This window comes from Podarcis cretensis (genome assembly GCF_951804945.1).
Source record: "Podarcis cretensis genome assembly, chromosome: 5".
NCBI classification, from domain to species: Eukaryota; Metazoa; Chordata; class Lepidosauria; order Squamata; family Lacertidae; genus Podarcis; species Podarcis cretensis.
This window is the reverse complement of record NC_137174.1, coordinates 83,453,161-83,525,249: the sequence shown is the minus strand read 5'-3', so window position 1 is coordinate 83,525,249 and position 72,089 is coordinate 83,453,161. Positions and strand designations below refer to the sequence as shown.

Genomic DNA, 72,089 nt, shown 5'->3' with positions numbered 1-72,089 from the left:
GTTGATCATAAACTTGCTTTTCTGTATAGCCCTCCCTCATTAATAATATTGACCACATTAGGATTATTTTTAATGAAATGAAGCACAAGCTTAAAATAACTTGTGCTGGACTTTTTGAACTGCAGTCTTACATTCTGGCTTTTAAAGCATTCTGCCACTGGGAGCATCATTTATTTCAATAGGGCTTGGTGCCAACATAAGTCCTGAGTGCGATGCCTCACCTGTAAGAAAAGATGCTGTAACCGGTTTGAAAATGCTGGCGTCGGATTTTGCCTCTAGCAATCTAGTACACAAAATGATGGAGTGTGGAGGTCATATTCAGACTATAGGAGGTTCCAGCCACCTTTGAAAACTTGTGCAAAAGTTCACTGAGGATGTAGAAAGTTGGGGGAACAGTTCTGTCTGCTTCTGTCTGCAGAATTTTATTATACATCTGCTTTTGAGCCTGAGAATAAAGCAAGGCCTACCAAACTGGATCTCTCTTACAAGGTGGCTGCAAAGCAAATAGACCACTCTGTGTAGCTTGGAGAAAGGATTAACATAAATATATATTTATTTAACTGGCTGCAGCTGATGAGAGTTGTTGCACTACAGCTCCCATAAGCCCAGCCAGCATGACCAATGGCCAGAGATGATGGGAGTTGTAGTCCATTAAGACTTGGAGGACACCATATTAGCTATCCCTGTTGCACATCAACCTATGCAAGAAGCCTCTTCTTTGCTTTCCTTAACATCTGCATTAAGCAAATGGGGAAGTCTTCTTGCACAAAACCTATGTATGGGCATTGCATTGGAAACGGCATTTTGGGGTGACATATCTCATCTACATTCCACTACTATTCCAAGGAATCTCAGAAAAAATGCAGGGATTATTGCTGTTATTGCAATTTATTACTCGCCCTTCACTTATTATTTACAGAAATTAAGGTGGATCCTAAAAAATATACATCTCAAGCGTCAAAAGCCAGGGGATTGAGGTGCATCTCCAGCATTCACTGTATCATGAGAATGTCAGATACACCTCTGTGGGGAAGCAGTTCCACGACTTAGGGGCTGCCACAGAGAAGGCCCTCCCATGGGCCACTGCCACCTAGAACATCTGAGGATACTAGCAAACCAATACAGTCTGTTGGGAAGGATGTGGTCTTTCAACCTGCATAATCCAGTTTCCAAATCATGTATGCACAGATCAGATACCCTGCTATAGATTTTAGCCTTCCAGTGCACAGAAGGCAACAGGGCAACAATCCCATACTCACCCTCACACCCTCTGAAGAAGTGTGCATGCACACGAAAGCTCATACCAATAATGAACTTAGCTGGTCTCTAAGGTGCTACTGGAAGGAATTTTTTGTTTGTTTGTTTCAATATTCATCACTGGATGCCTAAATAGGGCTTTGGTCAATGCTAGCACAGTTTGAGCTCATTTAGCAGTGGACAGATACATCAGCTCCAGTCTTGGTTTTTCAGTCACTGCAAGAAAAATGACATGTCTTTTCATGTGCACCATCACTTAAAATATACATTTTTTTGTATACAGTTTCCCCTAATATGCAAGTTTGTACATTATTTTCACAACTCTAAGCAATTTTTGTGTGCTTGTTCTCCCCTGAGAACTTTTTGTTCTCACTTTTTGGTTTGAGAACTGGATCACAAAATTCAGGGAATTGAAGGTTTTGAAGGAATGTGGCATCTTGGCTTCTGTATCGTTTTGTGAAGTGCAAATTAGGTGGGATGACTCTAAAACGCAAAGCAAACCATTTTCTCCCCCATCCCCTAACTCACAAATGCATGTAAGTCATATTATTGCATCATGGACCAAAATGAACTGCTTTAACCAGACATATGATACGTTTGTCAGAGACATTTGGTTAGATGAATCTTTAAGAATGTTGTGAATGCTACTGGCCAATGTGCTATGAAGACTGTCGAGGTATATAAAAATCTTGGCGGATGACAAATTGCCCAAACTTGGAGATGTACTTGGAGATTCGTTTTACGTGCAATGCAAGGAAAGGGAGAAGTTCATAGATAATATTTTTTAACAATAAGGTGGAAACCAAAATCCCTCCCAGGTAATCAGGTAACACTGCCATGTGGTAACATGATAAATGAGATAGGAAAGGAAAGCTATCCTTCTGAAGCGGCAGTCCTACGAAAGATTGGATTTGAACACTTGAGACAGGAAATGGCAAATGACTGTGAATGAAAAAGGATGAGGAAGAACTAAGTAAATGAATGGAGAGAAATGGGAATTGGGAAGAAAGGAAGAAATAAACTGCGCCGAACTTAACTGGGCTCAATGTTAAGAGAATCACACAGGTAGACGATTAGCTGTCTAAAATATCAGAAGAAAAATGGATTGCTTCCGTTTACCACAGTACAGCACATGCAGCTCAGGCTTTTGACTAAATGTAGGTTAAATTATCTGCAGCTGATGGAGGTGAAGGGGCATTATAGGGCTCAAAATGGGATGAGTAGCTCTTGGCCCAGCTAGCGTTGAGGACGTGGTTCATTTCTTAACAAAATATCTCTTGTACTTAGATCTCAGGACTCGTTCTGTGGAGCCCCTAATAGTTGGATTTAGTCCTGACTCCCCTTCAGATAGGGACGCAGGTGGCGCTGTGGGTTAAAGCCTCAGCGCCTAGGACTTGCCGATCGAAAGGTCGGCGGTTCGAATCCCTGCGGCGGGGTGCGCTCCTGCTGCTCGGTCCCAGCGCCTGCCAACCTAGCAGTTCGAAAGCACCTCCGGGTGCAAGTAGATAAATAGGGACCGCTTACCAGCGGGAAGGTAAACGGCGTTTCCGTGTGCGGCTCTGGCTCGCCAGAGCAGCGATGTCACGCTGGCCACGTGACCCGGAAGTGTCTCCGGACAGCGCTGGCCCTTGGCCTCTTAAGTGAGATGGGCGCACAACCCCAGAGTCTGTCAAGACTGGCCCGTACGGGCAGGGGTACCTTTACCTTTACCTTACCCCTTCAGATAAAACACTGTTTCTTTTGGTGGGAGCATATTATTAAGCAACATATAGAACGGCTATGGAGAAGCAAATATTGTCAACTACATATGTGATTGCAAATTGTTTTGAACCATTTTTAATTTTGTGTTTTGATTGCTGCAACCCACCCTGGGACCTTAAGGATGAAGGGTGGGTAATTAATAATAATTGTAACAGGACACAAGTACAGCAGGATGTCTGCTGCAAACCTTCTCCTCCAGTGTATGGAAGGCAATAGGATCAGGCAATGGGGATACAATGGAGAGGGCAGAGACAGGGCTGACGAATGGTCCTTGCATTACTTTGGCAACACATTGCTACACCGCTGTAGCTTCACTTGTGGGAATTTTTTTAAAGTAGGGCCCAGGCTGTTGTGTTGGGTTGAGTGTGTTTCTTGCTTTGTTTTGCATAGCACAGGATATATTTTTTGTAAAAATACTTAACAACTTCAATTGTCGTTTGCTTTCATTCATTCCTATCTCTTTCCCCAATGTTGCACTTGCACAAAAACTTTTGCACTTTTCTTCTCTCTCTCTCTCTCTCTCTCTCTCTCTCTCTTTGCAGTTTCTTACTGGGAGAGAACTAGCTTGAAAAATTAATGCTCTCCTTTCTTGCTTGCTCTTTTGAGCTACAGAGGAAACAAAGTCATCTTTTTTATTATTTACTGCTACCTTTAATTTTTGATGATCGCCCAAATAAAACTTGTTGCATAAAAGTAGCAGGATTTCATTATGTAATGAGAAAGTTAATAAGTGAGCTCGTCGTGAGCATGCCAGAGCCACATAAAAACACACTGACACACTTGGTCTTGTAAAATGAATCCTGTGCCTCTGCTGCAACCTTGCTTGTCAAGTAAATTACTGAAGCAGTAAATGCAAATTAACACAGATTATATGATAAACCGCAACAGAGAAAAATCTTGATTTCCAATGTTCCCCCCTTTTTTTTACAAGCACTAAGGACATGAACATAATTAGACTGTTGGACTAGGATTCTGGAGACCTGGATTGACATCCCCACTCAGCCATAAAGCTCACCAAGGCCACATTCACACCATACATTTAAAGAAATGGGATACCCCTTTAAACAGTCATGGCTCTTTGCAAAGAATTCTGGAAGCTGCAGTGTTTTGAAGGTGCTGAGAATTAGGAGACACCTCCCCATTCCCCTCCCAGGGCTCAAATTCCTAGAGCTCTCTGAGAAGTGTTGGCATGCAACCAAGGAAACGGGGGCAATTCATAGAATCATAGAATCATAGAGTTGGAAGAGACCACAAGGGCCATCGAGTCCAACCCCCTGCCAAGCAGGAAACACCATCAGAGCACTCCTGACATATGGTTGTCAAGCCTCTGCTTAAAGACCTCCAAAGAAGGAGACTCCACCACACTCCTTGGTAGCAAATTCCACTGTCGAACAGCTCTTGCTGTCAGGAAGTTCTTCCTAATGTTTAGGTGGAATCTTTTTTCTTGTAGTTTGGAACCATTGCTCCGTGTCCGCTTCTCTGGAGCAGCAGAAAACAACCTTTCTCCCTCCTCTATGTGACATCCTTTTATATATTTGAACATGGCTATCATATCACCCCTTAACCTCCTCTTCTCCAGGCTAAACATGCCCAGCTCCCTTAGCCGTTCTTCATAAGGCATCGCTTCCAGGCCTTTGACCATTTTGGTTGCCCTCCTCTGGACATGTTCTAGTTTGTCAGTGTCCTTCTTGAACTGTGGTGCCCAGAACTGGACACAGTACTCCAGGTGAGGTCTGACCAGAGCAGAATACAGTGGCACTATTACTTCCCTTGATCTAGATGCAATACTCCTATTGATGCAGCCCAGAATTGCATTGGCTTTTTTAGCTGCCGTGTCACACTGTTGGCTCATGTCAAGTTTGTGGTCAACCAAGACTCCTAGATCCTTTTCACATGTACTGCTCTCAAGCCAGGTGTCACCCATCTTGTATTTGTGCCTCTCATTTTTTTTGCCCAAGTGCAATACTTTACATTTCTCCCTATTAAAATTCATCTTGTTTGTTTTGGCCCAGTTCTCTAATCTGTCCAGGTCGTTTTGAAGTGTGATCCTGTCCTCTGGGGTGTTAGCCACCCCTCCCAGTTTGGTGTCATCTGCAAATTTGATCAGGATGCCCTTGAGTCCATTATCCAAGTCGTTGATAAAGATGTTGAATAAGACCAGGCCCAAGACAGAACCCTGTGGCACCCCACTAGTCACTCTTCTCCAGGATGAAGAGGAACCATTGATGAGCACCCTTTGGGTTCGGTCAGTCAGCCAGTTACAAATCCACTGAGTGGTAGCATAGTCAAGACCGCATTTTACCAGCTTCTTTACAAGAATATCATGGGGCACCTTGTCAAATGCCTTGCTGAAATCAAGGTAAGCTACATCCACTGCGTTCCCTTCATCTACCAGGCTTGTAATTCTGTTAAAAAACGAGATCAGGTTAGTCTGTTATTTTTCAGAAATCCATGCTGACTATTGGTGATCACAGTATTCCTTTCTAGGTGCTCACAGACTGTTTGCTTAATGATCTGCTCCAGAATCTTCCCTGGTATTGATGTCAGACTGACTGGGCGGTAATTATTTGGGTCCTCTCTTTTCCCCTTTTTGAAAATAGGGACAACATGTGCCCTCCTCCAGTCTGCCGGGACTTCGCCTGTTCTCCAGGAATTCTCAAAGATGACTGCCAGTGGTTCTGAGATCACATCTGCCAGTTCTTTTATTGGCAGGCCCCCAGCTGGCTCCAGCCCACCGGCCGGTGTGTCAGGCGATCTCCAGTCCTTGATGCAGCTTCTGCGACCCGAGTTTCAGAAGCTAGGGCACACTACTCAGCAGAATAAAGGCTACGCAACAGAAGTAGCAGGAGAAGTTGTGTGAGCATATTTACAAGCAGTTTATTCGGCATAGGTAAAGGTAAAGGGACCGCTGACCATTAGGTCCAATCGTGACCAACTCTGGGGTTGCGGCGCTCATCTCGCTTTATTGGCCGAGGGAGCCGGCGTACAGCTTCCAGGTCATGTGGCCAGCATGACTAAGCCGCTTTTGGTGAACCAGAGCAGCACACGGAAACGCCGTTTACCTTCCCACCAGAGCGGTACCTATTTATCTACTTGCACTCTGATTTGCTTTAGAACTGCTAGGTTGGCAGGAGCTGGGACCGAGCAACGGGCGCTCACCCCGTTACGGGGATTCGAACCGCCGACCTTCTGATTGGCAAGTCCTAGGCTCAGTGGTTTAACCCACAGCGCCACCCGTGTCCCTTATTTGGCATACATCAGGACAAAAGGAAACATGTCTGATCTCCTTCGTGTCCAAAGCAAGCAGCATAAAGCAAAAGCTATACACAAACAGAAGTTCCCAGCAAGCTGTGCTGGAGTGTAAACAGACACGTGACATACAACAATTCCACACATCTGTTCTTAAGGGGAACGGAATATCCCAACAGGAAGATGGATTGATCATTAAAGCCCTCTGAGGAAGTGCCCAAGGAAGAGAATCCCAGGGAAGGTCCTGGAGGGAGGGATTTCTCTCATCTCATCCCTTTCCACCTCTACTAGTCACCACAGTGTGAGGCACAGACTCTGACTCCATCCCTGGAGGTGTGAGAGGATGGTCTGGCTATTGCCTATTGTCCTATCACCTCCAGAAATGTCAGAAATCATGTCTAGTATCACTTCTCTTTGTGGGTGGTGCTATCCAGGCAGCCTGTCTGCCTCTGAGGAGGCACTAACACCTCCTTCATCACCCAGGTCTTGAGCAACAACACAGATGTGTACAGATGGGGCCAGTGCAGCCATCTTGTGGAAGTATTAGTTTGCTTACTCTGTCTAAGGATGAGAGCTGCTTGCTGTTGTCTGACCCTTTCCTTCATATTGGGGTTGTAGGGGGCATTTTGCTGCAGGATCAACATATCTGTTTGTGTAGCCATGTGTAGCACCTGCTGAGCCTTTGAACTGCGTTTTACCTATGTATCACACTGATATAAGCATTAAAGATTTGGGTAGAAACAGTGACCAGCATTCAAGTGTGGGCCAGGACTGTGTGGAGGCACCAAAAAATTATTTGCTGTCCACATATTTGTAACTTGCTACCTAAAGCAGCATGGGAACACGGGTGGCGATGTGGGTTAAACCATAGAGCCTGGGACTTGCCAATCAGAAGGTTGGTGGTTTGAGCTCCTGTTGTTCGGTCCCAGCTCCTGCCAACCTAGCAGTTCGAAAGCACGTCAAAGTGCAAGTAGATAAATAGGTACCGCTCCAGCGGGAAGGTAAACGGCGTTTCCGTGCGCTGCTCTGGTTCGCCAGAAGCGGCTTAGTCATGCTGGCCACATGACCTGGAAGCTGTATGCTGGCTCCCTCAGCCAATAAAGCAAGATGAGCACCGCAACCCCAGAGTTGGCCACGACTGGACCTAATGGTTAGGGGTCCTTTTACCTTTACCTTATTTCAATATGAATAGGAAAATAAGAGTACCCCTAAACATTCTTTTTAGGGGGGGGAAAGCACTGCTCTGTTTCTTTCATTTTCATGTAATAAACTAATCTTCTTCACTTCCTGGTGTGGCAAGTTATTTATTAGGTACAAGGGTTTAAAGTATATACACCTTTCTAATTGACATACCTCCTGTCTCCATGTTCCATTCTTCTCAGTAGTGCACCTTGGACATGTGTTCGGGTTGAGCACATACACCTTGTAACAAATTCCATACTAGCTTTTTATAAAAAATGTTTTCTCCATAAATGGACAGGTTGGGCAGATGGGAAACATGCAATATAATTGATGGGAAACAAATATAATTTGTCATATTTAAAAAGTTGCTTCGGTCATGAAGAACCTCTTAGCAACCTTTTCAAGAATACTCAATTTCAGACAATGTTTGCAGATGTATGTTGTAAAGTATCTTTAAAACCTAGGAGGGCAAAATTCCCTCTCCCCTGAATCAAACTTATAAGAACTGAGAATATTAAGGACCAATCAAATGCTGAGTGCCCATTGGAAAAAAAAAAATAGAAGAGATGGAAAGAAGATAAAGTCCCGACCAGAGAATGGCAGATTAAGTTGATAGACTATGCCGAAATGGCAAAAATGAGCGGAAGAATCAGAAATCAGGAAGACCAAAATTTCAATAAAGAATGGGGAAAAATTATAATTTATCTTAAAAACCATTGAAAATAGTTAAAATTGTTAGTAGGATTGGAATAACACTTGTTGTTTAATGGGGAGTTTTGGATATAATGGAGATGTAAAAGATCTGGATTATTATAAAAGATGCAGGAGGAAATTATTAACAATAGGACCCACGAAGGGAAGGATGGAAGTCCAGGAGATTCTGTGGAATCTTGTCTTGATGTTGTATGTTGGATATGTGACTGTAAAACTGTAATTTGAAAAATCTAATAAATATTTTTTTAAAAAGGAAATGGAAAGCTGGGTAAGAATGGAATGCCCTGTCTGGAACCTTGTAGAGCAGGGTTCCTCTTAGGAGGACTCATGCACTGCAAGATTCTGCTTGCATCTCCTACTTGTTGATTCCTTTCTCCGTGATCAAGTGCCATGCTATTCAAAAGCCTAGAGGGAGAGGGTCATTTTTCAGAGCCAAAGAGCATCCTGGCATTTATTTATTTTTTACTTTGAATTATTTCACAAGCCAGTAGTGAAATTGGACCCACGGGTCCTCAGCAGTTACAGCTAAAACAAGCTGATAACAAGTATGCATACATCAAGACTACTATCTTTTAAAGAAAGGACTTGTCTAAAAATTGGAATGGTTTTTAAAATGTCTTTTTATTCTTAATGATCTATTCTCAGATGCATCTACCTCTTTAAGCTGATGTACATTATTACCGTGTGATAATAAACCAAACTCTGCAGTTTGATCCCAATGCTTCTTTTCTGTTTTATTGGTGTTTGGATCACAGTAGCAGTTTCCAAACATATACAAAGCTTGACCCTTCTGCAGTTTCTCATTACTGTATAGGCAAAGAAAGTCATTCATGCCTAAAATCCTCTATCCTCACACTTTCACATTATAGCTTTGGGCTAGGACACCACTTAGCTTGATCAGTGAGAGCTGATCAGGACTGAGCTAGGATTCAATATGGAAGATGCTTTGCTAATAGTGTAGAATGCTGGTGATCTCAAATTTGCCTACATTATAATGTGCTACAGGATTTGTTCTCCACCAGAGAAATACAAGGCTGATGAATGGAGAGGAATCCCTGCGGCCATTGTCTTCTGTCCAAGTTCCTCAATACAGCAGCTCAAGGAGTGTTCTGTGATAGGCTTCTGTAAACATGTTTACTTGTATGTAAAGCTGAGGCTGCTGTAGACACCAGAGGCCATCTTGGCTGTGCAACCTGGAAGACCTGCTCCCTGCCTTGCAGGCCTTTTCCCACCTGGCCAGGAAGTGTGGGGCCCTGACTGACTCCAGCTACAAAACCTATTCCTTCAAAGGTTATTGCATAACCAGGTTGCAACAGCCCCAACCCCCAGGGATCACAAGAAAGGAATAAAGACTGACAGCATGTTATGGAATTAAAATTAGGCCACAACTTTATTAAACTTCCAAATGCAGGAAGAGCTTGGCTTAGGCCTTTGGCATGTAGCCCTCCCAGCCCCCCAGCCAGGGGAACTAGGGAACACCAGGGTAAATGGGATATGGGGGTGCACTGAAAGATGTATGTGTAGCAGGCAGCCCAGCCCATATCACCGCAGTCAGGGTAGTTCACTGACAGCCTTTTGGTGTATGGCCAGTGACACCCATTATATAACCCCTTTTAAGAGGAATCGACGCTGCACGGAGTGAGTCACCACTTCACACACACACACACCCATTATAGGGAAGAAAAGACTAAAGGATTCCACCCAAGGCCATAAATCGCCAAAGTTGTGATGAATTGCTATGGGGAAGACAAAACCTGCCAATGCAGGAAAATTTCTTCCTAGTCTTTCAACAGCAACCAGTCAAAGACCACAGTACGGCCCACTAAACAGGAAGAAAAAGTTAACCTGCAAAGAAGAAAACATTAAACTAAGGGAGGGTAGGGAGGGTGAATCTCCTGAGCTGACTGCCTGGCTACTCTCGGCTCCACCCCCTATATATAAATGGGACTGGCCCCACCTCCCAGCAATGAAACTTGACTACTGAGGCTGGGCGTGAACCTCCAAATAATAACACTGAGAGACACTGTTTGCCATTAAGTTCCCTGGGAACTGTAGCACCGCACGCGATCCCACAAAGGGCACCCACAATGTAAAGTGTGAGTGCTCATTGTCAGTGCTCATAGGTGATGGAGAATGTGCATTGAAGGGGCTAGAGCCAACAGGACAATCTCACCCCCTCACTGTGCATGTGTACAGTTCTCTAACACGATGTTCCTCGATACATGATTTCAACATAGCCAATGGGGTGTAGTCTTTAAGGCGCTGGATTAGGACATGGGAGAGCAGGGTTCAAACCTCTGTTCATTCTTGAAAATCCTGAACTGTAATTTCTCCAAGTGCCAGTCCAGTCTACTAGTTCCTTCTGCTGCAAATTGCTACTGCTGAAGGACTGGTCTGTTCCCCAAGTTTCTAGCAGTGTGAAGTTCTGTGCATTTCTACTTATCCCAAATCATTTTCTGACTTAACAAGGCCATTGAAGTCTGAGATAAATAACAGACTCCAGTAAGCAACATCAGCACACTTTTATGTTGTTTTAAAATGTGGAATTATTACATTTGGAAATAAATGTCACACTCAGCATATTATTATAGCACTGGCCAGTGAAACATAAAGTAAAAATTGGGGAAAACATTATGGGGACCCAGAAATTGTAGCAATAAAAAAATGAAATGAATGGAGATGAGAGGGAGGGGGGAATACACAAATAAAACAGAGCAATTATTCCTCACTCATAGCCAGTAAAATAGGACAGCGAAGTAAATTATTCCCAGACAATATTCAGATAATAGCTTGAAGATACACAGTGCATCTCTATTCTTGCAACTGTGAATTAAATCCCCAGGTTTTGGGCTAAATGTCCCATCATCCCTGCCCATTAGCTATGTTGCCTGGGGTTGATGGGAGTTGTAGTACAAAGCATGTGAAGAGCACCAGGCTAGGGGAGTACTCTATAAACTTTGTGGCTGTGAAATTGCCTAGTAACAATATATTAGCCACATTATGCACCTCTGAGCAAGAGTAGAATAAAACTGCAGCCAACCAACTGATTAAATCAATCAATCAATCAATCAATCAATCAATCAGTCTTGTACCTCTATTCATTCTTTTTCTTGTAATCAGCAGGCATCCCAGACTGCTAACATTAGGTTAAAGAGCTGAACTACTGGTTAAAAAAAAGAGAGAGACCCAACTGAATGATTTAATTCTGGGAGGGGGAGTTCTACCAAAAGCCAGCCATATAGACATTTTCCACCATTATTTTACTAAGGGAATTTTCTAAGAAAACTTCAATGTTAAGAACATGCTAAAATGTATGCAAATCCTGTGATTAATGCATCTGTGCATGTCACAACAACTATTTATGTATACAGTGTGGAAATTAAATATATGAACAAACTCAGTTATCTCTCGCTTGGACTGCTGCTATGTGCTCTATGTGGGGCTACCTTTGAAGGTGACCCAGAAACTACAACTAATCCAGAATGTGGCAACTAGACTGGTGACTGGGAGCGGCCACCAAGACCATATAACACCAGTCTTGAAAGACCTACACTGGCTCCCAGTACGTTTCTGAGCACAATTCAAAGTGTTGGTGCTGACCTTTAAAGCTCTAAATGGCCTCGGTCCAGTATACCTGAAGGAGCATCTCCACCCCCGTCATTCTACCCGGACACTGAGGTCCAAAGCCGAGGACCTTCTGGTGGTTCCCTCACTGTGAGAAGCCAAGTTACAGGAAACCAGGCAGAGGGCCTTCTCGGTAGTGGCACCCACCCTGTGGAATGCCCTCCCACCAGATGTCAAAGAGAACAACAACTACCAGACTTTCAGAAGACATCTGAAGGCAGCCCTGTTTAGGGAAGCTTTTAATGTTTGATGGACTACTGTATTTTAATATTCTGTTGGAAGAGTGGCTGGGGAAACCCAGCCAGATGGGCGGGGTATAAATAAATTATTATTATTATTATTATTATTATTATTATTATTATTATTAACCCAGCCAGATGGGCGGGGTATAAATAAATAAATTATTATTATTATCATCATCATCATCATCATCATCATCATCATCATTTTGTTAATGTTAGGAAGTAAAAAAGTGAGAGCTGCAACAAAATGTTGCAGTATATCCTACCACAAAGAGGATCACTCATGTTCAGGGCCATTCATTCCCTCCTCCAGGATACTACAGGTTTAAGCAGGCAAATGCACTATTCAGTCCCCCTCTCATTTTCCAGTTTTTTTCCCCAGCTGACACTAAACAACCCAAGGCTCCTTGAAGCTATTAATCATGCCTTGCTCAGATTGGAATGTTTTGTGATTTTTTAATGCCTTTGTTTTTGAAATATTGTGTGTTCCTGCCTATCTCAATGTTCATGTGAACATGCGTATACATGCTTATACTTCCTTTTTGTTTCTAAGTTACCCTGTTTGGGGTCCAGTCCTGCTGCCACTTGGTAACCTGAATTTGTTAAACTAACAATTTGTTGTTGCTAGTTTTAGGAAGAATTTGTAGTAGTATATCAATACCAAAACGTCAGAACCAAAACATCATATCCTCCACAATGACCAATTCCGACCATATAGTGGCAGTAATTCAAGGTTACTGAATTCCGGGTTGAGAATCACTAAGGGTCTGCTACCAGCTAGAGCCATGAGGAGTTTTCAGTCCAAGTAGCCAGATTCAGGTATGCACAGGCAGGGTTGAGCAGACAGCTCAATAGAGAAGTTGGGAATAGCAGGCAAGCATCAGGACCATGGACAGATCACAAGAGAATTAGAAAGCCGTGACAGTAAGGACTGACACAACCCGAGACCAGGAAAGAGGGACGTTGGATGAAAATTGGAAAGTCTATAAAGAATTTTTTTTAATTTGGGGAAGTAGTGTAAAATTAATGAATATTAGGCGAAATGTTGGAATGAAACTGTCTGGCTTTAGTAGAAATGATATAAAGAGTTATGTATAAATAAGCATTAAGTTTTAAGTTTCAAGGTGTTTTATGGCAAGATAAGGTTAAACAAAGTAACGCAAATTTTTAGCAGCAATGTTACAGAATAAGGTAAAATTGGATTATGAATAGGTGAGAATGTAAAGTTATAATATATTAAGATAAATTATTAGGATAAAAACCAAAATGGAAAGGATTTGCTGAAATTGTTAATTGAATTAGAATACAAAAAAGGGAGGTGTGAGGAGGTCAGGGAAACAAGTAAATGAAAGACAAGACATCGAAAGATGGAAATGTTTTTAATTGTTTTTATTTTTTTCTGTATTTTGTTATTTTTTCTTTTTATTCTTTTTTGCTTTTGTATTTTTGTAATGTTTTTGAAATTCTAATAAATATTATTTTTTAAAAAAGAGAGGGAATTAGAAAGCCTTATGAGCAATAGCTTCTTAGGATGGAGGTCTCATGAAAATTTTCTTAAGTTTGGGGATCTTCTTCCTCCTTCTGAAATCCCAGGGTTATATGTATTCATGGCACATTTTTTTAAAAAAATAATAATAATCAAGTATTGGGGGCATATTTAGTCACATGAATGTTTCTGCACCTGAGCATTTATACGTGTTCGTTACCCTCTTGTATTTAAATTCATTACTAGTCCCCAGTGACATCTTTATGGTGGCACAGTTGTGAGGTAGATACATAATTTATTAAATGTACCTGATTGAGGTGCATTTGGAACATTGAAAAAGATATCGTCAGAGAGATAAATATTCTGCTTACAAGACTGAATTATCCAAATCTTATTGACAGTGAATATTATATCACGGGGGCCACCAGGTGGCGCGTTGGAAGATGGCCGACAATAACATCTCTCTGACCCATACAAGGTAATTAAGGGGCTGCTATGGGAAGTATGCAGTTTTCCTACCCCCCCCCAGGAGACGGGGGCGCTGCCTTGCCAGCGGTGTTCACAATGCACCCCCTGATCTGAGAGATGGGGATGCCAAACACTTGGCACGAGCCCTCGGTAAAGTCAGATCTTCCTGACTCCGATTCCAATTAGCGCGTGCTGGTTAGCTTCAGCTCGGAATTATAATTGGAAACATATGATTGGAATGAAGCTGAAGCACATACATCAAGTAATGTTCGAGAGATAAGACTGCTGATTAATGGATCTCTGTGACCGGGAGTGACGGATGGATAAGTAAATCTTCTGATGAATCACCACTAGGAGACTGTATGTTTGGAATGAAGGGGGGGTGGAGGAAAAAACTTTTTTTTTCTTTGCACGATGTGATATTAATAACCCTTCACCCCAGATAGAAATAAGATCGTTGCATTTTTATTAATCACAAGCAGGAATTCAAGAACTGTGTGGGATGGATTATAACAGGAGAGAGGATTGGTGAACGGTGAGAAAGAGGAAATTTTTTATGACACAGTTAAAAAATGGCGTCTCGCCAAGACAGGCTTGCCGGAGAAAGAAGGACAGGGGGAGGAGAATCAGGATCGTTCGAAAGAGAAGGAATGTTGGAACGCAAGCTTGACCTGACAGAGCCTCCTGATTCATTTGATTTATTTGGCAAGCCTGAGAAAAGTAAAGGACAGACTGAAGATTTTTATTTTATTTTATGGAATCGTTGAACAGAGGCTGTCCCTGAGCGATATGATGTTTGAAGAGTACAAAACCCACACAGAGGATGCCTGTTTTCAATCTGTTTGTGAAAATTATCAGAGATCGCAAAGAAAGGAATATACGATAACAACAAGAAGAGAAAGAAAGTAATAAAGGACTATCTAGATTGAACTGGGTAGAACTGTCTAATTAAAGCAGTAATATAAGTGATGTTTGGATTCGTTCGGAGTTTTGGACTCGTGTGGAACTTGATGTATGGGTACCCCCAACAAAATTTAAAATTTGGCTGTATAATTTGGAACTAATGTGATTTGGATAATGTGATGTGATTGGCCTGTTAATAAAAATTATTTAAAAAAAAAAAAAGAATTATCCAAATCTTATGTAAGAATAGCTCACATGATTGTAATATAGTGATGACTTGAGAATGCTCACATATGATTCTAGATTCTTGGAAAGTTCAGGAAGGAGATCATGATCCTCTTTGTTACAGGATTTTAAGCAGAGGCTGGATGATTAGCTGTAAGCAGTTCTGTAGCAGTGGAACAAGGGGTGGGCTAGGTAATCGCTGAGGTAACTTCCGCCTCTATGGTTCTATTATTATTCTTGTCAAATCAATCAACCACTGTCTCAAAGCTTACACTGGATCAGAGATGACATCTAGTGAATATGTTTAAAGAGCAAGCGTGCAAAGATCATTTCATAGATATTGCATGGGGAAAAAATTATAAACAATTTTGAGAGTTAGAAGCACTCTGCTTCCTGTTGTTCTCAACAGCCATCCATCAATCACTCCCTGTTGCCTTATAATTCACTTTACATGACTGTGCAGAAAAGCAAAGTCCTTTCTCTCTCTGCTGTACTCCCTCTCCCAATTCTCTTTCTCCAACATTCTATTAAAAAGCACATGGTTCTATAAGAACAGATGTATGGAAATCTATCAAATGCATATATTTTAATAGATCTGAATTTGTTTTCATTATTCACAAAATGCGTGGGTGTAGCATTTTGAAAGACATCTAATCATTTACACCATGGTATCAATGCAACATCAGTTGGCTCATTTGCATGTATGCTAGTGAAAAGTGGAAGTCAGAAAATTCTGCAATCTCTCCTCCCTCTTGAAGCAAAAAACAAGAACCAACTTCATTCCACCTTCTGTGCCATTCCAAGAAAATCCTATTACTATATGCTGATCTTGTTACATTGTTGGGTCTAGAGAATATACCAAGGAAATAATTTGACTGTGTGGGTGTCATTGATTTTTTTAAAAAAACAAGCCTATGCTAAACAAGGCTATAAAATACTTCCAGGAAAAATGCAAGTGATGGAGAATTATCCTTAAGTACCAATGATGTTTACTCTCCTGATAAAGTTTAGTATGAGAGAGAATGGTTATTTTGTTTGTGACATAGCTCTGTTTGGCCAGCATTGGTTTAATTAAACGGGGGAGGGGTGTGTGGAATGTAGAAGAAGCCAATTATCCAACTGTTCCTGGACCAACTGTAAATGCCACCCTCACCCCCGCCCCCAAAAGCCTCCTTGACTGATTTTGTTCGAGCAAACAATATACATACACACAGCTTTGAACAAACTGTTGCCAAAGATCAAGGGCTGGAGTTTAACGGGGAAAGTTAGGAGTTTGCCTTTTGACTGCAAAAAGCTTTCTCTTTTTTTTTGAAGAATGAATTAATGAAGCAGAGAGAAAAATGAGCATTGGGGGGTCTGTGCTAGGCTAACAACAACAACAACAACAACAACAACAACAACAACAACAACAACAACAACAACAACAGAAAAGTTTGCTTAACACATATGGGGAAGGGAGCAAAGGAACGACAATGAAAAGCAAAGATCTGCTTTAGAGTTGAAAGCAAGGTTCTAAACCAGGATGAGGTCATCTGAAGGAGGTTGACAGCAGGAAGACATGCCTTCCTCCCTCTTACCATAGCACAGTGGGTTCCCCCCCCCCCATGCTTTTCTGTGTTTTTCTATTGCTGTTTTCCTGATTTTATGTTGTGTTTTTGTTTAAACAGTTTAATGATATCACTTCTGTTTGTTTTTGCTTAGAGATATTTTGGAGTGTTAAGAGGTATATCAAGGCTTTTCAACAAATAAATATTTTGAGCAGACAATTTCATTGCAGAATTTGGAGAAGTGTGAAACCCAGGCAATAACTGCAGTCTGATCCGCATGCTAGTCTGGGAGCTGCCAATGAGGTCAGTACATATTAGAGTCTGCAAAGAACGAATTCCTCAAGCATCTCTATGGACTCTGCAACCGCTCTCCCTCTCCCCCTCTCTCTTTCTCTCTCAGCTTTGGCCTTGGCTAGATCTGTGGCTCTGGGGTTTATTTTTAAACACAGATAACCACAGATTTCTTCAGTGCCATTTGTGAATGCAGCAGAGCTGTCACTGGTTTGCGCATGAAGGGTTTTAAGTTTTTCGGGGTCAAAATGTACTTGTCTTTCTTCACATGAGTAGCCCAATTTAGCTTCCCTATGACTATTTATATGAGCAAATTGAACATGCTGTGTTTCCCCCTGGATGTTCCAGCTTGCAGATTAGCAAGGGCACCAGTCTCTGTGTAAGGCAGAACAGAATCGCCACTCAGGCTGACCCAGCTGCGTTTCCAAGCCTAAATGAGCACAGAAGCAAAAGAGGTTGGTAATGAACTGCATGGGCATTAACCAGAGGGCATACTAAAACCCCTATTTCTTAATTGAGACCGTTGCATTTTCACAGCTGTCAAGAGAAAAGAAGTGGGGAAACTACAGTGACTGCGCGCTGTGACTTCAGAGTCATTTTATGAGGAAAACTAATAATTTGCACACAAAAATGCTATTAGCAAATGGATGCCATTATGACGAAGGCAAGTATTGTACAAGGGCTTATGAAATGCAAGGATCTTGAGTGGATGCTATGCTTCTCTAGGTTTTCTTTGGACTTCTCTGTTGGAGGGATGTCTGTCAGTGAGGATGAAGGATAGGTGAATCAGTCTATTTTCAATCCATGATCCACTTCCACACATTGTCCCATAAATTTGTTTTGTCCTGATTCTGCATGTGTGTGTGTGTTTAACAAGTGTTTTTAAATATGCGTTGTTGTTTTCCATGTACTCTGAAGCATATTTTTTCCTCAAAATATTCATTTCTCAAAAGAAGCATTTAAAATCACTTTTGATACCCACATTGGAACATTGGGAAGTCTCTCAGTCGGTGGATACCAAAGTTTTGATATGCATGTTAGTCTGGGAGGTGTGGATCAAGAAAGCTCCTTTCACCATACGCAAAGACTGAATTCAATCACCTCTAGTGAGAATGAGGCCAACCAGTGCTAACAAGGATTTGGCCTTCATCATCATACACACACACACACACACACACACACACACACACACGGGAAGCATCCAGCAGAAAGGAGAACCAATCTCAAGAAGCAGAAGGAAGAAGAATTAATTTTTAAAATGCACTACCCTTTCTTCAGCATCTGGAAGTTGGTTTTCCTTTCTTGCCCTTACCACCACAGTGTCACAAAGTATAGAGTTCTGCTTCCCCTCGCCCAAGCATTCAATGAGAGAAAGATGCATTCTGGCCTATTAGGAATCAGAGCTGCTCTGAGTATCTTCAGTGGTCCAATGTAAGTGTTGCTGGTTCATATAGATGAGGCTCATCCCCACTTCTCCTATTGTTGTATCTGGAGGGCGACACTTGTAGGTACCATTTGGTCAGGGTTAAAGCTCATCCCAGCCCCTTCCGACCCTATGCATTCTCTAATCTCCACAATTCCTTCTTAGAGTTCTGTTTCTTGATCCTACTGGAGTCTGGCATCTGATGAAAAGCTGGAAATTGGTTTTTATATATAGATAGGTTTTGATTTTCATAAAATAATGAAAAGACAGTCCTTTTCCTCCCCTACCTGCGGCTATCTCTTTGTATGCCATTCAAAAGTCATTGTTAACCATTCACCTAGGCAAACATCTACAATGTTACAGCTGATACAAGAAGACGGGCAATGCAAAATTACAATATTAGCATATAAGTCACCCCATGTATAATTTATAGCAGCTGTCATTTAAACTCCCCCTCCTTCCCTCCCTCCATATTGTGCTCTAGATACAGTGTTCAATTTCAACTCATCTTTTCATCTTTTCTCACTCTAGGTTGTGAAGGTCAAACTGAATGCAGGATTTCCTTCTACAACCAGAATCCAAGGTCAGCTTTTGAATTTGACGATCAAAACGTCCCACAGGACTGAGGGGCAAAAGCTGACAATCAGTTTCCAAGCTCAAACAACTACTGGCTAATTGCTGAGCGAGTTTTTCTTCTGCAGATGGAGCTAAAACCTTTTATTTTGTTATGAATGTAATAATATAATTCACCACGTTTTTCATCATATGCATGGCAAAGGATAATCTGTCATGCATTAGGCCAGACCTGTGTGTAATCCACACTAAGTAAATATATAAATCTAAACAAAGTTGATCCAAATCCTCTACCAAGGGCAGCTGCATGCTGTGGCATGTGTATGTTGTGCTAATTTGAATTATTTGTCTAATTTTGCATAGTTTGTTCTTTAATGTTGGGTTTTTTTGCTAGTCGTGGGATGGCAATGACACTGAAATCCCATTCACCTGTCATTTATGGAATGTGAAATTGCAACAGGAATTATCACATCCATTAAGTCTAGAAACTTCTTCTTTGTCTTCTTTGTCTTCTTTGTCTTCTTCGTCTTCTTCGTCTTCTTCTTCTTCTTCTTAAGCAAAAGCAGGGCGTTCAGGAAAATGAATTTTGTGTCAACTACCAACTCTGCAAACCACCACACACCCCCACCCCACCTTGCACCAATCCTACAGAATCCTGATTTACACAAAAACCTGCAACAGTCTGAGAACAAGTCAGGATGTTCTCAGGCAGTATGATTTGAAGTTGGGATTGCTTTTCAGAAATGACATCTGCCTTTATCTGACTGCCTTTGCCCTGAGCAGAGACAAATTCTACTAGTTGGGCCAGGAACTTACTGCAACAAACCTTTGTTTAGATAAAGTGTTAGATATCCTCCCAAATGTTCACTTCAACCACTTATCATGTTTTTGTTTTTGTTTTTAGGATATATATATATATATATATATCACCATTCCTTCAAATGTGTAAACACATAGCTGGCAAAGCATGAGATGTACCTCTGACATTTTAACGTACCTCTGACATTTTAAATGTTCTCTACAATTGCCACTTTTTAAGTTGAAGTCTATGGCTATAGACACATGCACAGAACCTATGAAATGGAGGAGACAAAGACCTAAGACGTCACCTCATCCACCAGAACCCTGACATAAAACATTTTTTGCTGGGAAGGCCCACAATCCCTCCTGCCTTAGGGAACTTCCTTGCCCAGATTATATTTTGATTTGGCTAATTATACTTATTTGGTTTCCCCACAGTTATGGTTTCTTGAGTCTTCTTTAAGGGTGTGCTAGCAATCCCCTATTTAGGGGGAAGGAGAAACTAGCATTGCATGGAGCAGATCCTGAACATGCTAGATTTTATTTGCAAAGGCAGCTGATATGTTTGCTTTTTTTTTTTAACAGGAGAGAACATCTTTAAAAAGGTGGAACCTGCATTGTGTGTGGATTAGTCCCAAAAAGACACTATGTTGCATGTACATCAACTAATAGGGAAATTTCTGTTCCCATCAGAGACATCAAACTGCCCATACAGTCATGTACACGGAAGATATTTGAACAGACTTTGATATCTGCCTTTCACGTTGTATGTACCAGTTCTGATGGATATTCTTCCGATTTCCTCAGAAGTGGACAGGTCTACGTGATATTCAGACCCTTTATGGCCCCAAAATTCTGCGACAACAATAAGCAAATTAAATTCAACGGAAAGAATTTTACATGAATTGGTTCATGGACCGAACACAGCTAGATGAATGGAGAAAAGGATCTCTATAAACTGTAATCAGTCTCTGTCAGTGAGCTGGCCCAGAATAATGTTGCTTTCACTAATCTCATTTCCTGTCTTTTTCTCCTTGCTTTTAAGAAACTTATCTTCACTAGGATAATATAGACGAGGTTCCCAAAGGAATTTCTTTCCCATTCCTTTTAAACCACATAGCTTATAACTTAGTTTTTCTAAGGGAGGGGGGGAATGTAACTGAAAGGGAAAGGATTGGAAGAGAAAGATATAATATGAAGATGATAAGAGGGGGAGATAATTCGCACCAGAGGCAATTGCATTCAAGGATGTTCCATAGCTCAGCGGTGCAGTTCATGCTTTGCCTGCATAAGGAGATATACATAGTTCCTGCCATGCCCAGTTCAAAAGATCTCAGGTCACAGGGTTGGGAAAAGCTGCTAATCAGGATAAAGATTATCAGGCTAGAAGGAGCAATGATCTCCGTACAAGGCAGCAATAGCCAATGTGGCAGCAAACTGATGTTGTGGACTACAACTCCCATCATCCCTGACCATTGGCTATGTTGGCTATGTTACCTATGAAGAGTACCACACTGGATACTCCTTCTATAAGGGAACTTTATATGTGCAAAACTCCCTCTTGCCTTACTTTACTGCATTTTCTGCACATATCATTTTATAATGTGTATCTCTCTACAGTGGTACCTTGGGTTAAGTACTTAATTTGTTCCGGAGGTCTGTTCTTAACCTGAAACTGTTCTTAACCTGAAGCACCACTTTAGCTAATGGGGCCTCCTGCTGCTGCCGTGCCACCGGAGCATGATTTCTTGTCTCATCCTGAAGCAAAGTTCTTAACCCGAGGTACTATTTCTGGGTTAGCGGAGTCTGTAACCTGAAGCGTATGTAACCCAAGGTACCACTGTATATATAAACAATTGGTTTTTGGCTTGTGCATTAGTCATGGGGAAAGTGGTGGTGGGGAGATAGAGGGGCCTTGAACTGTTAGGCATATTCCTGGACTCTTCCCTGAATTTTCAGGTTTTAAAAAAGAGAGAAAGTTTCTAACCCTTTGGCTTTTGGAGATATAAGTATGCAAGCTGTATTCTCTATCCAATTGCCCGTTGAGACTCTAATCCTAAATGCACTTACTAGGTTAGGGAGGCAGTTAGTCCAGTTCCACACAGTGGGGCTTACTTTCAAGTAAAAAAGGCTGTAATCCCAAATCCAATTATTGAGCATAAAGGGACTTACCTTGGAGTAATCCTGCATAGCATCACACTGCATAGGAAGCAAAACAGTTCCTGCCTCCTAGTCTTCCAGTAACTGGAATGACGGATAAGCATTAAGTGTGTGTCTCTTCTCTGTGCGTATTTACTTTTTTTTAACACTATAAAATTAACATTTATTTTATGAATATTAAATACATTTCAAGTATAAGTAAATAATGCTATTAGGCTACAAACTGCTCTATAATACAATCTGACTGCTCTGTAATAATTTTCTGCCCACCCACGTGCACACATTCCCAGTGTGCCTTGGATGCCCTCACCAAAAGAATGCTAACTATGATGCTATGAGTTAATAGATTTAATAAGCCTGGGAAGTTTCAGGGACATCCTAAGCTATAGCTCCATGGTAGAGCATCTGCTTTGCATGCAGAAGGTCTGAGGTTCAATCCCCAGCATCTCCAGGTAGGACAGGGAAAATCCCATGCCTGAAATCTTGGAGAGCTGCTACAAGGCATTCTCAGTCTAAGGCAGTTTCCAGTGAATCTGGGATACTGGTGCACTGTATGTGTATTTGTTGGCATCATGTGAGAAAAGCAGCAAGGCAATTCTTATGTCAGATCAGCCTAAGTTGAGATTCATCAAACTAGATGCAGCCACATAAATCTAACACCACATAATAGGGACTTGGAGGAAAAATCAAAACTGGCTTCAGCAATGAGGACGGTGGTCTCAAATCTTCTTTTCAGATCCATATAAACCTAGGGCATGACTTCAAAGCACTGTTTTCTAATACAGGGTTGACAAGTACAGTGGTACCTTGGGGTACATACACTTTAGGTTACAGACTCCGCTAACACAGAAATAGTACCTCAGGTTAAGAACTTTGCTTCAGGATGAGAACAGAAATTATGCTCTGGTGGCGCAGCGGCAGCAGAAGGCCCCTTTAGCTAAAGTGGTGCTTCAGGTTAAGAACAGTTTCAGGATGGCGACTTCCGGGTTAGCGCCTCCGGTAATGGGTGAATTCCTCTGATCGGGAGGAATTTGCCTCGTGGAAATCTGGGTCTGGCCGCCACGGCGAAGGCAGAGACCCACTAGAAATCACAGGCGGGTGAAGCCTGTGAACGTGGGATTCGGCTGGCACCTTTTGCGCCTCCCCTACTCGTGGGGAGACCCGGTTTCAGGGATCCGGAGCGACATGGGGTGAGCGGCGCGGTGCTTCGAATTGACTGCTTCTTCCACGGAGCGAAGCCGCATTGTTGTTGCCGGAGAGCGCTGACTTTTTCCTGTGGACAATTTGATCTTAAAGCAACTACCCATGAGTAGAACTGAGAATTGAATTTTTAAACGTCTTAATTTGGTGCCGAAACGGGGAGGTCTAAAACAGGAAGTCCACCTTCCCCTTTTGTAAATAGAATGAAACAATGAGGATGCAAGCTGAAGTCTCGGAAAGCCTATTGTAAAGGATTAAATTTCCATCAGTAAAAAATACTAAACCCCCCTTGGTGGCAGGAGAAGAGGGGGAAAATTTTGGACTGAGTATACCTGCAGGAGTGAGCAAACAGAGTTAATATACCACCGCTCCGATCCTGGAAACAGGCTGCCAACAGGACTGCCGTGATTAGAACGTTCACTGACAGTTAGTTAAATAAGAGGAATACATTGTTTCCATGGTCTCCGTCTGCGTTTAAAAAGGAGTAAAAGTAACAGAAAATTGAAACTAACTCTGTTTTTTGAATTGAGTTTAAAAGGACTAATACAAATAGAAACTGTTTCCCTCTAGAGGAACTGTTTCCCTCTAGAGGAAGCTTTTGAAACTGTCACAAGAGTTGAGCTGGGGGAATCTCCAGCTGCAAGATAAAAACCTGTGAGATTCTGGGGACCTTGAATCGGTTAAGAATGTTGACAGAAGAGGCCTTAGTGGTTGTATTATGTAAGATAAGTGACTCACTGGAACAGCTTCACAAAAAGGTGGATGTGGTAACCACCAAAATTGACAATTTGGGACAAAAAGTGAACACCAATATAGAAACTATTCAGAAACTGACACAGGAATCTACTTTGACATGGCAAACTGCGGAGAAGGCTAGGGAGAAAGTTATTTCCGTTGAACCTAAAGTAACACAATTGGAGAGAGAGAGAGTCCCAGCCTTACAGATGCAATTTGATGATCAAAAGTTGATGCCTGCTATGATTGAATTTAAAGAAAATCAGATTTTGAGGATCAGAGCCCTACCTGAACTGGAGAAGGAAAGTTTGATAGATTTCCTTACACAGGAATTTGATGACTTTTGGGACCGGGACTTGGGTCAAGAAGAGGTTAAAACTGTGAGGGCTCTCAGACTTGGAAGAGGAGGGGGAAAAGAGAAGAACAAAATAAGAGATTGTTGGAAATACCAGAGGAACTTAGAAGAACAACAGTCAAGAGTGGAAATTTTGAAAGGAAAGACGTCCTGAAATACCTTTCGGATCTTAGATTTAACTATGGAGATTTGGTTGCCCTGTCGAGAAGGAATAAAATCATCTTTAGGTGGGAGTTTCCCCGAGATCTGCTCTTTAGCCTCAAAGGAAGGAAAATGAAAATAAGATAAGTGGAAGACAAAGTAAAGTTCATATATAAATATGAAGAAGACTCGCAGAAGGGACTTGGAAAAGAGTTAAGAGCATCGGACAGAAGATCACCAGGTTGATGGACTATAGGGAATTGGCGGATATGACTGGCAGAATCCGGGACCAGGGAGAAGAGTCGGTGGAAGAAGATTGGGAAAAGTTTAAAGACTATTTATAAAAATATTGTAAAATTAATGAGTGTTAGAGAAATGTTGGAAAGGAGCTATATGGCTTCAGTAGAAATGTTACAAGGAATTAAGTACAAATAGATTATTAGAGTATTAAAGGGATAATAAAGTTAAAATATGTTAAGACAATTATATATTAAAGGGAAAAATAAGGTTAGAATATGTTAAAATAATTACAGGACAGAAAACAGAGGAAGATGGAAAGGAATTGCTGAAACAGTTAATTAAAGTTGAATACAAAAAGGGAGGTGTGAGGAGGTCGTTGAAACAAGTAAATGAAAGTTAAGATACTGAACTTATTAGATGTGTTTTAAATTGTGTTTGTTTGATTTCATTAATTTAATGTTTGGGGGTTGGTGTTGTGTGGTGTTTTTGTTTTTGCATTGTATTGTTTTGTTCTGTTTAATTTTTTGTCTTTCTTTTACAGTTTTTAAAATGTTAATAAATATTATTTTAAAAAAAGAGAACAGTTTCAGGTTAAGAACGGACCTCCAGAACGAATTAAGTTCTTAACCCGAGGTACCACTGTATCCTGTAAAAGGGACTGTCTCTGGCTTATAGCGTATCACCAATGAACTTCCTCTGGAAAAAGAACAAGAGAAGATTTGGCAAGGAACTGGCAGGCTGTGTGGGCTTTGTTTGGCTTGTCCCAGGTTTGTCTTACATTGTAAAAGTAAGATATTGCATTTTATCAATGGCAGGAGGCCAGACTCAAGTTCCTTTTCAATTGAGGCACTCATGTATAGTTCCCATTCATTTCACTCAGTTTGCATATGAAAACTTCCCAGTGGATTATGCCCATGGTGGGCTTTTGTGCAATGCAGGAATGTCCCGCACTTTGCAGAATCAGCAGAGGCTAGCAAAAGTGCAGAGCAGCGATGAAAGCAAAGGCCTCCTTCGTTCTCATTGAGGCTCTGACACTGAAACCATACAAAATTCATTTGGCCTTGGTTTTCATTACACATTCAGACCAAGTTTGTAAAAAGGATTGCTGTGGTTCATGAATCTTTCAAGCAAACTTGTTCTGATCTATGCTTTTGCATAGCAGTCATGCAAAATTCATCACCTTCTAAGGGTTCTTGACACAAAAGTAGGTGGCATTAGGTGTTTTTTGCACGGATTTGGCTTTCAGAATTTTCTGTAAGGGTCATAACCGAAATTCAAAGCAGAACCCACAAGGAGCAATGCCAATGCTGAAAAATACATTAAATAATATTCCCCATTTTAGAACTCTTGTCTTTGAGGATTCAAATTGTATGAATGGCTAATGATTCTTCAATCTCTCTAATGCATATATTCTTTCCTTGCTTCTGCTTAATATCTGCCCAGTAATATTGAATGGGGTAGGTTGGGGTTGAATCTATCTATCTAAAGCACCAGTGATGGAACTTTTCCAGCCAGCCTAAAAGCTAAAGGTGTTGATCAGATGTGAGGATGCATGGCTTCAGTCAGGTCCACAGACAATCCATTTAAACCAACTGTGCTCAGGGGCAGTAATTCAGTCTGTCATCGGATGTCCCACCCGCTCTTCCTGCATGTTTGGCCCTACCTGAAGATGAACAGGCAGAGCATGTTCATGACTTGCTATTCTTTTCAGTAGCCTTTCTACTAAATGCTTGACTAGTGTAAGGTTGTGTTAGTTACTCTGTGGAACAGAGATGGGCAAGTGATCTGGCTGTCAACATCCTGTTTCCTGTTTCCTGCTAGTGAACCAATTAACCACTGTATTCGACGCCAGGGAGGAATTTGCCTGCAAACCAATTAGGCTGGGCTGGGGGTTTTGCCTACCTCATAGCAACTATCACAACTTGTTGGGGGGGGGAGGCATTGGGTTGGATCCTTAGTCTAAACGGGGGGGGGGGATGAGTCTTAACCCTATCTCAGGATCAAGTATCAGGATATCCCAGTAAAGAAGTCCAGGAGGAAAGTTTCTGTCCACATGGGGCTAAAGGGCCACAGAATTCCTAATGGCGTCCCAGGAGAATCGCTCCATTTGATGTGCATTAGGGTGCGAACCTTAACCCAAGATCAACCCTAATGTGCTAATCAACCAGCACTCAGGCTCGTTGATTCAGAATACGGTACATACCCAATGCCTAAGCCAAAACTTACTTACATCTGTAATCCATAAAGTTATGGCCATTTCAATCCCAAGACATTGTCAAGATATTTCTTCTGTTTACTGAGCCCTGACCCAGGAGGCTCTGAGCTCACTGTGCACAGGCCCACAAACAAAACAGGGCACAGGCTCTTGTTCAATACTGAACCCAAAGATGGAACATCTGTCTAGGAGCATTCAGAAACTTAATTTGGTAAAAAGTGTGTTTGGTCGTACAGGGTACTTGCAGAAGAATATTTGGATTTCTTTGCAGGGCTGAGTTGCTTATCATGCAAATATCATATCCAGAAGAGCTGTGGGGAGCCTTTGGGCCTCCAGAAGTTGCTGAACTACAATTCCCATCAGCTCCAGGAAGCGTGGAGATGATGAAAGTTCTAGTTCCACAGCATCTGGAAGGGGTGCAAGTTCCCCACATCTGATCTGTATAAATAATGTGCTTCTTCCAGCCATCCACTCCAGCAGAAAAATGCTGTTTGCTCTTTGTGATAAATATAAGATGGTCCAAGGCTTTAAATTATGTGAGAACAATTGAATATTATATCTACCAATTAAAGTTCTGGTTTTTGTTATTACTGTTCTCTGTATTACTGGTTCCATTACATGTGGGGATCTCACATATATTTTTTCAGTTGAAATAAATAACTTTTTTCAGCCTTCCTATTTGTTATATATGTTACAGTCATTAATTTGATGATTAGGGTGGGGTGTATTTAAGTGATGTATCCTGCTAAATTAATCTCAGTGCAGGCTCATTGAAATAAATTGGCAACTGAAAATCCATGGAGTCCAATGGATGTACTTTATGTTCAACTTAACCAAAAACAACACGTTTATTATTTAGTAAGGTGAATCTTAACACTATTCTGTTAAAGTACATCAACACAAGTTAAGATTTAAGGGCCTGCTTGGAATGGTGGGAATTGGATGAGCTCAAAGAATATATCTGAAATAAACAAATAAGCATTTGTAAGTTTTCAAGGTGATCAAAGATTGTTAAAGGTATTTTCAAAATATATTTCCCAGTGTAGTACAGCCAACTGCAGCATTTGTCCTTTCATCAATGAAGATTGATGCCAATATAATGTGGTTCTCTAAATATATGTCACTTGCTAATGACAAAGACTGACAAATTACAGTTGCTTCTAATTGTTTAAATGAGAACTTGCTTCAGTAAGGGGGGAAGGAAGTATCTTCCTCATTTCATCCAGAAGTCTCACTAATCCCAGGGTTATTCATCATGGTGAAGTAATACCAAATCTTAACTTTGGAATCAAGTACATTTTTGTGCAATTTCTGTGGAACTTTAAAAAGTGTGGATTCAGTTTTGTTCAATGTAGGGATAAGATATTTCCCCCCAGTCTTTTCTTTTACTGTTCTGACAATTTATTCCACTATACTGTCTGCCTGAAGGTACGGTGGAATAAATACCTTCTACAGTTGTATGATTCATTGCAGAATTAAAGCATGTGCAATCTACTGCTATTTTCGGTCCACCTGGTCTATCAGCAGCAGCAGCAGCAGCACATTCTGGTGCAAAAGCACTACTAAGAGTGGCTTGCAACATTTGAAATTGCAATTGCATAACAACAACAATCTGAAACAATCAGCCAAGGGGACGGGATCAGCAGTTCCAACCAAGCATAAAAATATGATCCGCCAGTTGCCACAAAGAATCCAACTGAGCACAGGTAACCCCTTGTATGACCAGAGGTCAGGAAAAGGGGCACAATGGGGTGCATCCCCTCTCCCCAACAGATGTTCATTTCTTCACACAAGGACTCCCGAACAGAGCCATGATCTCATCAATATAACTGAGATTAAGGAAGCTTTTAATGTTTAATAGACTATTGTATTTTAATATTCTGTTGGAAGCCACCCAGAGTGGCTGGGGAAACCCAGCCAGATGGGTGGGGTATTATTATTATTATTATTATTATTATTATTATTATTATTATTATATCTCCCACTGTCATCTAAAGGCCACTTGCAGCATTTCCATTATTTTATTTTCTCTAGCCATTTAAAAAAAAAAAAAAAAAACAACCTGTGATGGGAAGCAGGAGGGAATTGACCAGGTGGATAGCTGCTGTGGTAGTTCACAAAAAAATGGGATTTCACTTTTGAAATGTGAGTTTTCAGTAGCAGCCAGTGTTGGTGTAATGTGAACAATGGGTTAAATTGCACAGTGCTTGGTCCATGAATGTTCAGAGATAAGAAAGCAGGTGCACTGGGTTACAGAGTCATACAGAACAGAGGTCAAGTGTATGACTTCCTGATTAATTCACACCCCTATTGGTTCAGGAATGTAGAGTGGGTATAATAGTCTCTAGAGCATTGCTTTCATTACGTCTAGTCCTATTTTGTGTTTGTGTCCTGTCCTGTTTTTCTGCCTCTAAATCTGTAAGAGTCAGGGGAAGAGGCTGTGGGCTTTACAGCAGCATTAGCTAGCATGGTGATAGTGTTAGTAGATCTGTACATATGTATCTTTACTCCAAAGACCAGAAGAACAGTATATAGTAAATTAGCTTTGTCTTACATCTGGAGACACACTGCTGCTTTGAACTGTGTGGGAGACGAGTTTTCCCTTTAACCGGGGATTATGGAAGAAGCTGTTCTGCTGGGAGCAGGAAATCTCTGAAGACTCTGCTGGGCCTCTGCATTCTTCTGAGACATCACACTTTCTGATTTGTGATGAACTACCAGCTGACTTCCACAAGACACCAACAGTCAACCCACCAGGACAAAAAGAAGCCCATATAGCAAAGGTGGGGAACTTTTCGTAGCCTGAGGGCAGAATTCCCTAGTAGGCAGCCTTCTAGGGGCTGAATGCTGGAGACAAGTGGAGAAGGAGGGTAAAAGTGGGCAGGACCCAAGCCAAAAGTAGGACAAGCAACGTATGTGATTCTTACCTTTGCACAGTAGGCTGTATTCCAGCCATGCCAAAGTCAGATGTTTCTACACATGAACCTCTCCACCCAGGCAAGCAAGAGGCATTATCACAATTCAAGAACACATTCCAGCTAGGCCCAAGCAGCTGAAGAGCATATCAAGCAGGGGCAAGGAGGGTTGTGGCCAGGGGAAGGTCCTGAGGGCCAGGTAAAGAGACCTGGGGGCCACATTTGGCCACAGGCCTGAGGACACCCATTCCTCCTGCATAGTTCTGTATATGACTCTCCTTCCTTGGAGGTTTTTAGGCAGAGGTTGGATGGCTATCTGTCAGGGATGCTTTAGCCGAGATTCCTGCATTGCAGGGAGTTGAACTAGATAACCCTTGGCGTGACTTCCAACTTGATGATTCTATTATTCCCCAAATTAGGGAAGTTACTTCTTGTGGCCACCTTGGCTCTGTCGTTGCAAAGTGAATCACTAGAACCAAATCAAATGAATAATAATGTAGTACGGGATTTTTCTTCTTCTTCTCTGGAGCACAATATAGCTGAGTTTCCAGAGTAATCCTACAATGATTTATCTGTTGTTCACACCCTCTTGGGACTGCAACAGAAAGAAATGCCACAGGTAAATATAATGTCTCCGAATTCTAAAGGGTATCTTCTCTACAGAGAGGAGAGACTGAAAATTTAGGAATATCTCATCCATTCAGAAGGTCATCTAAAAGTCTGTGCATGGATGTAATGATACAAAGATGAAGCAGAACTGCCATCTTGTGATTGAAAGCTGCAATAAAATCTGTACAAACACAGAAGGTGTTTCCCCCCCCCTTCCTCCCCTCTATGTTTAAAATTCCTTTTTTAAACATTCAAAGCACAGTTTGTTCAACTGTGAATAAAAGCTGAAGGAAATGTGGTCTGTATGATGTACAATGTTACCACTCTGCTCCTTGGTCAAGGCATATCTTCACTGTGATGTCCAAGGTGAAAGATCCAAACGTCCACTTCAATGGTGATCAAAACACAACAGCAAAGATGCAAGATGTAGCATTTTGCTGCCTTTAAATCAGGGGTAGGGCACCCAAGGACTGCTACTCCTTCTGAGCAAGCTCCCAAGAGCCACATGTTAATGGTGGATGAGGCAAAGGGGGATGAGGCAATGAATGAAAACCTGCCTTGTAGGAATGATCGCTGGGTGCGGAGCATACTCCCTGCCCGCGGGCAGCCTCAGTTGTCTGCATGCGTGACCTTGGGGTGCGGGGCACACTCCCCCTCACAGATAAAGCCACAGCTGTATGAACATCTTGCTCTCTGTCTAACCTTTTGTGGTCTCAGTAGTCTGCGGTGTCCCGTCTGTGATCTTTGTCTCTGATACCTTTGTCTTCTTCGTCATACACTGTGCAAGGGGAAAATGATGCAGTGGAAACAGGTGCCAAAATAACTTTGTACCACCCCATGATCTCGGGACTGGAAGATGTGTAAAGGTCACAGCCCGAAATGTATCTGCCTGGGTTTGCATATTGTGTCAATAAAAGGAGCCTCCACAGAACTGGCCGGCAGCTTGCTTGCAGCTCACCTGTGCGCAGCTCACCTGGATTATCAACTCCTGCCTCATGTCCTTCACTTCACTGCTTTGTATGGGAGGCTGGTTTCTACACCATGGAGAAACATGGGCTGTGGAAAGAAGGGTGGCCTAGGGAGAATCCCAAAGGCCAGATAGACAGACATGGAGAGCTGCATTTGGTCCCTGGAACTGAGATTCTCCACCTGTGTCATAAACAGCATATCAAAATCAGCACTCACCCTGGCTGGTGGTTTTCATTTGTTTATTTATTACAGTTAAATCACGCTTTTCTTTCATCATAGAACTCAAGGTGGCATACACTGGATTGGCAGTGGGTTTCCCACCCAGACAATGTCCAGTCAAGGACCTGCTTAGCTTCACCAAGGTGCTTGGCTTAAATGCCTTCAAACTATGCACTGGGGACACAGCAAACCACAATTCTGCAAAAGGTTATCAGTACCAGATTTTTAAAAAAAAATCTGAAGAAGGCTTTCATTTGCAGAAATAACAACATGGACTTCCAGCTTTCAGTCCTGCCAATTCATTGGTCATAAATCTAAGAAGGTTGGTATGCAATAGGGTTGCCATATTTTGAAGAGCAAAAAAAAAAGAGGACACATTTGCTGACTTCTACTTTTAACTATGGATCGCTATGATTACCCATGAAAGAAAGGATGCGCCCTGGAAAAAAGAGACATATGGCAACCCCTGTAAACCTAAGCCGCCATGGTGACAGAATCAGCTGGGTGTATGTATAAGCAGAAGCATTCATCCAGCCAGCATTTTCTTCTGCTTAATTAGAGGAACTATTACCGTATGATAAATACCGTACTTTTTGGAGCAGTGGTGTTGAATCAGTGTCCCATAGGCTAGAAATGACCCATGAGTACTCGCTCTCTCCATCGTCAGTTCACAGTGTTTCTATGTTATCTGGTGAGAAAGAGGAGCCCCTTTCCTCACCTCACAGCACAGAAGCCAGCAAAAGTGTTGGAAAATGCCCAGGGAGAAAGAAATTGCTCTCTCTGTGTGAGAGAGAGTTGGGGTGAATGAGTTTTGTGTGTATGAATGATGTGTTTATGTGCAGATGATAGGTGTGTAAGAGAGAGATAGTGAGGTCTGTAGGCTTTGCCCCTGCCCCTTTATTATCCCTGTCCATCCTTGGTGTGTTCACACATACCATGTAACATAGGACCCAAATCCTTGGGGCTGAGCTCCCTTCAGCCCCCCCCCCTTAAAATATTTGAGGGAGCCAGCCCCCCTCCCAAGTTGAAGGGAATTACCATTCAAATAATGTGTGTTCACCATATCATTTCATCATTTATTCGGGGCAGGGCTTACCTGAGCCCCCCAATATTTTATTCAAGTTGGCACCTCTGCCATGCAATCATTTTCTTTTGAGGGAATGCAGGTCTCAAGGGCAAAAAATAATGTTTTTCACCCATACCTTGAGAGATTATTGCATCCTTGTTTAAGTATGTTCTGTATAGAGAACATTAAAACCACACAAAACATATGCTGTAGACAAAGTAGATGCTAATATCAAAACCATCATATGAAATGGTCACAAGACACATGGCATTTAAAGGAATTGTGTGTGTGTGTGTGTGTGTGTGTGTGTGTGGACAAAGTGTGTGACTGGTGAACAACATTCATTCATAGAAAACCTTAAAAGATAAGAAGCAGCACTATCTGGATGGAGTTGTTTGAGATAACAAACGGGATTGTCAATCTACCACTTGAACTTTTTTTTTGTAATGACTATATATATATATATTGCATGGTTGCTTGACATAAATAGGCTGCAGTCCAGAAGTATTTCTTATCATTTGGCAGCGGGGGGGGGGGGGAGACACATTGACACTGAAATCGTTGTCAGCAGAGGTCATTTCTTCATACAGCAGCTTCACATTTCAGACTCGCTTCTTTTGTTTCTCAAGTCCTGCCTCTTAAATCCACAGTAAGGAGAGAAAATAAGGAATTCTTCTCAACACTGACACCACGGTGTATTGCCACTGGCTAATAAGGGGCCCTGTCTGCACTGTGCATTTAAAGCTGTGTCAGATTCCCTCAAAGAATCCTGGGAACTGTAGTTTGTTATAGGCGCTGAGACCTCTTCCCCTCAAAGAGCTACAGTTCCCAGAGTTCGCTGTGATGAGGGATTGATTGTTAAAAACCTCTCTGAGAACGGTAGCTCTGTGAGGGGTTTCAAATTGTGAGGGATGCCTCCTGACTACAGTAGACTCCCTCCACTTCAGAAGTTCACACACACACACACACACACACACACACACACACACTGCAAGGACAAAGACAGAGACATCAGTGTGGGTGGGGAGCATTAGCTTGCTCATTTCTGCTTACATGCTGGTTTTACACATGATCTCAGAAGCAGACCACCATCAACTGCGTACTGTTATGCTGCTGGCTGACTATATGTCATTCCTTTGTTGCACAATAAGCTAGAATGGGCTGCTGACAGGTAATAATGGTTAGGAGCTTTCCGTCCAATGAAATACCTGTTGGAAATATATTCTTCACATATGCCCAGTGCAGTAGCCAAGTGTATCAACACTTCAGGAAAAAACTGTCTTTTGTTGTTGTTGCCTATGCTGATGTTTCTTTCTGAAATATATTCAAATGTGTGTGTATTGCCTGTTGAATTCATTGTTAATGATTGTGTGTGTGAGAGGGGGGGTGCTGTGTTGTGAGCTAACCTGTAAATACCTAGCATTAAGCACACAAAATTCCTTACTAACCTAGTCTGAGGATGCTTGTGGAATTAGATTTCATGGATTCTGATAATGTGAAGAATGCAACAGACTTTTCTGTTGGCTTTTAATTTTCACACATATTCCGATGCAGGTTTTGGCCTTTTTTTGGTGTGTGGGGGGAGGACCAAAACTAGAATATATTTGCGCATTTCTTTTGATTCACCCATCCATAATCTAGGTTTGATGAATGCCAGCCACAGATTAGGCCATCAACTTGAAATGCATCTTATTATTAACTGAAGACTGAGCATTGCAAGGTAAAAAGAATGATAATGAGGCAGAGCCATCACTCAGTGGTGGAACAACTGCTTTGCATGCAGTATGCTTCAGGTTCAGGCTCCAGGTTGGGTTGAAAGAAACTCCTGCAAGAAACCCTGGACAGCTGCTGCCAGCCAGTGCAGACAGTCCTGAGGTATATGGACTAAAGGTCTTACTCATTTTAGGGCATCTCCCAATGGTCCTATGTGTACAGATTAAAATATTAATGGGGGAGGACCTTGCATGCAGAAGGTCCCAGGTTCAGTCCCTGGCATCTTCACATAGAGCTGGAAATGCATTTAGTCTGAAACCCTAAAGAGTCACCATTATCATGGACCTAAGGATCTGACTCTGTGACTCCATGAAATGCAGTTTCCTATGATCCTAATAATGAACCAATATTGCATATTCTTATTACGAGCCAATTATTTGTGAATTTCATCAGCATCGTGTGTGTGTGCATGTTCCTCCTCCTGACTAGCTGGCACCTGACAGCTATATTCACAACTTCCATAATGAATTAAACATTTGAACAGCAGCAGACACTCTGAAGTTGCTACAGTAGCATGGAATGGCACAGCATAGATTAAGCTGTACCTGCGGCTCCAGCAATTAGCCATTTCCCCCCCATCAATCAGTCATTAGAAATCCTTTATATTTCCTCTTAGACATAAATTTTAAAAAAGGACTTTAAGTATGCAGAGGAATGTGTTCTTTTCTGCTTTTTCAGAAATGGTAATGATCAAAAATTCTATTACTGGATATTAGAAGAATCTATCTTTCAGTGCAGTCAACATATGATGATAAATAGTACCATTGTCAAGCATCCGAGATCTTAGCTTAACACATATATGAGAATCCAGAAGTTCACCCATTCCTATTTCGTAAGGTTTGATGGTAAATTATAGCACAATTCCCCCCCCCCTCACATCTTAGATGTGTTTCAGCTCAGTCCTAAACGCATATTGACCAGCTTCTGGAACCACCTCAAGGGTAGCCCCACAGAGAGCACATTGCAGTAATCGAACCTTGTGCCTACCAATGTATAGAAAATGCGGGCTACATGACCAATAGCATTGTGTGGCAAGGCATCCCCCCTGCCCTTTGGACTGCCCCAATTTCCAAGAACAAGAGGGATGACAACTAGCATTTTGGGTAAAACCGGGCCACAACTTATTACTGAGTACAGATGTGAGATGTTTGGCGTAGGCATTGGTTGGAAAAACCCCTCCCACTTCCAGCCCACCTGTCAAAAGGACTTACATTGGGGGTCAACTGGAAGTGAGGAAGTCCCTGCTGGGTAACTCCCCTGCTGGATTGCACCTGGGGAGTGCTGTGGTTCCTCACCCCCACCTGGGCATCTGGACAAAAGCATCTCCCCTGGATCCCTTTAATGGTATACTCCATTCTCAGATGGGCAGGCAGAGGCTACAACTTCCTCTCTGTCCAAGACTGCTCAACCAGTGCCTAAACCACCGAAGTTGTGACGATTGCTCTTAGGATGGCGGAAACCAGAAGGCTGGAGCCAATTTACCAAATGGGAAAATTCCAACTTGGCCCTGAATATGGTGACCAACTATGCCTTGGTCCAGCAGAGCAACATGAAACAGCAATGGAGGGAGGGAGGGGTGGAGATCCAATGAAGAAATGGCAGTGCAAGCCACAAACCTTATTTATATACTCCCCCAGGAGAGGCCTGCCCACATGCTCGTTTGTGATTTCCCAATGGCGCACACCAAGATGGGTGAGTGGTCCTCACATACTGAACTTTGGCAATAAAGGGAATCATATACCAGAAAGCAGTCAAGCTGTACTAGGAGAGTTTTTCAGATGCTGTCTTGAAGCTGTCTTGAAGAGAATCGATTTACTATAAAGGAAATCTTTGGCAACTTGATAAAAAAGTCATGAAGTTCAATCAAGTTCATAATGTCACATGCTTATTAATTCAAAACAAAACAACATTGTGAGGAAGAGACTTCTTCCTACATCACATTCAGTGTGATTTGGATTTCTTCCCTGATGGAAATGGAGTCACAGTCAGTCTATGTTTTAGAGCTCATCAGTAGCTATAATCAGGCATCAATATGTATTGGCAAATCTTGCTAGGGTATAAAATTGTGGTGGAGATGAACATCGCACAGACTTGCTAATCATTTAAAAATGCAGTTAGTCTATGTCTCCAGGAATTCTTTCTGCCTTTTGAAAGTCTTTTTCTCTACTATAACTTCAACATAAACATAAGGGAATCCGATGTACTCTTAGGGGGAGAGTTAAAATTTAAAGGCAATTCAGCACCTTAATCTGTGTCTTGGTGGGCTTAAGTTGACAAGACTAAAAGGAGGGAACTCTGCTTCTTTCAATTCCAGTCTATTCATTCATGTTTGTGTGTGTGTGTGTGTGTGTGTGTGTGTTGTTTTCCCTCTTTCAAAAGCAATGGGATGGAAAGGAGAGAGGGAGATCTAGGCATGATCCTCAGCATGTCTAAAGGTCTCTCCAGATTGGAAGGGAATCCAGGAGAAGGACCCTTCTCAACAGACAACCATTTTGGCCCTACTAAAGTCAGATTGGGGCTCATCCACATTTTTGTTTATTCTGTGATTTCTAGGCACAAGTCCAAGGGGTTATTTTTTTCTCCCACCACTTTCCCCAGGAAAACTCACGGTTTACTACTGAATTGGAACAGAGGTCAGTCAGGTTTCCTGTAGTGTCTGAAAGAACTCTGATCTGTTTCAGAGCACTGTGCCATTCCGATTTGATCCATTATTTGGGTCCAAATCTGACCTGCTAAATCCTAAACTGTTTTGTCCCCATAGTCTATAATGGGAAATCTACAAACATTTGTAACTTTCTGCCAAGACCTTCAGCATTTTCAAGTGCCTATGGGAAAACAAAATTGGGAACCAATATTCTAAATAATCGAAGAAAAGTTAGAAGTATCTTCATCAAAAAGAGTTTGTCTTACTGTCTGTACAGTGGTACCTCGGGTTAAGAACTTAATTCGTTCCGGAGGTCTATTCTTAACCTGAAACTGTTCTTAACCTGAGGTACCACTTTAGCTAATGGGGCCGCCATGCCACCGCCACACAATTTCTGTTCTCATCCTGAAGCAAAGTTCTTAACCCAAGTTACTATTTCTGGGTTAGTGGAGTCTGTAACCTGAAGCATCTGTAACCCGAGGTACCACTGTAGAGTCAGTGTAAAGATTTACATACAGTGACTGCAAAGTCCATATAACAGCACAGAATACTGATTCCATGGGATGTTTTCCATTTGAGCCTCAAAACTGGAAATACTATTGTCAGACTGTTACCTTTGTTGCAAGCCAAAAACATAAATTAGCATGTGCAAGACTCCCTGACATGGTGTGAAAGCTGATTTCATACATCATCCAAACCCATGGCATGAATTAGATATACAAAGCTACATATTCTCCAATGTATTTACAGAGAATAAATGAAAAGCATATGAGAACTGTTTCCTTATTTACTGCTGACTTTGTTCAAACCTTGATTTGTTTGGCAGCTGAAAATTCTACTGCCAAGAAAACATATTTTACTTCATTCTTTGGAAAATGTATTTTGGTTCTGCCAGACCCTTCACCTACTAAAATGACATACTGCCACATAAGAAGGAAGAAGGAAGGAAAGCAAGGAGTTACTACAGCAAAGAGCTGTTGTATCTCACTTCCCCTGCTGGGGACCCCAGTTGACCATTTTAGCAAACAAAAGCAATGCCAGATACTATATCTGGATGAAGCTTGACTTCTAGCCAGGAAGGAACCATTTCCTTGAGTCCACTGACGGTTTGTACACATGATTGTACACAGTTGCTTCCTGCACCATTTTTAAGTGTTTTTACTTGTGCTTTGAGGCTGCTTGGAGCAACTTTATAGTGTTAAATCATAAAGAAAGAGAAATATTTACCTCATTTCTCTGTGTGCTTTTGTTGTTATTTAGTTGTTTAGTCATGTCCAACTCTTCATGACCCCATGGACCAGAGCACTCCAGGCACTCCTGTATTCCACTGCCTCCCACAGTTTGGTCAAACTCATGTTAGTAGCTTCGAGAACACTGTCCAAGCATCCTGTCCTCTGTTGTCCCCTTCTCCTTGTGCCCTCAATCTTTCCCAACATCAGGGTCTTTTCCAGGGAGTCTTCTCTTCTCATGAGGTGGCCAAAGTATTGGAGCCTCAGCTTCACGATCTGTCCTTCCAGTGAGCACTCTGGGCTGATTTCCTTCAGAATGGATAGGTTTGATCTTCCTGAAGTCCATGGGACTCTCAAGAATCTCCTCCAGCACCATAATTCAAAAGCATCCATTCTTCGGTGGTCAGCCTTCTTTATGGTCCAGCTCTCACTTCCATACATCACTACTGGGAAAACCATAGCTTTAACAATGCGGACCTTTGTCGGCAAGGTGATGTCTCTGCTGTAGAGATTTGTGAGGATTTCCCCAGAATTATCTTTAAAAATTATCATAGGAACAGGGTGGGCAATACTTTAAGACACCCACAAAGTGAACCAGGAGAGGATAGATTCATCCATCCTGACAAACAATACAGCTAGCTAGCTGCTCGGGGAATTGTGCACCTAAAGGGATCTGACCATGCAAGCTATCAATCTGACCCAATAGCTGTGGTTGAGAAACCCTTTTACAAAAGTCAACATTTCCACTGACCAAAATTTCAGCGTTTCCTTTGCCTGCTAATCAGCAACATCTCAGTTCTTTAAAAAGATGATACATGCACTTTTATTGAACTGGAACTGATGCAACCACATGAAAGTTGGGTTCTGAATTTCTGAACTGATATGTGCTTATACTTGTAAAGATTCTTACAGGAAAAGGATTGCTAAAGCTGTCTATGGAATTCAAGTCTTTACTAGGGAACCTTCATCTGTGGAAATCAATATGAGAACTGTCAATGTACCTTCCTAACTTTTCCTGAATTTTCAACACTATCTTCTTAATAGCTGTGATATTGACAAGCTACAAGGCTTTGAAGCTTCCATATAAGAGGAAGAGAAATTGCTTCCCTGCTTCTAAGACAGAAAAAAAGGGGGATGCTTTTCCTTGCTTTCGATTCTTTGATTGTCTCTTCTGCTCAGAAAATTAAATTTCATGAAGCTTATTCTTATAGATTGAATGCTTTCTGTGAAAATGAATTGGTATAGTCTTTTTGGTGCTTTCAATAAATTAAACCTAAAGGCTCAAGCCAATTTTGACGTGACGCAAATTAGATTCACCAAGAATTCCACCCCCCTGAATATATAACCTTAATAAACAAGTACCATATTTTGCACCTGCCACAAGATGCGTATTGCTTAATTTCATTACCATGTGCTGTCAACCATTAATTCAAATTGTTTGAAGGCTTCTAGTATTTCCCAGCTTCTTGGATTAGATTTCTTCACCTTGAAAAATTATTCTTAGTAGCCATTTGAATCACAAATCCTGGTCACAAAGTAGCCTGTAAGTTGTGCTGATCTTAAGGTCCTGCTTTTGGATACAGCTCTTTCCTTTTATAATTAAATGTGTCTGGAGAAGGCTTTCTATGCATCTGGCCAAAATGCCCTGTGAGAATGATATTTCAGAGGAAAATATGCTGTTAAAAGTGATAACATGGGATGATTCTATAGATAGGATGATCCTGTGATTATGATGAATTCAATTTTCATTTAAAGGAAAATCTACCTACCTCACATGTTTAAAAGCAATACACAAACAGGCACAGCTGCACTTTGAAATCTGTACTTATGCAAGTTTTGCGACACAGTTCTCAGACCAAGTTATGTGTCCAAACATTGCACCAGAAAGTACTCAAAGGAGTTAAGTGTGCATAAAAATGCATATACAGTACTGTATTCCTTAAAATAACAAAAATGCATAATATTAGGGGAAATTGCCCTGCAAAAATGTGCATATTTGGCAAAATCACATATTAAATATGTGTCTATTGGGAGAAATTTGTACTAAAATGATGATGGATTTTCCACCAACGTGGAAATGTCAGGTGAATGTTAAGATTGCAAAAATGAGAAAGTGAGAAAAATGAAAGTGACAGATTTGGTGATCTGTACTATGAGAACAGATGGGCCTTGGGCCTGGCACAGCAGGACTTTTCTGGTGTTCTTAGCAAGCTCTCTCGACACTAGAGTGGTTCCATGGAGCCTCTCAGCGGCAGCAACTGATGCACAAAGAGTGTTTTTCCCTCCAGGACTCAAAGAGCAGAAATAGATATGACTTCGAGAAAAGACCTGCTCAAGAGGAGAGCTGTGCTTCTCTCAAACTGGAGTTGATATTGGCACCTCCAATGCCAATAATCACCAGCCCCTTCTCTTGAGCAGCAACCAGTCGAAATAGATTGGTGATATGGACTGAGAGCACTGGAACATAGGAATCTGTCTTAGACCAAGACAGTCCATCTAGCTCAGTATTTTTTACAATGTCCAGCAGTGTCCAAGGTTTCATACTGGGGATTTCCCCCCAAACCTACCTGGGGATTGAACCCAGAATTTTCTGCAGATGTTCTTCCACTGCAATATAACTAGTAGACGTCAGTGGCGTGGCACAGGTGGGGCAGTGTTGCTCACCTGCCTTCCAAACACCAAGTGTTGCTGCAAGTTCCTGAGAAGAGGTGTGACACAAGGCATGACATGGACTCATTGTCAGGAGCATCAAATTAGCTCTGCCGCTACCCCTCTCCCTCTCAGGAGCTGGCGAAGATGCTCATTGTTTGGAAGGCAGATGAGCAACCTACCACTAATGTCTACAACCTTTCCCCACTTCTCCATTTTCTTTCTGCAGCATTTTGAGGCAAGGGGGACACAAAAATACCTGAATATAGACAGTGATGAAATGTCTTCTCTAGCAGAGTCTGGACCCTGAAGGATTTATACCACAACAAGGACAATACCTTTGAGGCGATATATTGCGTTTGGGCTGTGCTTGTTCAGAGTTGTTGTCAAACATCCCATGGGACATTGTTCTTTCTTTGCACACACTCTGAATCAGCAGCTCTGAATGGCAGCCAGCTAAGGATATCGCCATCTCAATTTTCCAAGAGAACCTGCAATAAAATTTAAGGCTTTTGTCACAGGTCTAATTTTACCTTGGTAAACAGTGTGATACCACATTTGTCAATTCTCCGGTTCACTATTTGCAATGAGAGTTCAATTATCAAGAGCTGAACAAACAGACAAAATAAATATATTTGCCTCCAGAGGGAGCAGAAGATATAGTGCCATCCCTTTTGAAGCGTTCTTCTGAGGTGTTGAGGAAGGAGAGACTGCTTAATTTAATTCTATACAAAGAATATCTGCTGAAAGAGTTTCCCGAGTCAACATAACAACTTTCCTAGACAACTTTCTAATTTCATTAGGGGCCACATCTACTGACAGATTTCTAGGGACACTTTTTTGGAGGGCAAAAGATCTGACTGTAATTTTGAGAAGTGGAATTCATGCTTCATCCTTCAAGCTAAATGGAATCCCTAAAGCAACAGGCCTAAATTTCTGAATGTGCTGCCATACGGCTTCTCAAGCTGATTGGGATAAAATAACTCTTTACTTCTGTAGAAAGCTCCACATGATTGGAACACTAATCTGGAAGGTTATTCAACAAAGTAATTCCACTAGTGCAAAGACTTTTGGCTGTGAAATTGAACTTCCCCTCTCTTCTCCTCACATGCTCTCCACAACCCCAACTAAATCTGTTTTGGGTTTCCTCCCAACCCTCCAGAGCAGATTGGGGGAGGATGTGGGGTGAATATGAGATGAAGTTATGCTGTGTAGGTGGAAATCCTGGCACTAGTGGAAGTATGACACTGGGGACAGTGCCGGCTGTTCTAATGAGACATAATGAGCTGGACTGGGCTTTCTGCTCAATCAACTGAGTGCAACATTTAGTTGTGGTTCAAGGACCCGACCCCCGCAATGTGAAATGAAGACACAAGGACACGTGATATAAGGTTAATGGGCAAGAAAAGGCCACAACTTTATTGGTTACAGCAGTGAAAAGGTATTGGCTTAGGCATTGGATCTGTAAAACAGGTGGGTTTATTCACCAGTGGTTCATCACCTGTTGATGCTAATCCAACTATAGGCTCACCCCTGATGACACCGAGGGTCGTGCCATGGCCTCCCGCCAAGCAGGCATCGGACAGAATACACGACCGCCAGATTCCTTTAACGGAATACCCAAAAATTGAAGGCATAGGCGATGGCCACACCTAGCACTTCGACGCACCACAACACATTATTCCAATGCCTAACCGCCACCCGAGCCGAAAGGCTCGCCGCCAATACCCTCACGGCTGCAACCAATCCCAGATGCTTTTGCTGACACTATCTAACCAAATGTCGTTCCCCAAGACGACGGTGAAGAATGAGGCCGGGGAGAGGCTGGCGCTGCAGCAAAAGGCTGCTGAACACGCCCCCTCTGTGGCACCTGGTTGGATGCCTACCGGGGGGGCGTGGGCGCCAGCCAGGTGAGGTGGAGGCAGGGGGCTAACGCCCCCTGCTAGGGGCGGTGCTCGGGCTCCCGCCCACAACCACTCCCCTCTCTTCCAGGGAGGAGAGTCTTTATGGGGGGAAGGCTTGATGTCAGGGGCAGAGCTAAAAGCACAAATGACTCACCAAGTGAAACAGCATCCCAGACTAGCATCCAAGAAGCTGGGTTGCTGTTGCTCACCAAGAGAGAGAGCAAAGTGCTGAAGTAGTAAGAGGTTGGTGCAGTGCAAACACATGAGCAGAAGTGCTAGATTGGCTCAGTTGGTCTGTTTGGATTGTGTAACCTCCTCTCTGCCTTGTTCCTGGCCGTACCCATAAGCAACGGCAACCCACCTGTCAAGAAGCTAGCACAGCAGCGCCACACCACTTGGTGAACCATTTCTGGCTAAAAGCATGGCCCCACTCTTGGCTCTAGATGCATATGCCCTGCACACAAGTAATGTGTGAATAAGTCTACAGATTATAAAACATACAGGGATCTTGCTTGAGTAGTGTTGGGGATACCAGCTGCAGAGGTTCAGCCTCCAATTTGTGGGAGATTGCAGAGACTTGTCAGAGGGGCTAAGGCCAACAGACCTGTCCGGGCTTTCCCTGCTTGTGTAATGGCAACTTTGAAGCTGGGCCAATCATGCATGTCAATAATGCAACAGGACATTTCTTAAAATCTTGTGTCTGACTGCACCATCTCAGCTATTGACTAAGTATGTTTGGTTAATAAATTTTAAGCCTAATAGGCCAGATTCTGACATGACTATCAGTACAATTTAACAGCTTCCATCATGCATGCTGATAGCTGGATATCCTGTTCCAAAAGTAATGTTGAAACCATCATCACTGCAGTTTTGGTGATTTTCTAAAGATTTTGGTCTATGGTGACAAACTTTCAAGCTAATAATTTCCATTTGATAATAACCAGTCTTGCTCCATCCAAACTGTGCATGAGACTGGTATTTAATTACCTAAACTTTACATTAAGATCATTAGGCAGCAGTTTATTATACCCCAGAGTGTCTTAGCACTATAATGAAATAGCTCACTTGAATTATCAAAATGTTTTCCCCCCTGAAAGAATCAACCTCAGAGAATGTTCCTTTCCTCATTCTCCCCTTGCCCTAAGCGTCCACAGAATGTCCATTTCATTCCACGATGTGATTTGTTTAATCATGACACATTGAAATAATGTGTATCCTTTTTCTTTCAAAAACAGATAATGGATAATAGTTGTCTGTTCTTATAGGATCTGCATGATGTGCACCGCTATGCTGAATACAGGTCACCAGTGATGTTGGGCATAGGGACATTAGAAGCTGTCTTCTACTGAGTCAAACCACTGTTCCATCTATATCAGTATTGTCAACAATAATTGGCAGTGCCTCTCTGGGGTTTCAGATGAAACATTCCCAGCCCTACCAGGAGATTCTGGGGATTGGACCTGGAACCTTCTGCATGTAGAGATTCTCTAGTTCTGAGCTATGGCCCTTTCCCAATTTAACCAGGTGGAGAAGCAAGATATGTGTGTCTGCTACATGTTGAGTCCAACATTGCCATGGTTGCAGCAGAAAAATTGTGAGGCAGCCTTGACCATATGGCTAGAAGATGCAGACATCTCCCTCCCTCCCTCCCTCCCGGTGATTAGAACTGCTTTTAAACAGCTGTTAGATGGTTAGGAGATATCTGATTCTACCCTAAGAATCTGCTGTGTGAACAGTCCATCAGTAAGAACCAATTAGTTCACACAGCCAGGGCATACATTTATGGTCACTTTATCACTTTTATCCCTACTATGCCATAATTCTCTTTTCAGCATCTAAAAAGTGTTGGAGAGCTCCCCAGCCATTCCACAGAAGAAGAGGCGAAGCGAAGAGGGAAAATGCTTTTGCATCCAAGCAGCCTAAATGGGAAAGCTAATTGTCCCTCTGATTACAATATGTGGGAGAAGTTGTGAACAAAGAGTTATGAGCAAGGGAAAGAGAGGACCCCATTAGAAAACCATGCCTGGTGTTTCCTATATCTAGGTGTGTGATGTAACATATACAACATGTCAGATTCAAAAAATAGGCACACTAAGTGAAACATAATCTAAAGAAGACTATATGAGCAATGTGTAAAGGAAATGGATTTCCCTTCTGAATTTGATTAGCTGACTGGACTTGAAAAATACTGGGGGGGGGGGTCGGTCAATCCATCACAATTTCAGCAAAGTTTCAAACAGATCAAATTTGCCATGAAGAACACGAGTGGAGTGAATGAATTAATTTCCTGTTCATTGGGGGGGGGGGGGCGGTTGGAGATATTTTTTACTTCTGCTCCTGTCAAGTAGTAGTTGGAAGAAAAGGTAGAAATAGTAATAATAATAAGAAGAACCATCATTTGCTTTTGTTTTCCTGGTGCAATGTATGATTTATGTTATGGTAAGGTCACTTCTGTAACTCAATCTGATTCCTGTGCATTTGAAATAATAATATGGATTTACTGCATATGCACCACTGTTATGTATGTGCTCAGGAAATCTTTTCTCTCAAGAGAACCATTTTTGCAATAATTCCCATTCTAGCTTCCATTTCCTTTCCTTCCTCAGATTTCAATGCAGCAGCCCACAGCATGGCATATCCTTTGGAATTCTCCCTTGCTACGCTCCATATGGCTACCAAAAATTGGGAATGCTAGATATAAGGCTGTATATTATGGTGCTCAAGATTATTTATATCTTTGGATAAAGCCACAGGCTGGCAAACAGATAAATACACCCAAAAATGCAGTCCTTAAAAACACATAACTATTACGAATAGCAGCAAAAATCAGATTGCTCCTCTTCCAAATGCTTGCCAAAAAATATGTGTCTTAACATCTTTATCCAGTATCAGACAGTGGAGTGAGGCAGTGGTACTTATCTGACCTCCCAGCAAGTGGGTTGCTGGTGCTTATTTATGAGGGTGAGAGAGAGGGGTGTGGTGTGGTTGGGAGGCCAATGCTTGCAAATGCCCTGGGGAAACTGATACGACACTCTTGTCAGTGACTTTGCATAAAGCCAACCTCCCACAAGTCACTCTCCTTCCCTTTAAGCACCATAATGTGACGGTGGTTGCTTCCATGTGTTTCTGTGCGGCTTCTGGGTTATTCAGGCAAGCAACACTGAAAGTGCCCTTGGTGTGGATAGGCCTCCAGGTCAGAATGACAACATGTGGTTGTAGGTCGGTCACCATCCAGAAGCATAGGCTGCCCTGGTGTGTATTTTTGGCCATACAAAGCTTTTAGACTTAGGAAAGTTCGTTTGCGTACCATTTTTCTAAGGAAAAGGTGGCAAGCAAATGTACATTATTAATGTGGTGCTGCCATTGCAACAGAAGCCATTCTAGCAAGACATAAACATTAAGAGAGGATGTAAGGTAAGGCATGCCAAGAAAGTCAGGGCTGATGATGAAAATAGTACCCCCTACTGGCTTAGTGGCAGTGACTGCTCTTATTCTCTGCACTGGGGAAAATTAAAACAGGATTACTCATTGTGGTATGGACAACCTCCCATCTTCCTTAATTGTTTCCATGCTGTTCGGGGCTGATGGAATTTGCAGTCCACAACATCTGGAAAGCACTGTGTTGTCTACCCCTGGTAGTATTATCAGATGCTGCGGTGTCCCACAGAGTGCAGAATTTGTTCATCTCTGAGCCTGGATGGCTGTAGTAGTTGTCATGGTCTGGGCTACAGGCAGTCGGAGTCCCGGCTTGGTACATCAGGACTGGGGTAGAGGTAGGGAAGCAGGAATTAGCAGTCCAGGGTCAGCAGTCCAGGGGTCAGGAAGCCAAGAGTCCATGAATCAGGAAACCAGGAGTCAGGAAGCCAAGAGTCCGAGGGTCAGGAAACCAGGAGACAGGAAGCCAAGGGTCCAAGAGTCAGGAAACCAGGAATTAGGAAGCCGAAGCACAGCTAGGTGGGTAGTGTGTTGCTGTGGCAAAGAGCCAGAGGGAAATGCTGGTCTTATATACCCCTCCCGGCCCTTGTCACCAGGTGCTATGAGTCTTCTGTCAAGCCTCACCTGTGCCAGGCCAAACTCAGGAAGACCTCAGTCCTGTGAAGCCCTACCAGTCACAGGGCCTGGCTCCTGCACGCACTCCTAACAGTAATCATATTCTCTTAGAGGTGTTCCAGTCACTGTACTTTCTTATTGCATATTGTTTTGTTGTGTAAGCATGTAGATTGTGCTTTCTAAGCAATGCAGCTGGAAGGAAGCAAATGTTTTGTCTCAGTTTTAGATTCAATACGCGGAGGGGAATCTACATCTCCTTTCACATGCCTTCTTCAGAGAGTTGAACTGAATATTCATATGAAGTCCTATAACTGTTGAATTTAATCAATTCAAATAACACTAGAAAAATAATAGTTCAAAAAGAAGCTCATTCACATTTTTAAAAAAGAATTTTGGTGCTTTGGACCTGTTTGGGGAAAACTTTAACATGCACACATACCAAACCTCACCACTTTTAGCCTACTTTTTGAAGGACTTAGTAATTTCTGATGGCTTTGGACACCATTGAAGCTGATAGTAATAGTTCATCATAGTCATTGACAGCCTTCTCTTCTTTTTGTCTGTCCCAAATCTCCCACCATTGTCACATCACTCGACCCCATGTTCTTGTATCACCAGAGCGAGGCAAAACATTTTCTTACCTTTTACCTGTGGAGATGGTTTTTATAGGTTTCAGCCAAACACACTGAGCTGCTCTGTGGATGAAAGTGACGTCTGTCACTCACATTTGTGGATGGAGGGAAATGCCCCCTATCTGACTGGTCTACCAAACAGCATGACTCAGAGCGGACCTCGATTGCCGTTGCCGGCATTGTTGCAGAGAGAAGCACCAAGCACAGGCAGCACTGAGCACCTCGTTCTTTAAAAGCTGGATCTGGATGGTTTCCCAGAATACACATCTGCCCCTATAATTTACATCTAAGATAATGTCTGACTCGAGGAGGTAGCAACAATGAGTACATTTATTCACAGTGGGTGAATTACTCACTCTCTGTGTGGCTATGCCATGCTTCTGGGTGAGCTCTCCCATAACTAGTTATCAGGCTAACTAGCAAATGGGAGGAGGGGCCCTTCTGGTGAGCTCTAAATGTGTTAATGTGCTCCATCTGTAAAATACACAATGTACCATCTGCCAGTTGGCAGGGAGTGGATGCTGAGTCTTACTTACTTATGTATGTGCACTTTTCCTCTGCTCTCTGATGATCTGAAATTCTTCAACCAGATTAATGTTCCTGCTGTCATGATATTGGTGATGTTTGATAATGTGCCGCTGACAGTTTGGAGGGAGGTTGTTTGCAATCTCTCGTGGAAGGCGATAAAATGAGAACAAACTTTTCTATCTTGACTTTGTGTTAGAAACATAGAAGTAAAGAAAGCTGCCTTATACCGTGGCAGAACATTGGTCTGTACTGGTCAGTATTTGTCTTCATGGGCTGGTAGAGACTTCCCTGAGTTTCAGAGATAATGTTGACATTGCTGATATATTGCCCACATGCTGTATGATGTTGGGAATTACTAAAAATTTTATTTTATGATGTTTCGCTATTTTCTTTTGCAACATCCAGAGAGTGACAGGTCTTGGGAAAACAACAAATAAATATTATTAGGGGCTCTGTGAGGGGGAAAGGAACCTCCTAATAACTCTCAGCATCCTTAATCAACTACTGCTCCCATAATTCTTTGCAGGAAGTCATGATTGTTTAAAGTGTTCTAATAGTGCTTTAAATGTATGGTGTGAATGTGGCCATAGCTGCCATGATACATCTATGCACCTGTCTATCAGTATCAAGGGCACAGGAAGAGAACATTTGCATGCCTAGTCAATCATAGCTGGGGGCAGGGGATGGATCCAGATCTCTTCGGTCATGCAAATTTCACCCTAGGTTACTCCAGTCCTTGGAGCAGCAGAAAAAGGAGAAATAAAGGAAACATTAATTGATTCTAGGTATATTTTAAAGATATAGAAAATGCTGCCACATATTTGACTTGCTTAAAGATTATTCTAGATAATAGCACTTAATGAAACATTTATTGGAAGACTCTCTTGAAATAGGCCATAGTCAGTTAACTCCTTTTGAGGTCAATAGTATGATGTTAATGGAAAAGGAATAATGAGCCCGGTAGCATTATGCAAATAAGTCTGAATACCTGCAGCAAATCTTAATTTGTCCAGTCATAATTGCTGGTAACCAAATTGCCATATTATCGCTCAATTGCTTTTTGAGAACCTAAAGTAAAACAAACATTTAAGGAGCTAATTACACAGACAAAGTCAAAACAAGACTGGAGTCATTTTGAGATTTAATATTTCACTCCTGTTCCTTTTCTGCTTGAAATCGAAAGCACATGGAATAAACTTGTAGCCATCAAATCACACAGTTTTTATCTGTATATTGCATTTTCAAAGCACATGATAACCCACCCTTTTGAACTCTTTGTTAAATCATGCAACAATAGGCACTTACTGGTTCCTTAAGCAACTTTGTACAAGGTGAGAATCATAGAGTATGATCTTTCCTTTTACCCATCACCATGGATTGAATGGATGAGAAATTCACTCTGAGTGGCACTCCACACCACAACATTAGTGTTTAAAATGAAGGCATGTTACTGCATGTATGCCCTATCACATGAATGTGTGTCATTTACACACTTATCTCCTTATCTCTCTCACCCTCACCTAGCCACTGTGATCCACGCGACAGTCACCTACAGGCTGGATTATTGTAACCCGCTCTACGTGGGGCTGCCCTTGAGACTGACCCAGAAACTCCAGCGGGTGCAGAATGCTGCGGCGAGACTCCTTACGGGGTCCTCGCTGCAAGATCACATTCACCCGGTACTATACCAGCTGACTCCCTCCTTTGACAATCTGCACAGAATTTTTGCTTAATGGTTGCCATCAATTTGATTTTAATTAATTTTTATAATGAAATGTTTTTAGAATGTTGCATTATTTGATTGTTGTTAGCCGCCCTGAGCCCGGCTTCGGCTGGGGAGGGCGGGATATAAATAAAATTATTATTATTATTATTATTATTATTATTATTATTATTATTATTATGTTACATCACCCAACCTGATATTTGAAGGCTTCAAACTGGTTAGGCAGTGTGAGAGCAGAACATGCAAGCATACCAGTGTCCCAGCTCTTGGGCACCCCTAGCTGCCTCAGCCCCTTAGAAGCTTCTCACCATTCACAGCCTCAATGTGCGAGTCATCCCTCAAACCTCAAACCCTAGCTCATCAACACCACTGAGAGCATGTAGGAACATGGGAAGGCCATTAGTCAATGCAGCTTCCTCTTGTCTACATCAACCGGCAGCAGGTCTCCAGGGCTTCATACATGGGTCTCTCTTAGTTCTACCTGGAGATGCTACAGGCGGGCATGAGAATTTGTGTATGCAAACTGTATGCTCTGCTAGGGTGCTGTGGACCTTCACCATGTGGAAAAGACACATTTACAATTACAGTGACTCCAAAGGAGTTCTTTACCAACTGACAGCTGGCAAGAAGTATATTTGTGTAGCTGGGCCATAAATCCATTGCCTTTACAGAGGTTAATTAACACTTTCCTAAACGCCTGTAAATCACATCCATCACAAATCTGCCTCTGTTGTAAAATAGTTTTCCTTCTGTTCAGATGCTTCAGATGGAGCAGCACTTTTTCTATTGCTTGATGCAAATGCTAATTAACTCTTCCTGAAGGTGAGGCAAATCAGCTGCAAGCCTATTCTTCACACTTTGTCCTCTATGAATGTTGTTGTGTGTGTGCAGTACTGCACCACTCAAGCTCTACTGCTACATCTAAAGTAGACTTCTCATTTTGTTGCTATTAAAAAAATAAATAGACATTTTGGTAAACATCACTGATCTATCACCTCCAAATTCTTATTCAAAATACCAATGGTCATTCTGAGATATGCCTTCTTTTTTCTTTGCAGATACACTCACAAGTCACACTTGCATGAAGGGACACAATACATGATCATAGTGTTTTGCTTGAATTTTGCCTAACTTGAAATTGAATGCAAATTCGGAGGATCCTATTTGGGCAAAACATCCAAAGAACGGCAAGAGAATAACTATTGTTCCTTCTACAGCTATTCTCTCTTAGAGCAAATTCAGGTCATTGAGCGCCAATGTGAATGGAACCAAAACATCACAACAGCAACTATATGTTGGGCAAACCCCTCAAAAGGGGAAAGGGGAACAAATAAATTGGGACAGGTTCAGGGGAAAGGTGTGCCAGATGGTAAGAGGTTTGGGAATAAAGTCCTGTGAAGAACAGGTGGATATGCTTAGTCTGGAGGAGGGAAGATTAAGGGGGATATGCTAGTGATATCAAATTATCTGAAGGGCTGTCGTGGAGAAGGGGGCAGTTCTAGAACCAAAGGGTGGAAGTTACAGGGATGTCCAAAGGGGAGTTTCCTCATATCTTTATGAGCATTTCTTGTGTATATTCATTTAGTATAGTTCTACTGTGATTAATTCTATGGTAATGTACCCAAATTCCTTATACTGTGTAAGCCAAGCCTAGTAATTATTTACTTTCACAGTTCACAGTTCACTGAAGATAAGCAAATCTAACACCACCTGTTCCTTAATACTTTCCAAGATGCATCACCTTCAAATCCCACACATAAATTCATGTCTGAGAAAAGTCATTTATTCAGATGTCAAGCTCACCTCATTCCCAAATGGTAACAAAAATATAAAACTGCCAGTAAAATAGAACAAAATCTAATACTGGCCCAAGACATTTTTATGCCTGAGACATAGCAGAAAATGGTGCCCCACCCTTACCTGTTAATGGTGCTGAATTTATTTTGGTACCTGAGACATAAAATCCCACAAGGGAATCTTCCTCCCTCTGATGGTAATTGTAGTAATAGTAGAACTGGTACCAAATTGCTATCTTTTCATGTCACCCCAAATCAGCTGCCTGAAGTGGCATCCTCAATCTGCCAAATGGTAGAACCAGATCTGAACATTTTTTAAAAAAATCACCTCTATGCTGACTTAGCTCTGAATCCCAGAAGCCAACCTAAACAGGTAGTTTCTTGTGTAATATTCTTGTATAATATTCTTTCAGCAACACATTCCTATTTGGATGTAGGTTGCCATATTTGGCAACAGGTGAAGTTTATCAGCATTTTTTAAGGATGATAAAGTGCACTCGCACAAGAGATAGTGATGGTCACCAACTTGGATGGCTTTAAAATGGGATAAGACAAATTCATGGAAGATGGGGCTGCCAATGGCATGCTCTACTTCCACTGTCAGAGACTTTATGCACACATTATGGGCTCAGGTTCTATTGTGGGTCTCCCATGTGATCTGGTTGGTCACTGTGAAAACAAAATTCTAGTTTATCTGGATCTTTGGCCTGATACAGCAGTGCTCTTCTAATGCTCTTTGCATGCTGCGCTAATCTTGTCATAAATTAGAGTAAGAAAATAGGAAGATCTCTCTTGGACAAATGGGTGCATTTGTTCCCAACAATGATTGGACAAATTCTTCTGGAAAGCTGACAAGTTGGACATGGAGAAAACTGCTACCTCTTGCCATGTTTCATAATTCATGCAGACATGGATTATAATAGCCAGAATCTCATTTAACAAAAAGTATTACAAATAAGGATTTAAATATGAAATACATAGTTATACCAATATCTGTACTTCTATGTTTATACATAATTCAGAACAGTTAAAACAATAACTAACTTCTTGCTTCTGCCCACCAATCAACAGTTCCAGCAAAATATTGCTCTAGAGTATTGTTGTCAAAGTAATTTCCTGAACTATTAGGTCTTCAATTAGAAACACAGAGTGAATGTGCCAAAACAAAATCCCCAAGAATTTCATGTTTACTTTGCTTATATGAAGAATCATGAGGGTTATTTTTCATGGGCAAAAGGTCAGTTGACAAAGGTACTTGAACACTGATTATAGGAAGAACTAGGGTTGATTATGTGAGCAGGTTACAATGGCATCAATAAACATTAAGCACAGGGTGGCATTCATTAGTTTTCAGCAAAGGTTACATTTATTATTCCAAAAATAATGAGCATGGTGTAAGAATTCAATTTCAGGAAATTGGGTGAGGTCAAAAGCTGGTGTTTGTTGCTTCAATTGCAAATCTCTAGTGACTTCATATGGGAGCTTCAGCTACAGAACTCTTAGGAAGAGGATCCATCTTTACGAGCTGATATACAATGCCTGTCTTCATTAATGTAGTTCCGTTAATTTAAATTAGTGTTCCTCAGAAATCAATGGAAGCATATTAAAGTCCATTATTAATCAACTTTCACCACCCTGTAATGCACAAGAATTATGAAATTCCTCTGCTATCCAGTAATATATATATATATCTGTAACCAAAAGAAACTAAAGCCTTTTTGGAGCCCAAGAAATGATTAAAGAGTTCGGAAGTTATATAAAAGTGCTGCTCCCTGTAATGAGCATGTGTACAATGTATGTGTTTACATACACACATACTCTGTGTGTGTTCACTATAGGATCCCTGTACTGTCAAAACTGTACATATAGAGCCCATAGCCTCAGCAGAAACTGTTGGAGAGACAGTTTTGGAAGAGAGATTCCTACTTTCCAATAGCAGAGTTAAGCACAATGGTGATTGCTAACAAGCACATTAAAATACTTAGGCTAGAATAAATCACAGGGACTTAGCTTTGCAAACAAGATAATATTTTACTTACACGGTTTCCAGAAGTTACATCAGACAAGTCTCCATCCACCACTAGTAAAACAAAGATGAAAAAGCTTCTGCATGGCATAGGGCAAAAGATTTCTGCATTGCAGAGGGTTGGACTAGTTAACCCTCATGGTCCCTTCCATTTCTACAAATGATTCTAAGTAAGCTTGCATAAGATTGTGCTGTACGATGTTTACCATACTAGAATAAGAGTCCTTGATTTTGACTAGTCTTAGCTGAGTCAGGTACAGCTTTATTATGATCTCCTTTATTGCCAATTGAACAATCACCACAGCTTCCTCCTATATTTCATGGTCCTTTTATTAAAACACCATTTGTCTTGCTGCTATTGAGAAATCCCATTACACCTGTTGTTTGCCTTCAGGGGAATTGTTGCTAAACTGGTCATATTCAAGCTTAGCTTTATGCACCAGAAACTAATAAAATATAACATTGCTCTCTTTGCTCAAAATATTTGCTGTTTAAAAGACAATGTTCCCCAATATTGGCCTATATATTTTACAGTGATATATTGCTCAGCCAGAAAGCAACTGTCTGATATATTTACCAATTCCACCCTCCTGCACCTCAGATTTTTGCAAAACACTTTGGGCATATGAGCTAACATAAAGAAAAAAAGTTTATTCTGTAATTTTGAAAGTCTTCAGCTGGACAAAAAAAAAGGAGCAAAACCTACTTTTCATCTTAGCAATAACTATTTGGATTCTGTTCAGCTTTCATGCAAAATCCAATGTTTTCAAGATTATAATTACACAAGATGATGCCATATGTTCCAGTAAATTAAGATGCACCTCATCCCTTAACTAAGTACAATTACTATAAAAGTAGAGAGACCTTTATGAAGGCAGCTGTGTGAGAAGAATGTCAGTGAGCAGAAAACAACCTAACAGCCCCCTCCTAAGAGCTGCTGTGCCAACCAAGTTTATTGCTTAAGACTGAGTGAACTGTTTTCTTGTGCCAATGGCAACGTTAGTTGTGCAATGATGGCACCGCAAGTTGGCACAGGTGGTCATGAAGATGTAATGTTGGCCATTTGACACTAGATAGTTGAAAATAACACAGTAATGGTATTGTTGACCCTGTTCTCTCACTCTTGTGCATGCATGGACACAAACAGAATCCTGTACATGCAGTAGGAGAGTGAATACTTGCACAGTCTTCTCAAAGGGTGAGAAATGTTGCAAGACGTGCAGAAGGCCATGGGGACAGCCACCATTTTCCATCCAAAAGATACAATCTGAAACAACTGCATATCATCACATACCACCTACTCCTGAATAGACATGTAAATTGACTTTGACCATGTGATGAAATTCTTCTTGTAGTGCCACACTCTACTTAATACCATAGGGTGATGATAAAATTATTATTCACAACTTTTAGAAGACATCTGAAGGCAGCCCTATATTGGGAAGTTTTAAATGTTCAACTTTTTATATGTGCTGGAATCCATGGCTGGGGAAACCACCGTGGCTGGGGAAATTCACCTGAAAATGGGCATTTTCCTCTATTGACTTTCTACTTCGGAATGCCCTCCCCTCTGCCATACATGAAACAGCAACCACAAGTTGTTCCAGATGCCTTGCAAAGAGGCATTATTTGCCAGGCTTTCCATGACCCATACGATCAGACTCTGTTTTTATCCATATGAGTTACAGCTTGTTTTTATTGGCTTTTATGTGCTTTTATACTACAGTTTTATTGATTGTGTTTTATGTTTGTTTAAAGCTATGGTTTATGTTGTACAATGCTTAGACTTTTTTTCAAAAAAATAGTAAGTGGTTTATTAAAGCTTTAAAATAAGTAGAATGCAACACCCCTTGTTCTTAGGTAAGAGATTGACACATCCTGGAGGGAGGAATTTAGGTTAACCTAGCTTCCAAGTGGGAGATGGAATGCTGGGGAGCTGAATTGGTGGTGATAGCATGAACGCAGCTTACAAATACGTATCTGGTGTGATTGGTGGGTATTTAGCAATTTGGCAATTTTATGTTGTTCTGACTGGTTTGTTGTGCCTGTATTGTTCCATTCTTTTGCATCAATATGCTGCCCCCTCCCCCTCCCCCACTTTGGGAGCCTTTGGAAGCCAAAAAACTCTATATAAATAAACGATCACATCACATAACAACATAGCATACCATCATGCCTAGGGGTATTTGTGGATTTTCAAAACATGGAGCAGACAGGCTGGGCTTTTAAAAGAAAGAAGAAAATGGGAAAAGCCATCAAACCACCTTATATATTATGTCAAGTACCTAAGCACCCATCAGAAAGCCGAACAACTTGCACACACATCCCTGAAGTCAAACTGCTGTGTTAGCCCTGAAGTGACCTCCCTGGGCTGCAAGCCTGGGCGGTGTGTATGGAAGTCCTGGGCTGTCCAAATAGCAAGACCCCACTCTCAGCCTCACTGATGTGGTCCAAAGGAAAGCAGAACAATACACTTGGCACCAGCTTGGCTGCAGGTGTTTCTGGAAGGAGGTGTACAAAGTGCCATCCAACTATCTTAAGCACTCACTCCAGAAAAGGCATTGCAAATGGTGGTGGCTGCTCTCTCCTTGTCCTGTACTTCAGACAAGAACAATATCACAAGGAGGATGTTTAAGAAAGTTTTCTATAGTGCTCTGGGGATCAGCAGCAACTACAGTGGTTAGAATGCTTTTTCCTATGTGATGTCTCATTAAGCAGGAAATTCATGAGTTTGGACTGAAGCTCTAATTTATGTCTTATTGAAAGCATTAGCCAAGTATTCTCCTTGAAGAATGTGGCCCTACTTCTCAGAATGGCAGCCACAGAAAGCAAGCCACAGTGCAAAGAATTCTCTAATTGCCCTATTTCTCTGAGGACTTTGTACCAAAGTCATGCATAAATTGCACATTTTAAGAAGAGCTTTGTACACTTAGATATTTTATCTCAAGGTCAGGCATATTTATTTAATATAACAAGCTCTCCATAGCAGATGATGATCAAGCCAAGATTCAGCTGACCAGCCAGTATAAATGTCTCACTGATGTATCTCAGAAAGTTAATCTTTCCTTCTCTTCTTAAGCATCATTTATCATTATTTGTTGGTGCTGAAGTCACAGATTCTTAGGAGAAGGTACCATATCTGCACAGCAAAGTCTTTCTGCTCTACAGTTCTGGCCCATCCCAAATTATTTGTTGCTGCTGCTAGAATTGTATGTGATTCCACATCACCAGTGATCAGTGCTTCCTCTGCAGCTTTCCCAGGTAATTTAATTAAAGCCACAGGATACATGATGAGATGGGACTTTGCTTTCAATCAAGAAGTCTGGACAAACAGGGAGGCTTGAGAAATGTTTCCCAGAAAGAAAGATGCCCATACTCATTTCACAATAATAAGGTAAGTTCAAAACCCTGCACATTGCAATTATAGGGTATTGTGAAGAGATTCTGACAGATGCTGGGACTTCCTGCTTGAGTCAGCAGCTGAGCCAACACAGAGGTGAGGAGTGGGAACCAGAAGTAGATAAGGATGGTGAGAGCATCCTTTGGGAGATAAAAGGCCAGTGTCTGAGAGCTCGCTGGCTGGGTCCAGAAAGGGAAGAGGAAAGGGGGACGGGAGTGATGGAGGGAAGCTACAAGCAAAGAAAAGGGGTGAGGTACAAAAGGAATCTGGGCTGCTTCAGCAAGGACCATGAGTTGGGGAAGGAGGAAGAGTAATTGGATAGAAGGACCAGGGTTGTTATTCCTAGTGGCAAGTCAAAAAAGGAGAGGGATAAAAAAGCAGGCAGGATGGGGCACGGTGAAGAACAGGAGAAGATAGGAGAGAACCTAGTGTCTATAAGACCTATTTGCATTATTGAGCTTCTGTAGGTAAATTCCATTAAACATTGAAGAACACCCATAATGGTTTAGAGAAGCCAGCCAAACACTTTCTCTCTACAGAGTTATTTTAAGAAGCTGATTTGCTGTGTGCCACTGAGGCGCAAGCCACTAAAATACAAAGCCGTCCCCACATGAATCTGTTCCGTTAGTTCTCTCCTAAGCTGTGGTTCATGCCTGCGAGAAATCATACAGTCCTGTATTAGGTCCCTAAGTGGGGGTGGGGGACAGGGAGACCGTCCTGCGGGGAAGGCTTTGAGGGATAACAAATGGGCAAAACAATCAGGTCAAAGAAATTTCATTAACTAGTCATTTCCAGACTAGCCACTGTGTGAATACAAACAGCTGACATTTAGACAGAGCATCTTTCTGAGGTCTTTCTCTTCCCCACTCATTGTCACAATACTTATTACCAAAGGTCATTTAAAAAAAAAAAAAGGAAGAAGAGGAAAGGTGGAAAAACACAAAATTGTTTGAGCAGCCAGGGTTTCATGGGAAGCTTTTAAAAGTTCAGAACACTCTGACCCTATAGTTGTATGTTTCCAGCCTTTCTCTAGTTCCTTTTTTATATCCTGTTTCTGCCCTGTCCAATGTATCCCCTAGTTTTTCATCCTCTGCAATTGCCATTAATGGACTATGACTCCCACTGCCAGGTCATTAATGAGCGAGGAGCAATTGCCTTCCCACAACATTAGACATTACATTATCACTTGCTCTCGTTATGCTGTGTTTATAGCACAGGCAGCCAATGTGCTATAGGTCCCATCATCCCTGACCATGGGGTCCATAGGGGCTAGGACTGATGTGAGCTGAAGTCCAAAACGTCTGGAGGGGGTCGTGTTACACCTACACACACCCCACACACATTTCTTACCTTCATGGCAGATTTATCATCCTAAAATCTGTTCTAAGTTTGCATATTGAGGAGAGAATAAGCACACATGGCTGAACAATAGTGGGAGAGGGCCAAAGCCCTTATGTCCTGCTTGCCAGTTCCCTAGAGGCATTTGGTTGGTCATTGTGGCAAATTAGAGACCCTACAAAGCCAGAAAATACTGGGCTACTGTACACATAGTTTGAGATCAGCTGGGATATCCAGGAATTGCAGAAGCCATGTCAGCTTCTGGTTTGATCCTGGAATGTCCCGTTATTTGGTCCAGCACTCTTGGGCAAGTCAGCTGGCTCTTGTGAGAACTCGGGACCAAATAGCAAATGTCCTGATTTTGAATAGCAGGATGTTGGAGGTATTGCCAGTTAAGAGGCACTTTCCATTTTCAACAGGGTGTATTACAAAGATGTCTAACATGGCACTATATTTTAAACTATATACATCTCATACATTTTCATTTTCATTTATCCTCACTGCCTAATGTCACATTATGTACTTTATAATGAAACCTGATTACAATGAAACTTGCAAGCCAGCTGTGTTTTGTAATCTGAACAGCTTTCCTTCCTCCCCCGCCCTTTCTCCAAAACAGCTTCATCTTCCTTCAGTTCCCAAAGAACAGCAGATGTTCGCTTTGGGGAAATCACCTGATGAATACCATATTAGTTGCATGACACTATGAAACAAGAAGTGGCAACAAAGAAAACTATTTTTCACTCTATAAGACGCACCAGACCACAAGACGCACCTAGTTTTTGGAGGAGGAAAACAAGGAAAAAAATATTCTGAATCTCAGAAGCCAGAACAGCAAGAGGGATCGCTGCGCAGTGAAAGCAGCAATCCCTCTTCCTGTTCTGGCTTCTGGGATAGATGCGCAGCCTGCATTCGCTCCATAAGACGCACACACATTTCCCCTTACTTTTTAGGAGAGAAAAAGTGAGTCTTATAGAGCAAAAAATACGGTACATCCACCCACCCATCTCCATCTGTCTATTCCAGGGGTCAGCAACCTTTTTCAGCCGTGGGCTGGTCCATCATCCCTCAGACTTTGTGGTGGGCAGGACTATATTTTGAAGGGGGGAGAATGAACAAATTCCTATGCCCCACAAATAACCTAGAGATCCATTTTAAATAAAAGGACACATTCTACTCATGTAAAAACAGGCTGATTTCCAGACTGTCTGCAGACCGGATTGAGAAGGTGACTGGGCCACATCTGGCCCACGGGTCTTAGGTTGCCTACCCCTGGTCTATTCTATATTTCCTATCTTTCTTCTTCTATATATTTTAGAAAGTTGTTTGTCTGCTCTCTGAGCATTCAGACACCTCTTGTGATATCATTACCAAATTTAGCATGCTGGCTCCTGAGACCAGTCTTACTTTCAAACACAAATGAAAATCCAACCCTTGTTCTCAGGAACCATCCTGCAAATTTGGTGACAATGTGAAAACATAGTCTTGGGAACCATTGTGCCAAATTGGGTGAAGATGTCTCAAAAGGTGTGCCAATGCATAGGGACAGACAGATAGACAACTTTCCAAAATGTCTGCCATTGGGCACCATTTTGAATCCAGGTAGCAGACTGAGCATTTTGAAACTGCACAGATTTGGACACCTCTTAAGGTGTAACCTCACCAAATGTGACATAATATGCTCCCTCGTGATCCTAGTGCAACAAAACAGCAGTTGAAGATATGGTTTCCGCAAGCAGGCCTTAAGCCTGATTTACACAAGAGCCTAGCCCTCAGCTGCTACTTGTGTGAAGAGCAAGAGCAAGTACCAATGCTATGCTATTGGCTTTTATTGGAAAGAGAAGGCTAGATTAGGTAGCTCTTGATCTGATCCAGCAAGACAGTTCTTATGTTGCTACCATCATGTAGGATTTCTCCGACACAGTAACAAGCCACCCGACTCCACATACCGCATCTCCTGCTGACAATTTTAAATGCTGACAAAAGCGAGTAAATATTTCACTAGAGATGCATTGTGGGAATTTCAGGCAGCCTCTGAATACTCACCGGTTTAAATTTGGAAACAAAACTCCTATCATTAAAATGCAGGAGAGAGGGATTTCTGCGGAAGCCTCAGCACAAATGTAATTATAGTGTTGCCATCAAAGCCTTTCTAATATTATTTACTTGCACACCCATCATCCTAATGAGTTCTAGGGAAAGGGTTTGAAGCCTGCTGGAGACAGAGCACTTAAACCAGAGTGTGGAAACCACTGGAAAGCTGAAGCTGAAAGAGAAACTGAAAGATTTATGGCACAATATTGAAAGTAGTCTACTGGCACAAGTTGGGTTGGCTGAAGTGGAATTGGATCGGGGAAGTATTGTCGGATTCTAGCTTTCAGAGAGCCTGATATGCTCAGATGAAAATTCTGGAGTACATATGCTGAAAAGAGACTTCTGTCTAGGTGCCATTGTTCCAGTTAGTGGTTGTAACACACTTTCCAATATGGCAGAATATGACTGTATGAAATTTGCAATGAACTGGATCTCCTGTGGTGATCACCAGGCTTGAAGAAAAGATTCTTAATTCTGTACATTAAAGGGTGCATAAAATCTAAGTTTATTTTCCAAGGTATTTTGATATTTGTGTCTTATAATCTTTTACCAGCTTGGGTCATTGGGTATGCACAAACTGGGGTCCAATTTTGAGATTTGTTTTTCAGAATACATCTTCTTCTTTGGCAATCACTCATAGCCGAGTAAGCACATTTCTCCCTTGCGTCTTGAGTTCAAGTGTCTTCAAAGCCCATGACACTTTTGATAAAGGCTGTTCTCCAATTGGAGCGCTCGCAGGCAAGTGTTTCCCAATTGTTGTTTTTAAAAATTGCCTTGAGTCAGTCTTTAAACCTCTTTTGGTCTGGCCACAAACTTCTAGATCTTAAAGTAGCTGCAGGTCTCGAGATCAGATATTTATTTCCCTTCGTCCCTACACAGACCTCGATTATATATTTCTCCTGCTTTTGCACAATTTTTGCTTCAAAAACAATTTTTACTAGCTTTCATGACATTCCTTTTGGGTTCCTTCAGAATTCCTCAGCAGATTCATATATAGATGAAGGAACCTCCAAATCTGCTTTTGATTGATTGTCCACCAGTTGCCCATTTGTAGTTGGCTCTAAGAAACACAAAAGACATGATATTCACACATATACATATTCATTTTGGATTCTACTGCCCTAGGAAGTCTACAGCCAGACCTCCTAGGGCAGCCAGAACCGCCTGCTATTTTTAATGTGCATTTTTGTTCATAATTGGCAGGTATGAGCAGTGGCCTTTCCTCAGCTTATAAAACATAAATAGACAACTACATCTATGTTTGCATCTGCCATAAATAATACTTTTTTGCACTGCAATTTACACCGCTTAAGCCATGAAAAGAAAAATCATGTTTTGTAAAAATGCATTAAAATGCATTTTTAATGACAAAATCTTGTAAACCCCAAATTAAGCTGGTATACAAGTCGTTTCTGTTTTGGAAAAATATGGCAGAGTAAGTATTTTTAACCAATCTCAGAAAGGTCATGCATCTTCAAAGCGCTCATAAAATGATGCTCATGTTTTGCTTTCTCAGTGTTTTGAAACTAAAGTTTAAAAGAATGGTGAGTGGGGAGAAAGATTTAGCAGTTTCATTTGGTGATATTCCCCATATTGCATGCCTCTGTCCATCACCACAAACATTTTGTCCTCAGAAATGGATTATGATTTGCCAAGAGAAATGTGCTTACTACAAGGCAATGTGAGCCAGTTTCTTCAAGCAACAGATTTTACGTGAAATTAAGAGAAAAATAATTTTGATTTAGGTTAGGTGGAACTTCATATAACTATATATCTGATATTGCCCATAACACTAAAAGTGGGTTGTAAGGGTGAGAAAGCCTAGACATAACCACTGTCAGATAGTGCCATACTGGATAGAGGAAGAAGACCGCAGTCATTACACAATATGCTTCCACATCACAAGTACATCTCACTGTTAAAGAATGAAAATTCAGTTTGGCCAAATGCACATATTAGGGGCAAAAGAGGAGGCTAGTCCAACTGGGATTTCCAGTGATATGCTATCACTAGATGTGTGGCTACGGGTAGAAAAAGCGTACATCAGAGCATATGACAATAAGTTTGCTTGACAATCAGTTTGCTATGTGCAGGAACAGCCAGCATTGAGGGCCTGTGCCACGCTGCCACCCTTCCAACTGTTAGAATTCCTGCTCCATGACTGCAGTCATGGGATTGTTGTCTTTCACACGGCGCTATATGTTTTGACTCCACAGAGTGGGAAGTGACGGAGACAGGATGTTTGTGTTACTGTGTTCCGTGAAGTGGGACCATTGTCCTTTGTTCTTTTGCTCTTTGCTGTCTGATGCTGCAGTGTTCCGTGTGTATTTATATGTAAATAAAGTAGATTAGCCAAAATGCTGAGTTGCTGAGGTCTGTTACGCAAGTTGCGCAAACTCTGCGGATCCCTAAGTGTGCCGGTGTCTGTTAGTCACTGTGATGTTCGGGCTGAAGAAAGCTTTTGAAGCTCCTGAACAAATGACCAGGAGGGAGAGAACATGCCAGTCGGGCATGTGTCTCTGCCAGGGTCCTACTCAGTGTAGGATGAGCTCCTGACACCAACAACAGAATCACTGGTACTTACCAAGATAATTCCAGGGCAAAGCAAGGGAGCAGCAAGATCAGGGCACTGTGGGAACCCTTGCACAGCCAAACTGATTCACCCGCTGATGCACTCACATAGCCCCTATCTTGCCACTGCCCCAACCTCACACCATCCCAGTAAGAGGCAGAGACTCTATTGTCAGGAAAGTAGTGGCACACCGGCTACTCCTCGCTACAGGGGCAATCTTATAGCAAGGCCTGCTGGGATAGGCAGAATGCAGCTCAGCCGCCATTATGTCCCCAATCCTGGATCAGGCAAAGGTACACTGGTGCAACTTGCTCCTGCTGGCACAGCTGGCTGAGCCAATACCAGTGTAAGTCCCAAAAAAGAGGGCATTGTGGGAGGGGGGCATGGAAGAATGGAACCAGAGAGGAGGGACTTAGGCAGGATCCTAAGCCTGTTCAGCTTGGTGACATGACCTGGCAACCTGACACAGAACACAATGTTAAAGGCTTGCTTTCCCTCTGCCAGGCTTCCCTCTGAACTGCTCTGACAGTAAGAGCTGTTTGACCATGGAACAGTCTCTCTCGGGAGGTAGTGGACTCTCCTTCCTTGGAGGTGTTTAAGCAGAGGCTGGGTGGTCATCTGCCATGGATGCATTAGCTGAGACCCCTGCATTTCAGGGGGTTGGACTAGATGACCCTTGGGTACCTTCTTACTCTAAGATTCTATGATCCCAGGCTTAGGCAGACTGGGTTTGGATTTGGTGCAACTTTATGCCGGCTTATTTCATGCTGGCTGGCTTGATGCCACCTTCCTGCTCCTGGAATTGCTCCCTATGCAACACAGTGGAACAGGGACAGTCTTAGAGAATAAAAAGTACAGAGCTCCTTGAGCTCCCAGAAATGATTCAACCGCTATTGGGATTCTTGTCCTTAGCATGACTGTCCAGGAGAGGACTATATGGCATAAGTACATCAGTCACCACCCTGCCCACACGCTTGGGGTGTTGCAGGATTTTTTTCCAGCTATGATCAACCTAAATGCAGCCTTTCAGGCAGAAGCTGTTCGTTATTCACAAGCATTCCATAGCTGCCTCTTCTGATTTACTCATTGCCTTGCAGCCATTTAGGTTTACAAAGGAATAGGCCATTGTTTTGATAAATGCTTCAGTTAAGGGGCCATAAAGAATACAATGCGAGAGAGACTTTAACTCTTTCCATCTTACACTTTTGCTGGTATGGCCATGCAGGAGGAAGCCATGGGGAAGGAAGCAGGAGGTCACCCTGAATAGAAACAGCAGCTAGGGCTTCTTCATTCCCTCAGGAAAGAATGAGAAAAGATTCCTTACTGTTTCCAATATTCTGTCTGAGGGGGGAAAAAATCACGATTGTTCGACCAGGCGGTGACAGCCCCCCAGGGATCACAAGGAAGGAATAAAGACTCTGACAACATTATATGGAATTAAAATCAGGCCACAACTTTATTAAACTTCCGAATATAGGAAGACGTTGGCTTAGGCCTTGGGTGTATATCCCTCCCAGCCTCCCAGCCGGGGGAACTGGGGCACATCAGGGTAAATGGGATATGGGGGTGCTCTGCGAGACGTAAGTGTAGCAGGCGTCCAAACCCATATCCCCACACACAGGGTAGTTCACTGATGACCTTTCAATGTATGGCCAGTGACACCCATATACATAACCCCTTTAAGAGGGGGACTCTGGAATCGCCGCCGCAGGGGGGTGAGTCACCACTTCATGCCCCCCCCCAAAAAAGAGAAGAAAAGACTAAAGGATTCCACCCAAGGCCATAACCACCAAAGTTGTGACAAATTGCTTTGGGGAAGACAAAACCTGCCAGTGCAGGAAAATTTCGTCCCAGTCCTTCAACAGCAACCAGTCAAAGACCATAGCAGCGCCCACTGAACAGGAAGAAAAAGTTAACCTGGAAACAAGAAACATTAAACAAACGGAGGGGAGGGAGGGTGAATCTCCAGAGTCGACTGCCTGGCTATTGTCGGCTCCACCTCCCAGCAAGAAACTTGATTAATGAGGCTGGGCATGAACCTCCAGAAATTAACACTGAGAGACAAGCCAGCCCCTGTTTGCCAGTGAGCTCCCTGGGAACTGTAGCACCACACATGATCCCGCAAAGGGCATCCACAATGTAAAGTGTGAGCACCCATTGCTAGAGTCTCTGTGTGCTATGCAGACCTCTGATCAATAACTCCCACTTGAAGATTCTAGAAGTTTCCAAAGGAAATGGTGCCCTCAAGAGTCTCTTTGATTCATGTTTTACAGAAATGAGGAGAATAACCATTTAGAGAGAGAAAACACAAACCATTTCCACCTTCTGTTCACAGATCTGCACCTTAACGTGATGTGATTCATGGGCAATTTAAAACCAGCGAACTGACACTGAGAAAGAGATGGTGAAATGCTTAGGGAAATCATGACTATTTCAGATAAACATGGCCAACTCTTCCTACTGCTCACTGTGCTTAATGCACCTTCAGTACTCTACATCATAAAACAAAGGGGGGGAAATCAAGTTCTTCATAGGCATAAGCATTAATACTTCATATACTCTGATATACGCTTCCTCCGAGGTAATTTTATAGAAGATACTTTCATCAATTGTCTTCCTCCTTGACTTAAAGGACACAGTAGGATGCAAAGCTGCTTTTCTGATTCAATTAGTGATTAATACTGAATGATGTACAATTATATTGTCAATGATAACAAGCAGTTTGCTGGGAGGACTGTTTGTGCTGGAGCTCTGGAAATGCAGAGGGAAAGGGGGGGGGGGAGAAAGTGCACTCTCGAAACTGCAGAGTTATTTGAGATGTCAAGAAAAGATTCATTTTCTTCTATTAAAAATAGCACTTCAGAACCACCCTATTTCCAAAGCAGAGGCAGCCACATTCCAACAAAGAAAGGCATAAGTTGAAAGAAAAGGATTGTTTAGTTTTAACTGACAGAGGGAATAATATGGAGGGTGTAAATAATTTACTGTGTCCTTGTCCTATAGGGAACCGACAGAAGCATGCAACAATCATTAAGATTCAATACATAATTCAGCCTTTTCACTTTCTGTTTTATCATTCCGCTCATGCGGCTTTCAAATGTGTGGGCCCATATTCTCGTGCTCATTGAAAAGATGTTAAGTGTCTTGTCCTGATGCAACCAGAACTGTAAAACTTAATGAAATCTTGGGATTGTGCTCTTTACAGCTCCCATCCCTGCCTGTTTTTTAGTGAGGAAGCATAAAGTACAATGGAGAGTTTGTGCCACTAAACATTGACAAATAGGAACAGTTGCTGGGTTGTGATTATGAATGATGTTTAAATGTTTTGGATAAATGTGCATTTCATGAAATATTTGTGCTTAGCATTCTCTTTGTTACAGCCTGATTTACTCAGAACTCACCTGGAATATCCTTGGAGAAAGAAAACAGACCACTCTTAACTGGCAAGTTGTGAAAATGAGACAGCCCCCATCTTTGTGCTTCTCAGTGTTTTTTGTTTATGAAAGCCTACGAGGACATGTACCGGTAATTTTATTACGTGTATTACTTTTTAAACTGTTGGCTTTATATCTGGATAATTTTATGGTGACTACTCGTCTTTAATATTTCTTTAATCATCATCATTTACTTATTATGTTGTTATTATTATTTGAAGAAAGTTTTATGGGTTTTAAGTAAATACAAAATTAATGGGTTTTAAGTAAATACAAAATTAAATCAGCTCAACAGAATTACCTCCCTCCTTTCCTCCCTCAAGCAGAACAAAACGGTTTCAACAGCAAAGCACATTGTTCCATAATCAGGCATGTGTATGTGGTAGGTGCCAAATTGTATTGTTTTCATCTGAGAAAGTTATACGTGGATGCCAAGTATACCTTTACCTGTTTGGTAAGTTTTCCCACCGAAACAACCGTCCATACTTTCTGTCTCCGTAATATAAGCCCCACTCCAAGCCTTTTTCTGGGCTCACACTGGCTTAAGAACGTCTAGGCTCAGATCAGCCCATTGGGTCCTGGCTGACCAGGATGAAGGAGATATACTGGCATTTCTCCGGCTAAGCCAAGGATGAGGATGCTAATCTGGTATAGCCTGCCTGTGCCAGGAACCTTCCAGGTTAGCTGGAGATCCACTGAATCTTAACTGGTTCATATCAGCAGATCTTGCTATCTTGCTCCCTAATGGTGTGCCCAGTCATTATGTATGATAGAGAATATCTATTCAAAAGTGATGTGAGTAAGGAGATGGGAAATGAGGAATTGCTTCCTGTGTCTCGAAGTATACACCCAACCATTCTGCAGTATTTTTCAGCGTGGAAAGCACAGTTTGTAAAACGAATGAAGAAATAAAATTAAAGGGCTGCTTGCAGAGGTCTCATTCAGAATACTGTATGACCTTATTTGCACGAACAGTTAATTGAGGGATACCATGCCCTAGGTGGGATGAGAAAGAAGGACCCTGAGCTCATTACACAGTTGCTGAGATCAGGAGTGGATGTTATGATTATTCATCTTCATGCAATTGAAAGACAGATGTACGAATGATAGTGGGTTCTTAGGATCCATTAAATTTATATTTTTCAATAAGAAGAGCACATTATTTTTTAGTGGTTATCTGAGAATTACTATTGCCAATGCACAATATAACAGTAATTATTCTTAAATCAATGACACAAAATGGTCCATTTTAAATCATATTCTTGTCATTGGATTAAGGTGGTTATCAGCTGTACAGTCAGACAGCAATTACTCCACCTTAATTACTTCTGGACTTCTGGAGGTGACAGAAACTTATAATGCATGCTAGTGTGGCAATGATTTTTTAAAAAATAGATTTTTCCCCCTATGATGTGAATGCGGTATATGTTTGAATGGAAGAATGTGTGTCCTTGCATATCAAAAAGATACTGTTCGAGAAGCTACTGAATATTAAGATAAGGAAAAACCTGACATTCTTCATATCTGTTGCCTTGATTCACAATATGAAAGTTGTTTTGGAATCATCAAATCTTCTAGCATGGGAAACCTAATAAGATCAACTTTTCAGCATTAGAAAATATGTATAAAAAATAATAATTAACACAACACAATCAAGTATGATTCTATGCAACTGAAGGCTGTGATCTTTTGCACACTAGGACTAAGCCCTGTTGAACTCCATGAAACAAGCCTGACCCTAGAGTTACAAAGATAAGCAAGCTGGGATGTGGTAGATCTTTGACTCGGTGCTAGTTCTCAGCTCAGCTGAGCTGTGTCAACATAAGACCCCAACCCCAGCTCAGCTGGAGTTATACCATCATATCTTCCCCATCTTAGTCCAGCAAGCTAGATTGAGCAAAAAGTGTAGGGTCTGGATGGTTGTAGACCACACCTTTCTCTGGTCCTTCATCCCCCTTGGTGGTCCTTGACCAGCTCCACCTGGTACGCAGGCTAAGACCCTACCTTCCCGCGGACTGTCTCGCCAGAGTGGTGCATGCTCTGGTTATCTCACGCTTGGACTACTGCAACGCGCTCTACGTGGGGCTACCTTTGAAGGTGACCCGGAAACTGCAATTAATCCAGAATGCGGCAGCTAGACTGGTGACTGGGAGTGGCCGCCGGGACCACATAACACCGGTTCTGAGAGATCTGCACTGGCTCCCAGTACGTTTCCGAGCACGATTCAAAGTGTTGGTGCTGACCTTTAAAGCCCTAAACGGCCTCGGTCCTGTATACCTGAAGGAGCATCTCCACCCCCATCGTTCAGCCCGGACACTGAGATCCAGCGCCGAGGGCCTTCTGGCGGTTCCCTCATTGCGAGAAGTGAGGCTACAGGGAACCAGGCAGAGGGCCTTCTCGGTAGTGGCGCCCGACCTGTGGAACGCCCTCCCATCAGATGTCAAAGAGATAAAGAATTATTTGACATTCAGAAGACATCTTAAGGCAGCCCTGTTCAGGGAAGTTTTTAATATGTAATGCTGTATTGTTTTTAACACTGATTGGGAGCCGCCCAGAGTGGCTGGGGAAACTCAGCCAGATGGGCGGGGTATAAATAATAAATTATTATTATTATTATTATTATTGAGATGTTTCAAACTGTGCTACTGTGTTTTTGCTTTGAGTGAGGGGTTGATTTCATGTTTTCATCTGGTATTTCAGCATTTTACTTTCACTGATATTTAAATATCTATATATTAGGGGCTACCATCCTTGTTCTCATTGCTCACCAACACTGCCTATCTTTCTGTTACAGCTTCCTGGAGAGGGGGGGTTCTGTGTTATAATTTATTTTTTATTTCTTACCTGCCATATTCTATTTGTTTTTGTTTTATTGGATTATAGGGTTTTTTTTTAATATAAAAAGTGGTGTGAGCCATCTTGAGTATTCAGGTGTATGTAAGCATAGGTAGCTTAGTGAACAAACAAATAACAATCACCCTTAGTTTTGTTTTCCTGCAGGCGCCCCTGAGTTAGCTTGGAAATCATCTCTAGATTCGGTTTGATGAATATGTGCAAAATGAGCCCATTAAAAGGTACTTGGAAAGCAAGGCGATTGTTACATTTGACCCATCCATGTGCAGATTGAAATCTGAGTGAAAATTACCAAATGCCATCTAAATAAATATGCAGCTGGCATTTCTTCTACCAGCAATCAGTCATTGCTGGGTTGTTGTTACATGGTGTTTGTCTCTCTCTGTGTGTGTGTTTTAAATGCATGATTTCACAGCTAAAAAAAATACACACCAGAAAAAAAATTGACTGGAAGAAATTCAGAATTTTATAAGATAAATATCCATGCCACTCAAGGTTTTTTCTCTTGTTAGAATTCTAGTTTTGATCTCGTTTTACCCTTCTTTGTAACCTTTATTTTGACAGGAAAGAAATACATTAATCAAGTTTTGAATATGATTAAATCCGGGGGGGGGGGGGTGTTGTGTGGGGAGAGAATCATATGACTCAGAGCAGTCCATCAGGTAGCTGACACAATTATAACTCCTTGCTCCTTATGTTAGTGGCTTGAAAATTGTGGCAAACAATCTGGGGATTGTTAACAATCATGATAATCAATTAATCAATTAACAAAATAACCAGAGTGCCTCACAGTCTTTATGATGCTTGTGATCCGAACAACCTTGAGAGATAGAGCATGTTACTCACATATTCTTCCCATTTTATAAATGGACAACTGAGTTAGAGAGGTTCACCTGAATCTACAAAGGGGATTCCATGGCTTTCCTGAGCCTCTGAGTCCAGGTGTCCCACACCCAGAAGCCAGAATACCCACTGACCGTGGGTATTTTGACAAATAAGACAGAGAAGAAGAAACGACAGAAATTTTGTTCGCTGAATGTTTCCCCCTCCCTCTCCCCCAGCTTCTGAACTTCCTTTCCTTCACAACTACTTATTTCAACAAGGAGCCACAGGAATATGGTTGTCATTTCAGCCTCTTTGACGGCCATGCCGTGCCCATATGTAAACTCTCATTCCAGTTGTTGAGAGCCAGAAGCTAATGGTCTGTTACAAATCTCAGCCTTCAGAGTGTCATATAAGAACAAGAGCACAAAGAAGATGTTTGGCCACAGGCATATCTTTGGATCCCAGCCTCATGGGCTTATTAGGAAGATACCAGCCAAACATGAAGTACAAAGGCATGCACTTACGATTCCTGTTGTTGCCCTCAGCATTAATCCTAGAATATGTCAACGATTGTAACAAAATAATAAAATTGTGAAGGGCTTGATAGAACCTAAGCACAGATAGACAGGCTGCCATATTGAAATAAATTGTTGGCAAGATTGCTTTCCTCTTTTCTTGACTGAGATGGGAGCTGCTGCTGCTGCTGCTGCTGCTGCTGCTATTATTATTAAATTAAATTAATATCCCACCCTTTCTCCCAAAGGAGCCCAGGGTAGCAGACGAGCAGATGCTTTTCATGAACAAGGTCCCAGTCTCGTGCTTTTGACCACAGACAAAGCACCTTTTTATTCACTAAGGCTTTTAAATTGCCCCCCCCCCATGATGCTGTCTCTAGATGTGGAATTTATGTCAAACACATTATCAGTGAGGCTTGTGTTATGTACAGAAGAGTGAACCCTGACCACAAAACTGGTAAGAACCAGTTAAGGAAGAACCTAATGGCTGGATGTTAAAGTGAAAAACAACTCTAGATAAAGTGCAAGGAAGGTTCTAACACATACAATAAAAATGGGTTGAGTAAGCTGCATTTCAAGGGTTGTGGTTGGTTGAGAGATGATAAGTTGTGGGATTGCATAAAGAATAAACAGCTAAAATGATGCATTATTTCCCTATGTGTAGTGTGTGTCCTAATAGAAAGCTATTGCTGACTCTTTGAACCCTGTCCTGTAATGCATTACTGAATAAAATCTGTCCAGCTAAGAATTTGGTGTAAGCCTAATGAACTCCAAATGAGAATTTTCCCCCACACTCTTGCAACAAAAGATTTCCCCCTCCTGACATTGATTGCTCTTTGTTGATTTTACTTATTACATATTGCATTTCTAACATTGTTTTCCTTGTAAGCTGGAAAAATTGACTAGTGGCTATATAAATTTGATGGCGATGGTGACATTTTCAGCAGCCACACCAAGTCTTCTGTAACTTGTATTCTGGTCCTTAGGCTCATAAATTCCATTGACCTTTATGGGCTCCAGATTCAGTGATGAATTGCTAGCAAACCCTAAAACCTTTCTCCTAAGACACATATGCCAACCTGCTTTGCTGGCAGCTTCCACCCTTTTCCCCATACCCAGAAGGAAGATTCAACGAAACAGGAATTGGTAAAAAGGTTATACTTATTAAAATATAACAAGGAAGAACTTGTGCCAGTCACATTTAATAAGTGCAGGCAGGTAGAAAATCAGATCAACCAGATCAATTCTATGACCCAAGCTGGTGCGATGGGAGGCAAATAGCATCTTCCTGTAAAGAGACAGGAAGCCAGACACCCGCACTGTTCAGTCTTCAGCAAGTGGAACATACCAGGTCCTGAGCGCACCAAACCAAGCAGCTCTACAAACCAGTTGATGATATAAGAGGTGTCTAATGAAATGCCCCCCACCCAATATGTACCAGGCTGCCAATCGTGCTATAAGTCATATACTGGCCCTGACTAAAGGCCAAATAAACCAGTCAAAATAAAACCCCTGCCCATCATCACTCAAA

At 41.9% G+C, this 72,089-nt stretch overlaps 1 long non-coding RNA gene across 1 annotated transcript; it reads left to right on the top strand.

Moving 5' to 3' along the window:
* Positions 1 to 17,275: 17,275 nt before the first annotated feature.
* On the top strand, positions 17,276 to 20,748 carry LOC307217400. Its single transcript, XR_013839592.1, has 4 exons — positions 17,276 to 17,404; positions 17,487 to 17,613; positions 18,904 to 18,955; positions 20,440 to 20,748. It is a non-coding gene; the product is annotated as an uncharacterized lncRNA (long non-coding RNA).
* Positions 20,749 to 72,089: the final 51,341 nt, after the last annotated feature.